The following is a 72,089-nucleotide window of genomic DNA, read 5'->3' on the forward strand; positions in this document are numbered from 1 at the left end:
GCGTGAGCTAGCGATTCGTTAGTTATTTTAACATTGCAGCGATTGAACTCATTGCGCTTTTTTGGTTTGATTTGTGAAAAATCAAATGCAGCGCCGCAATTTTTGTTAACGGTTTTTTTTAAGCACCACAACAGCTCGCGAGCATTGACCACATGCGTTATCTCTTTCACGAGCGCTATGGAGGGAAAAAGCACGGACGACGGCTGACAGCGATTGGCCGTCTGACGTACCAACACATCCAAACCTTCGACAGCGCGCTCAGGCGAGGGGTAGGAAGCGGAGCCAGGGACGGATAGCTCGAAACGCTGCTCGACAAATTTGCCGTAGGAGGGAAAAAGAAGGCCTGAGAAAATGCGCGAAAGGGAATTAATTCTTCCGTCGCTTTGCACAGGGGGAGCTCGCGAGCATTGACCACACGCGAGAAAGAGATAGCGCTATGGAGGGAAAAAGCACGGACGACGGCTGACAGCGATTGGCCGTCTGACGTACCAACACATCCAAACCTTCGACAGCGCGCTCAGGCGAGGGGTAGGAAGCGGAGCCAGGGACGGGTAGCTCGAAACGCTGCTCGACAAATTTGCCGTAGGAGGGAAAAAGAAGGCCTGAGAAAATGCGCGAAAGGGAATAATTTCTTCCGTCGCTTTGCACAGGGGGTAGATAGCTGCTCGAAAACTGCTATACAATGCAAACAGCTGACAGGTTGGTTCTATTTTATATGAATTAGGTGTGTTGATAGCTAATCATTGTGTTTTGGTTATTTTATCGTTTGAAAAATTATTTGCCTTAAATGACCCAGTTCCTGTATTGAAGTTTCTATTGTTTTCGTTAGACTTGAATGTGCACAAGAAAGCATGCGCTTCCTCGATGCTTTTTGGACAAGCAGCTTGTGCATAGCCAAAATAGGGCTTGCGTAATCCGCTTATGTATGCTGCTAAACTATACTCATATATAAAATCATTAATTACGTCCCATTGAGCGCTGTGTTTGGCATTTTGTTTAGCACTAGATCTTATATTGTACACTATCTGTTTAGTTTTTTTTATAATATTCTTCAACACTTCCTTCCATGCGGTTATGCCATAATTGACAATTATACGATGACAATTTTTTTTGTCTCATAGGGCGTCTATTAAAATAGCTTTAACCTCACTAAAATTAGAAGGAGTGCCATTAACACTAGAACCGCCGGACTTTTCAACCTTACTAAAACCGCCATATGGGACAATTTTGTCCCATTCGTTATGTGTACATATTTAGACATGTTTATCATTTCCTAAGGGTTTCATGTGGTAAAATAATTAATAAACTCCATAATTAGGTATAATAAATCTTTATAAGACGACGAACCAGTGCTACTAATAAAATTGCGCTAGAGTGTACGGTAGAATGCTTTATGGACTAGACGATTGAATATAGCGAAAACATAAGCACGTAGTAAGCAAGAGTAAAAGCACGTATGTAGTTAAATACTTTCGCGCACTTTTATTGTTCTATTCGTATTGACATGCCTTGTCACAAAATGCGTACACGCCAGTGCTGCCAGACTTGCAGAAGCACACCCCTCACTCGTTGACAGCAGGGATGCCAGCCATCACAATTAAATTTGCTTATGGGACAAAAATGTCCCATATGGCGGTTCTAGGATAAAAATGATTTTTTTAAAGAACCATTGTGAAATATATTCACTAATGTACTGGACTGTGATATTAACTTGCGTAAATTTGATGAGAATGAAAAGAGTGCACATTAATCGCCGGTCTGTTTGCAACTGTATATTCGTTTGTCCCATAGTTCATTACATAATTCATTACAAAGTTCATTCGTGTAGTTCGAGCAGTTCATTTCATGCAGTCCTAATTAGTCAAGTAGTTTTATCTATATCCTATGGTTTAGTTCCTTGTAATTCCTGCGTGTTTTCCTATTTGAATTCATATTTGAAATATTAATATTAACCCAAAATCCAACATTACCGGCCACCAAAGAAGGAACTTCTTTAAAATTCAAGACTAATTGAAAAATGAAAATTATAAACAAACTGCTAACCAAGCGTAAAGCGAACGCGTTGATTCTATAGAATATAGAATAGCTATAGCTTCCGTTCTGTATGTACGTGAGTGTGTATGTGTGTATGTACGGATTCTGTCCTGCTATCACTGACAAGTGTCAAACGTAAACAAGTGCGGAATAAAGTGTGGTGTGTGCAAAAAACAATGTAGTGTAGTTCAAGGCAGTTTACGTTACTCAGTGCCAGTGTCTCCTTTCTTCTCCAAATTGCTGAGTACGTCGGGGTTTGGTAGAATTGCCAAACGATTAGCTGCGCGTACGATTTGTTTTCCGGCAGCTGTGCGCAGTGTAACCACGCGAACGACTCCGTCCTTGCCTGGGTGAACTGCAACGATGCGACCCATCGGCCACGAGGTAGGATGCATGTTGTCTTCCTTGATGATCACAAGCTGGTTTTCTTGCAGTGACACCGATTGCCCGTTGCAATGTTTGGCTCGCGCTTGCAGTTGTTGCAGATACTCCGGATACCATCTAGCCCAAATGTTTTGCATGTGTTTCTGCACCAACTGGTACTCCTTCAACCGATTGTCTGGTGTTCCGGTGTGATCGACGTCTGGTACCGCTTGCATATTAGAGCCGATGAGAAAGTGTCCCGGCGTCAACGGTTCTAAATCAGAAGGCTCATCTGATAAAGGAGTTAATGGTCGAGAATTCAAACACTGTTCCACTTGTGCCAGCAGGGTAAGCATATTCTCCTGTGTTATGCTTTTCGTTCCTATGGTTCTTATTATGTGTTTTTTAGCTGCCTTCACCGCTGCCTCCCATAAACCTCCGAAGTGTGGTGCCCGTGGAGGGATAAATTTCCATTGGATTTCGTTCGTCGCGCACCAATTGAAAATAGTACTACGATCGTTCTCATCGCATTTGAGCATTTTGTAAATGCGGTTCAGCTCGTGCGATGCTCCCTTAAATGTAGTGGCATTATCTGAGTGTAGCTCACTAATTTGTCCGCGACGTGCAACTAAACGGCGTAGTGCATTTAAAAATGATGTGGTGGTGAGATCGGCTACGAGTTCAATATGAACGGCTCTTGTAGAAAAGCATACAAATATCGCAATATATGCATTGATTGGACTCTTGTTGCGTATGGTTGCCTTTAGGTATATTGGTCCACAATAGTCTACACCGCATACAGAAAAAGGCCTCGTTGGAGTGACTCTGGACGTTGGTAGATCAGCGATGCTTTGTTTGACGAGGGTAGGTTTAGCTTTAAAACAAGAGTGACAACTGTGGTAGACCGATTTGCACAAATTGCGACCTCCTATGAGCCAAAATCGTTGGCGTAGTGTTGTAAGAAGCATTTGAGGCCCGGTGTGTAGCTTTTTTAGATGCATTGAAACTGCCAGTAGTGCAGATAATGGATGCTTTGCAGATAATATAATGGGATGCTTAGTTGAATCTGCCAGCTGTGCGTTGCTGAGCCGGCCACCAATGCGTAGGATACCCTGACTATCGATGAACGGTGATAGCCATTTCAGTTTAGACTGTTTAGGGATCTCTTTGCTTTTTTGTAGACAATGTCTTTCTTCGGAAAACGAGTCTAATTGTGACAAATAGCACAATTTCAATTCTGCCTGTGTGAGCTCATCGACCGTGAGTAGTGGAACGGATTTAGCATTTGGTTTAGTTTGCTGGCGGTGTTTTATGTTATGAATGAAGCGCAGGCAATATGCAACAACCCGTTGAAGCTTGTGGTAAACCGAATACCGTGAAAACAATCCGTTGCGAAACTCGCAGATTGTTGATGTTGTTGCAATCCGTGATGCCAACCTCTCCTCTTCCGCGTTCGCTGACTCATTTAGTGATGGTGGATCTTGTGGCCATTCTTCCATGCCTCGCGATAACCAATGTGGCCCGTGCCACCAGCGCTCACATACTAATAGTTTTTCCGGCGTCAGACCGCGCGAAATATCGTCAGCTGGATTATCGATGCCAGGAACATGTTTCCAGCACTGTATGTTAGGTGTCTGTTGTATTTTAGCGACCCTGTTCGCTACGAATGGTTTCCATCGATTGGGGGCAGAGTTTAGCCAGTGTAGTACCGTCATAGAATCCGTCCAGCAGATAGTAGTAGCAGAAATTTTTAGTGATTGTTGCACCTTCTGATGAAGGACTGTTGCCAATCGTGCTACACACAATTCCAATCGAGCGATCGAATGTGAACTAGATAAAGCTACCACCTTTGATTTGGCCGTTAGCAATCGAACACTGACTCCCTTTATGCTTTCAGCACGAATATAGCAACAAGCACCATATGCTAATTGTGAAGCGTCTGCGAATATATGTATTTGCACGTTTGTAGCTGTGCATTGGGAAATATAACGTGGAATGCGTATATCACGGAGTGATCCCAAGGTTGAATGAAATTTTAACCATTCACGTTGTAGGGGCGATGGTAGCTCGCTATCCCAGTCAAATGACTTTCCATCCTTCTTTAGCGCCCATAGTTGTTGCATAAACATTTTCGCAATGATTATCGTAGGCCCAAGCAAGCCGAGAGGGTCGAAAACTTTAGCAATATCGGATAAAACTAGCCTTTTGGTAATTATTGTTGTGATAGGAGGCATATCAATACGGAACCGAAACGTGTCTGCTGTTGGTTCCCAAACGATTCCAAGTGTGGATACATGGTTTGATTCTTGCCACTCATGCGTTGGTTGGATTGCTATGTCTTCGGCAGGAATGTTTACTAGTGCTTCTGACCGATTCGATGCCCATTTTTTTAGCGAGAATCCTGCAGATTCCAACATTTGTGAAATTTGTGTGCGCATTTCGATGGCTTCGTTAATGTCGTTTGATCCCGTTAACAAATCATCCACATAAAAATCATTTAACGCAGCGTTTATAGCTTGTGGGTATGTGTCGCTGTTATCGATAGCAACCTGCCGTAGAGTTCTAGTTGCCAAAAATGGAGCAGATGCTGTACCGTACGTGACTGTTTGTAGCTCGAAGGTGGATATTTCGTCTGTAGGGCTCTCTCTGTATCGGATACGTAGCAGGTTTCTATCGTCTGGGTGATGTAGAATCTGACGGTACATTTTCTCCACGTCAGCAGTCAGGGCGATGGCATGCAAACGGAACCGAAGAATGATGGAGAAAAGACCGTCCTGAACGACTGGACCGACCAACAGCTTGTCATTCAACGAATAGCCACTGGACGTCTTGCACGACGCGTCAAAAACAACCCGAACCTTCGTTGTTGTGCTCGACTCTTTTACCACGGCATGATGAGGAAGGTAATAATGTTGAGTCGAATCGTCTACCGGACCAGTAAGCCTCTTCATGTGACCCAAATGTTCGTATTGCTGCATGAATTTTACATATTCGTCTCTCATTGTAGGATTATTCACCAAACGGCGTTCCATACAACGGAGTCTACGATCGGCTGTTGCTTTAGATTCCCCTAAAACGACATTTGGATTAGGATTAAAAGGGAAACTAACAACATACCTTCCCGCTGAATTGCGAACGGTTGTCGATGAGTAGTGTTTTTCGCAGGCATCCTCTTCGACCGATAGCACAGGATCCTCGGCTATGGTTTCGCTTTCCCAAAAGCGCTGCATAATTTCCTCCAAGGGGATGTCGTGTGTTGCGAGATGGCACACCCGCGGGCCAGTTGATGAGTGCTGTGTGTTGCCGGATACCACCCAGCCGAAGTGCGTCTCCACCAGCCACGGTTTGCCTCTGCCAATAGAGCGCTTGCGACCGGTGTGAAGCTCCCAGAAAGTATCGCCTCCGATGACGATGTCGATATGCCCAGGCAAATTAAAGTTGGTGTCAGCTAATGCCACGTCCGGCATTTTCCACGATGAGATGTCCGTAGGTGAAGTGGGGATGTGAGCTGATGGCGTTTCCAACACCAGAAAAGCCATCTCCGTAGCAAAGGATTGAGTTTTCGACTGCACCGTTGCGACGATCGAACCCTTCACTTGCTGTACTGCATTTCCAATGCCCGATACAGCGACGTTAACCTTGTTGCGACTGGTCAACAATTTCCGAGCGAATTCATCGGATATGAAATTCGACATGGAACCGGAGTCGAGTAAGGCCCTTGCCTCGAAGAGATTGCCGTAATCGTCCTTGACCTGGACGTTTGCTGTTTCCAAAAACACTTTGTCGTCGTCGGAATGTGCTGCCATTGTGACCGTTCTAGGTGGCGTGTGATGCAGGAGAGTGTGATGGCGTTCACGACACGTACGACACGAATAGTCAGATTTGCACGCTCTGACTTGATGTGTGCTGCTTAGACAGTTCCAGCACAACCGCTTCGATGAGACGACGTCCCGGCGGTGCTGAACCTCCTTGCCGATAAAAACTGGACAGCTGCGTAATGGGTGAGCTTCTGCGCACTCTAATGGACACTTGGGCTGCTCGAACCAGATGAAACAGCAGGAGTAGGGCACGATGCAGCTGCATTTGCGACGAACCTCCGTTGCACTGCGTGACGATGAATGCCGGCCACCTTAGTTCCACTAGCGCTCTGCTCACTCACAAAATTGTTGGTCGATTTGAGGATCTGGATTCGATCTTGCACGAACGCAATTACATCTTTGTATGCATCCTTGGTGAAGTGTACGGAGTGTTTTTCCCAAGCCAATAGCGTTTCACGATCCAGTTTCATAAGCAGCATGTTCGATAGTGGTGTGTCCCATGAATCAACCGGTTCCTTGAGCTTCACCAGTCCGTTGACGAAACGGGTGAAACCGCGGCGAAGAACCCTTCTTTATGCTTCTCCAAATCCTCTAACGCCTCTGGAATCTGCTTGGCATCATCGGTAGAGTATTCTGCCTGGAACCGTTCCAGCGACTTTATATTTTCCACGGCGATCCTCTTCTTCAGCTGCACTGGCTTGATTTTCTTTTCCATTTTCCGGAACTCAGATATCACACACAAACACGATGGCGCGAAATTCGAATGATGGCGCGAAAACGACCGTTGCCCTTGATGCGGGGCGAAATGCGATGGCGGGAATGTCACGTAATGACTTGCACTCTTGAAGCCGTAAAAACCGTTGTTCACTCTTGATGCGGAATGAACGAATTTACACTCACTAAATCACGTATCCGGTTCGAAGGACCAAAAATGTGAAATATATTCACTAATGTACTGGACTGTGATATTAACTTGCGTAAATTTGATGAGAATGAAAAGAGTGCACATTAATCGCCGGTCTGTTTGCAACTGTATATTCGTTTGTCCCATAGTTCATTACATAATTCATTACAAAGTTCATTCGTGTAGTTCGAGCAGTTCATTTCATGCAGTCCTAATTAGTCAAGTAGTTTTATCTATATCCTATGGTTTAGTTCCTTGTAATTCCTGCGTGTTTTCCTATTTGAATTCATATTTGAAATATTAATATTAACCCAAAATCCAACAACCATATGGAATACAATTATTTTTATTAGCGCATTCGAAAGATCGTTCAAAATAAATAAAAGTCAGACAATTTCAATGGTTTGTCATGACGGCAAGCGGAATCGAGTGCGATGGGACAAAAAAGTCCCATCGGCGGTTCTAGTGTTAACACACAATACGTCTTTTGCATGACCTTCTATTTTATTGAGTAGTACTAGCAGTAGTAGCAGTGAAATAAATTCGAAAAGTATTTGGTGGCACAATACTTTCAAATATTTTTAATGTTTCCTCAGCTGTATTTAACCAACACGTTAATTGTTTTTTATTCCCGTTAAATGATGAACATTTTTATGGGATCGGGTATTTTAAACATACTTCCGAAATCAGTTGACGCTGTTGGTTGAGTTTCAATTTCTACTCTTTGTTCGCGCACATGAAACGTGTTATTTAAACGTTCTTCGTGCTGGGTTATTTTTTCCACCATTTGGATTATCACAATAGAAAGATTTTTAATCTGTTCCGTGAGTTCAGCTTCATTCGCCATTTTGCTTTCCAATGAAAGGTTTTCGATGTCGATATGGATAGAAATAGGCTCGAAAGTTAATGAACTTTCCGATAATTCTTCCGTTGAATTATCTGAAATAGTTATTTCAGAATTGCTTCTCCACATTAGGAGCGGACAGGTTAATTGCCCGGTTCTTTGTTCACTTTTGTTAGCGCTTAACACGTGCTGTTAAAAGCTTACCTTACCGTTCCGTTCGCTTGTGTGAGTGAGGTCGTTAACGTCCGGGTGATAAGAAACGGCGGTATCGCAAATCGCAGTAGCTTTAAAGATCGCTATGGGACGGAACGAATTCCGGATACTCTTATTGTGAGATTTTCACTTCTCTACACTTGCACTGTTTTTTAATCTTACTAACACCAGACTACTACCGGCTGCGCCAATTATGAGTCGTTATAATTTGTTTATTTTAAACACACTTTATTATCGAACCGTACTGGGTGAAGTTTGAACGCAAAGAGGAAGATCGAGTGCACGACAGGCTACGTTATTCCTCCGGGCATAACGAGTTCGAGCAGTCCGTGAGACGCGTTTGTATTACTCTGTCAAATACTTCACAGCTTCGTCATCTTGCTTCTAACTATGGTAATCTATGTGCGCCCATAGTGTTACCATAATTATATACATAGAATATATATATAGAAGAGAAGAAAGAGACAACACAGGTTTGAGAAACTCGCGAATTCGAGTGAAATATAGTAATGAAGTTCTTTTTTCCGTAACAATTCTTTCAGTATTACAAATCGATAAACTATAAATTATGATTGTAACTAGTTGTTATATTTTATTCTTGTATGCTTTTTTACAGCATTTTTATTCTAGTATGATAATATATTTGTTATAACGGTGTCATGAGCACTAAATTATCTTTTTAGGAAAGAATATTGTAGTATGTGTTAGTTGTAGTTTATAACGGCTTCTTAACTAACGTGTGAGTTGCCTAGTTATTTTCATGGCATCCAAATATAGTGAAATTAGGGAACGGAATATCCGAAACATTTGCTGAGACTAAAAAACACGAACCGGAATTTCGCGCCTGCTGTACAACCGATGTACAACAGAGTTCAACAAGGTGTGGAAAAGTGACAGTTGAACTGTTATTATACATCGATTAGACATCAGGTGCGATTTCTTGCTCTTGAATTCAGGTTCGAGTATTTTCAGCCTAACAGAGCCAAACGTTTCATTTGTTTAAAATCAAAGCCAATTGAAATAGAGAGCAGCGGGTTTTACCTTTTTCCAATATTATTACTGAAATATAAACTAAATAAACAAATGGATCTATATTCCCTGCAAATCAAATAAAACATAAACAAAAACATAAATAATCATAGCCGGTTCTCGAGTTACGCGTTACCTTCGTTCTAAAAATATCTCTGTAGCTCGAACATCTGTAGCGACTGGAATATAGCGAATTTCAGCAAAAATACATTTAGTTGATATATTGTTTTATGTAAAGTTGTTGATTTTAACCAATAAATTAAATATTTTACAATAGTCACCCAAACAAATTGTAATCTTTTCTCTTTGTATTCATTTTAGATTTCGACAGAAAACAAGTTTTTTTTTTGCATTTGGTATTTAAGGAGGCAAATAGCTTCAAGGACTGTATGTTTTGGTAAACTGGCTATCTACGAATCCTCGTACGAGAACAACGTAACTCAAGAACAGACTGAACAGAAGTTTTAGCTGCAATGAAAAAAAAAATATTACATGGTTATATCCGGAAAAAATATGCTGATTTGTTTCATATTCAGGCTTATGAAGAATAGAAACACTAAATAATTCTTTTAAATCTATTACTCATTGCATAAAAGGAATTCTACAAGGCATAAGAACAAGTAGTTCGCCTAAATAAACTGTATCGTTCAATTAGTCTCGCTGATTAATTCGTCACATATCTTCACCAACTCTTCATTTTCTTTTGATTTTTGAATCAACTGCTCATTGATCGAAATTCGATATAGTTCTTCTTTTTTTATCTGAGCCTTAAGTTTGGCCGATTCTTGGGAATGATTACGAATGGCTTCATCAATTTTGGTATTTGCGCTACAACGATAAAAAAAAAGTAAATTAAATGTGAGATTTAAATTTAAATTTAAATATATGATGTAAAGAAAACATTTATATTTTATTTTTGTTGTTTAATAATTAAACTTCAATTTATAAAGCACTACTTTTACTTGTACAGTGGAACGCAGTTTTTCCGAACCAATTGAGACCTAGACCTCGCCCGGATAGTCGCATAACACGGACAATAGGTTGTAGATTATGTTTTGACTCTAATTAAAAAAAATCCATCTAGTAATCAAGGAGTGATGGGTTAAAGTGCACCGGACTACCACGCACGCACAGCTATGTATTGTTTGCATTTTCAAAAAATCTAATAAAATGCATTTGAAACCGCAAATCAAAATTAGCATAACATATTACGACAGTTTATCGACGACAATAACATTAAACCTTCATTTGAAAAAATAAAAATTGTACATGTATGAGCAGCTTCTGGGAAATTATGTGATATTGTGAAGAATTTGGCGCAATAAAAACAGTTGATTCTGAGTAAAATTTCCTGGTAATCTTGATGTATGTAGAACATGAACCAAAAATATGTTCAGTCAAATAAAAAACAGAACAACACCCAAAAAGGAAAAATTGAAGCCATTTAACCTGACATTCACTTAGAACTGTGCGTGTAAAACTGAAAGAGGTAACTGTCAAATCGAATACCATTCGATTAATCAAGACATGAATAAGAAGTTTTCAAAAAAACATCAAAACGTCATTCTATAATCCTGTATATTGGTTTACCTAATTACCATGTTTTAAAGAAAATTCTTATTGTTTTGGCGAACATGATTTTAAGGGTAATATCTTAAATTTGTCCTGTATATTATTTTTTATCATCAAGTTATCGGTTCGTAACGGTTTTCACAACCCTTCTCCTGGATAAATCATATACATCAAAATACAATGGTTATTTAACTATTACTTTCGAACAGCATGGAAAGGATAACCGAATTAAAAGGTACCCGTGTGAACGGCGTTCTACTGTATCACAATTTTAAACTCGGGCCAACGAAGAATAATTGATTTGTTATGGAAAGTAAAAATGGTGCATATGGTTTGGTACATGAAATTTAAACTTACATTTCAAGTTGACTCATCGCATGACATTTCATCTTTTCATATCGCTGCTCTTGTGCTCGAAGACATTCCTCAAGTTTCACAACTTTTTCCACCAGTTTCTCTTCATTTTCTTTGTATTTAATTGCATTTTTTTTCATGCGTTCATATTTCCTGCAAAGCATATATTAATTCGGTAAAAATGGTTGAGATAAAATCGTTCGACAACATCTTTCTTAAAAGCTCTTCTGAGACTTACGCATACAAGTTCGAGAAAGTTTTCTCCAATGATTCTAAATGTTGTGCGTTGATTTCATTATCTTGTTTAAGACTGTCGCATTCAATTTCGTGATTGCGGATGAGAATTTCCTTTTCTGATATCAATTCGGCGATAGTCCGTTCATATGCTTCAACCACATTGCTGTCGAAAATAATTGTAACATAAATTAGTACATACGGTAATATTATATATCACACAATCCCATAACTACCTCATCTTGGAAATGGTTTTATCTTTTTCAGTAATTCGCTTCAACATGCTTTCTTCTCTTAGTTCGACGTCATGCATTTTTTTCTCTATATCAGCAATATTCATCCTGTAACATAACAATATTTTATTAGAATAAGTAAAAAAACACAAGTTGTCCCTCCACGCAAAAAACTATTAATTTTTATTCGAATAAATCTGCACAAATTTTATACAACAAAAAAAAACAAAATTCTTGGGATTATATTACATTGCATATCGTACAACGCCATGATAAATAATAACCGACTATCTAGAACGTCAGAAAATTGGATAAAAATGAATGTCGGGACGTACGCTGCCGCTACAAACGGATTCAATGCTACCAGTCATTGAATTGTTCGGATGCTTAATGCACTAAAATCAACATTAAAAAGATTTTTTAAACCCCCGTTATGACCTTCGTGGATGAGCAAATTGATAGATAATCATGTCTCAATATTGATTATGTTTATGTAATAATAAGAAAAGCAACAATTTTGAACAAAAATGAAAGGAAGTTCAGCAATCGTTAATAAAGATTAGATTCATTGATAAGTCATGAGTATCAAAAAGGCAATAATATTATTATTATTATCTTATTATTGGTATTAACAACTTCTAAAATTACTATTAAAACAATTTTAAACATAAAAATATATTTAATCATCAAAAATGCTTATTTTTTTTTGGCTCCTATTGGTAAAACTAGGATATTGAAACCATAATCATTGATTAAATTTCTTTAATAATCTAATTAATAACAGCGCACTTGAACCGAATGTAATTATGATTTAAAATGACTATAAACGTAAATTGAATAGGTAATAAATGTATCATCTCATATATTGAATTTAATTAAATATATTCAAAATGTTATATATTTTATAGTTATTGGACATGTTACTCCAATTTAAAGCTTTCAGGGGTTTTAAGAAAATTTGATGAGTATTTCTCATAAACCCTACAATGGAACAATGAAAAAAATAAACATTCTTTTACTTGTAATTTAAGAATTTAATATCGTTAATATCGAAACATCTTAATACAAATAACTTAAATTTTCATCGCAGTTTAAAATATGTTTTATCTAAAAAATATACACCGATTGATCGCGTGGATAGACTAAAAAGTGAATTGGTTCCAGGTTCCAGTGAAACTAAAATAATTGGTTCCAGGTCAAGAAAAGTACAGGTAGATAGGGTTTGTTACGGTTGTACCAATTAATGATTGAGTAGCTTTGATAGACTCTTTTAGAACTGGCTTTCGTAGGATTTATTGCACAGTTTAAAAATTAATAAAAACTGGCTTCTCACATTCACTACTATCGATTGACTACGATTCTGCACGATTCCGGACGATTCCGGTCGATTCCGATCGATTTCGGATGTTTCCGACGTTTCCGAAAATTCCGGTTGATTCCGGGCGATTCCAGTCGATTCCAGTCGATTCCGGTCGATTCCGACTGTTCCGACGATTCCAGACGATTCAAGTTCACGTTCCGGCCGCCGCGCATGTGTCCATGCTGTCTGTCGTACATTTAAGCCAGGAATGTCGCGCACTGAGTTCCTCAATATCGTTCGACATGCATATTAGCTTCTTGTGTTACTGTTTGTATCTATTTGTATTAGGTTAAGCGCTGAATAAATGACATAAAATGAAATGGAATTCCTACTATTACGACGATTCCAGACGATTCCGGTCAATTACGACGATTCCGGATGATTCCGGGTGATTCCGGGCGATTCCGGGCGATTCCGGGCGATTCCGGACGATTCCGGGCGATTCCGGGCGATTCCGGGCGATTCTGGGCGATTCCGGGCGATTCTGGGCGATTCCGGTCAATTCCGGGCGATTCCGGGCGATTCTGATCGATTCCAGACGATTCCGGATGGTTCACCGACTCCGCACGATTCCGGACGATTCTGGGCGGTTCCGGCTTGTCGCATTGAACCTACCCTTGAGAACTGGGTCCGAAACTTGTTGGAATCGTCCGGACCCAGTTCCGCTTTTTACTGCGTTTTGCCCAACTCTAGTCATGACATGCTGAACACGACATGTGAATTCTTGAATCGAACGCGATACTCTGACTGACAAGCTTAGCTTAATGCCGGCGCAAGCATAATCATGATATTTTTCTGGCTGTGAACAGTGCTGCCAAATGCCACTGATTCAGTCATCAACACCCATGACTGAAATGTAGCTCAAATCAGATCACGTACACAACTGAGATGATCAGTGACTATACTGAAACTCACATGCTTGGTGACATTTAGTTTAGCACCCAACTTTTGGTCACTCACTTGGTCACGACATTGTTGTCGGCGATAATCACGACATTCTTGGAATATACTTGGCGTGTGGGCTTTAGCAACAAAATGAGCATGCTTTCTCCCTCTATCTGTTTTGGTGATCTGTCGGGTCAAACAGAGCGAGAAAACATGCTCATTTTGTTTCTTAGAACCACTTGCACGCACCGCATATCTCCCATGACCATCGCGATGATCACCGACTGAAAATGTCGCGACCAAGTGACTGACCAAGAGTTGGTTGCACACAATGTCACCAAGCATGTGATGGTCGCACCAACTGTTTGAGGCTCGCCTCTGATCATTACAGTAGAGCTCGTGACGCTGAGATGATTTTATTTCAGCCGGAATTGGTCATGACTATGTCAGTGATATTTTGCAAAATTGATCACAGCAAAAAAAGTAGTGATATAGTGACTGACCAAGCGATGGTCGCAAACATGTCATGAGCATGTATTAGTTACACCAATCGTTCTGAGTATCACCTCTGATTATCACAATTCAGTACGTGACGCTGATGACGCCTAAGGCTTAACAATATGTTGCTTAAAAACTAAGGAGAGGAAGGAATGTACGGGTTAACAAATTATGGAGAGGAAAGGGTGATAGTGTTGCGAAGGAGGGAGCGGAAACGGGAGGGTGGGATATGGTAGTCGAAGAGATCGGAGTGGTCATTGAAGGTGGCTAACGCTCGTAGGAGTGGGTCATTTTGGCTGTAACGGGCTCGGCGAAATTCTATGCAGAGGAGAGCTCTGGGGCGTATGGGTCGAGACGGAACATTAAGGGGTATACACGACAGGAGAGATAGGGAATCAATGTCAGAGGAGAGAAGATTGGCAACAAAAAGGGACTGGATGATAGAATGTCTGACTTGGATAGTTTCTAAACTAAGCAGGCGACAACGGACATGATATGGAGGAATAGACGACTGATCGGGAAGGAAGCGACGAATGGCGATACGGGTAAATTTGCGTTGGACTTTCTCTAGCCTTGCCAGCGCAGTGATACCGGGTGGAGACCAAACGACTGCAGCGTATGCAAGAGTGTGACGGACTCAACAGCAGTACAAGGACTTAAGGCACATTGGATCTCTTATCTCGGATGCTAAACGAAGGATTAATCCACCCGCTGTGCAAAGCAACGGAAGGCGTTATGCCGTTCTGAGAATTTTATCATGCCCTCTTTTTCTCTCCAACGGCAAATTTGTCGAGCAGCTCGTCGAGCTGCCCGTCCCTGGCTCCGCCTCATACCCCTCGCCTGAGCGCGCTGCCGAAGGTTTGAATGTGTTGGTGCGTCAGACGGCCAATCGCTGTCAGCCGTCGTCCGTGCTTTTTCCCTCCATAGCGCTATCTCTTTCTCGCGTGTGGACAATGCTCATGAGTTGCTGTGGCGTTTAAAAAACCGTTTATACACATTGCGGCGATGAAGTTGCATTTTTACAAATCAAACCAAAAAAGCGCCATGTAAAAATGATTACGGAATCGCTAGCGCACTATGGAGGGTTTGCTGTGCAACGCGCAGAACCCTAATTCGCATTAACACATTCAGCCCGGCGCTGATTTTCATCAACTTTTCATTCCGTCGGTATCTAGAGCGCAAGCTAAGCTTTTGCTTTCGTCTGTTGTGGATTAAATAGATATGCTAAGCATCCTGCGCATGGTTGTGAGTGTGCGTGTGTATGCAAAACTGTCGCCAAATGTAATTTCTTCCGGAATGTTATGATCCATCGGTCAAAGAAAGGAGGGTGTTCATGAAAGGCGGAAAGACGAATTGAGGCCCCTGAGGAGGGGGTAGTGGCACACAGCTGTTGGAAGATTGAACATTATACTTAAATTGCTGGCGGATGGAAAGGGGGGGTTGCCATGGGACCCCTACGATCATCGGTCACAGGCGCTAACATTTTTGTCGCCATGGGGGGAGGGGAGGTGCAATTGGTTCTCCAGCCACGGAGCCCTAAAGACCATCTTTCCGGGGGCCCTTGTCGCTAATAATCTGTCCACTTGTAGACATACGGCATACTACAGACTAGAGATCTTCGGTGACCGCCTAGTCCGCCTACCGTTAGGTCCGCCGCAAGTTCATAACGGTGTTTTTTTTTTATCGTGGAGGTGCATCCTTCCCCCTGCCTGCAGCGTATGCATCGAGCAGGAGACAGTGTGGCAGTATGCAAGTTGCACGCTGGATAGGAGTGGGCCCGCGACACCGCCATCATTCCGCACATCTGTATGCCCGTCGTGGGTTCTAACCGCGTATGAACCGTTCGTCGTAGCAAGAACTGACTATCCGGCTACGTGGTACTCAAGTCCTGAAAAGGCCGGCATGACCGCGTAGGCCATTACGCCAATAATAATAATAATAATAATAAGAAGAAGAACTTAGCATAGCAGTCCACATCGCTGTGACGAGACAAATACACGGAATGCACTCGACTAAAACATGAACCTACCGATCCGAACCCATTCCAAGGCATTGCCGGTCAATCGGCGTCATGATAACTACTCCAAACCAACAAGCCACCAGATTCTGGACGGACAGGTACAGCACCATACGCGCACCGTAAAAAACAAATCCAGAATCCTCTTTTGTATGTTTTCAATTCAAAATGTTGTTTCCACTTGCGTCCGCTAGCTGAATTAGAAATAAATGTGCAACATATCGCACGCACGTTTGCTTAGATCGTGTGTCTTTTTAATACCCCCAACAGCAGAGCCGATCGCAAAGATGTCAATACCAATGGTTGTGTTGTCTCTCAGGTAGCGAGATCGAAAATGCGTGGACGTTGTAGCCGCAGCGGATGAAAATCTACGCATCAGAATAAAATAGTTTTGGGGTTTCCAAACGCACGCACACACACAAACACGCGCGCGCAAACTCACACACAAACACGCGCGCGCAAACTCGCACACACACACACACACACACACACACAAACACACGCGCGCGCGTGCACACACATGCATGAACGCGCGCACGCCAGCACGCACGCACGCACACACACACGCACGTACGCGCGCCCGCGAGCATGAAAGCGCGCACGCCAGCACGCACCCACGAAAGCGCGCTCGCGAGCACGCACCCCCGAAGTCGCGCAAGCACGCACTCCCCCCCCCCTTCCCGCACGAGCGAGTACGGCTACCTTATCGGTAGAACGGCTGGTTCAGCTATCTTGTAGCGCGTCCTCATTCAAAGCGCCGGGCGGGGTGGGGGATCGCGGCATGATAGAGTGAACGGTCACTTTCCCCGCGCTGTGTGTGTGCGTGTGTGTGTGTGTCGAGACACAAAAACTCGAGAAAGATTTCGGCACATTAAAAAAAAAAAAAATATTTCCACTATACACTGTGCTACATGATGCTTAGACGGTCGTTGAGGCATCAAACATCTTCAAATTAAAAAAATATTAGATTAGTGTTAGACGTTCTCCTACGCTTGTTTTAAATAGGCTTCTTCACGCTCAATTGGCAGGGGCATCGAATGGTCTCATCAGCAGCGGCACGAAATAAAATAATCCATCAATACACCGATAACACTTTAAATCCCAATCCAGCTTCTCCCGCATCGTCCCAAGGTCACACACTAATTAATAAATGCTAACACCCACCAATAACAATACATAACCGCAATGCACATATAAGTATCAACGCATACACCACAACACCCAATCAGCTGGCGGCGGAAGGCACGGGCTGAAGCTCAAGTAAGGCAAGCCATGGTGAAGGAGGAAGAGGAGAGGAGAAGCGGACGAAAAAATGGGCGCCATTATTTTTTTAAATTTTTTGACCGTTTTTTTTTTGCTCCGCCGCCGCCCGAACTGTCCGAACTGTCCGAACTGCCCGAACTGCGCGACCCAGCGCAGAAATCGCTGAAGAACAGCGCGGGAGACCAGGCCAAATCTGCGCTGGCCAGCGCAGATTTTGGTGCATTTTCTGCGCTGGAAACTGCTCGAATTTGCGCAGCGGGCAAGAGCTTTGTTGGCTTTTTTAGGACGAATTCGACATGTACATTAAAGAGTAATCTTTCGTCCAACCATGCACCGAGATCTTTCAATGATGAGACGCGAACAAGTTGAGAGCCACAAATGTAGTAGTTCCAGAGAACTTTGTGAGATGAAAGACCAAACGATATGATAGAGCATTTTTGAGGACATAACCGGAGACACTTGAGGCAACACCAATCAGAAAAATTGTCCAGCACATGCTGGAGGACATTACAGTCATGAGATGAGGCAACAGGTAAAAAGATTTTTACATAATCGGTGTAGAGAAGACAGCTATTTTGAGGGAGCACAGATACACAATCGTTGACAAACAGTATAAAAAGCTAAGGACAGAGCACGCTTCCTTGAGGTACGCCAGAGAGACCTGCGAATGTTTCGGAGAAGCTATCGCATACACGTACTTTGTAGGAACGGCCAGAAAGGTAAGATCCGAGCCTATCTAATAGGTAACCTCCGAAGCCAAGTTTCTTAAGCTTAGCTAACAGGAGATTGATTGGTATGCTTTCAAAAGCTGCTTTCATGTCGGTATATATGGCGTCAATTTGGCTTGCGGATGAAAGAGCCGGAGATATAACAGATAATAGACACATAAGATTTGTAACGGTGGATCTTTTGGGCATGAAGCCATGCTGGAGAGGAGATATATAGCTAGAGACAATAGGAGACAGGTACGAATGAACAATCGAATCCATAATTTTGGACATTGAGCATAGTATAGCAATACCGCGGTAATTAGAACATAAAGAGCGATCGTTATTTTTGTGAATGGGAATAAGAAATGCGGATTTCTATATTGTGGGAACGGAACCCTCATGGATTGATCTGGAGTAAATACGGGACAGAAGGGGAGCAAGAGACGTTGCACATTGTTTTAATATGGAAGATGGAATACCGTCGGGACCAGGAGAGAACGAAGGCTTCAGTTTACTCATGGCGGCAAGGACACTTTGCGTGGTAATAGGCACATTGTTGCATGAGAAAACATATATGCTGCAAATCAGTAAAATATTCAATTACTGAACCGTTTCGGTAAAAAACTTTATTGAAGCAAGACGAGAAAATTTGCTGTGCAGAATTTTTAAATACACCGCTTCTGCTTTTCGTATTTATAATCGGGCTAGTTATACGTTGTATCTTGGAAGGCATGTTGCATGCATGTTGTATCATAATCCTAAACTTTTATGGTCTTATGCCGTCCTAACCCCTTCCTTTCCTTTCCTTTCCCCTTCCCTTCCTACTTCCATGTCGCTCGGTTCGGTCACTACGGACAATGCTGCAGACACCTATTCCCTATTCTCCCAGTTTCGTCTCCTAGTGATTGTACTTCGCTACAAAATATTCTTGATCGTCTTTCTTCTTGGTGTTTTAGTCATTCCCTCACATTATCCCTCCCATTATGATAAGTGTAACGTCATTTTGTTTAGTAGTTCGCAGTCTCCAATCGTTTAATCGTACGTTCTAAATTATCAGCAAGTCAATCGTGATTGTGTCGTAAAAGACCTCGGTGTCTGACATCACCTTCTCACCTTCAACCACCACATTGACTCAGTTGTCAATCAAGCGCGGAAAACGTTGAGAATTGCTAGCGATTTATTCGACCCTATGTGTCTGAAGACTCTGTTCTGCTCTCTGGTCAGATCAATTTTGGAGTACTGCTCAGTAGTCTGGTCCCCTACAGCTATTTTTTTGTGGTGTTATTCGTCGAAAAGATCATTACTTCTTCTTTTGTGGATTTTGGAAAATAAAATGTTAAAAACTAAGTGTTTGATATGCTACAAATCGCAGTGTTATATCTGCTGCTCTCGGGGTGCTATAATTATAATTGCTAAAACAAGGTGCGAAAAAACTGCCTGAGCTCACAAGCTATGAAATGCGAGGGCGCTAGGGATGTGAACTTGTATGGCACCCTCGCGCGCCCTCGCAAATCACTATGAATTACATGGCGGGATCCTTCCTTTTCGTAGCCGTCCTCTCCTACTGATCCCATCTCGCCGAACTGCATCTATTGGTTTGATTTCAACCTTCCCTTGTCCTCTTTCAGATCCGCCTCAGATCCCACCTTAATCCCGTGCTGCCTTAATTTTTATTAGCTTAGGAACATAGGTAATAAATATTATCTAAGTATTGATGTAACCAGAAGATAGACAAATAAACATGAATATGAATGAATGAATGAATAAACGGCGCAAACGTCGATTCGGACCATTTCTTGGTCATGGTAGAGCACCCCAAGGCTAAACCTGGACCGGCTGAAGTGTGCTGATATGACGGAGGGGTACGCGACAGAGCTTGGGAAAGCACTTCCGGTCGACAACAACATTGCCGCGATGCCTCTCGCAGACCACTGGCATATGGTGGAACAAGCGATCAGCACTGCAGCCGAACACAAGATCGGACGCTTACCACGTAGAGAGAAAAAGGAATGGTTCGACGAAGAGTGCAGACAAGCACTATCCGAGGAGAATGCAGCGCGCGCCCGCATGCTACGGCATGAAACCCGTCAGAACGTGGAGATCTACAGACGACTGAGGAAACAGCAAACCCTACTCTTCCCGGCCAAACAGCGTCGTTTTGAAGAGTCACATGAACAGCTGCTGGAACAGCTTTCTCAGTCGGACCAGCTTGTTTTACAGGAGATTAAAGGAGGCACGGGGCGGATTTGCTCCTAAAACCGCAATGTGCCGGGAAGCGGAGGGAAATCTCCTGACGGACGAGCGGGAGGGGATCGAAAAGTGGAAGTGCTACTACGAACGACACCTGAATGGATCAGAGGCAGGAGAGGCTGACGCAAGTGGCAGAACAAGGAAACCTCCACAGCAGCAGCACAGCAGTAGCAACAGCGACAGCATCGGCGCAGACGACGAGATGCCCTCGCCATCTCTGGATGAGATTGCCAGCGCCATCAAGCAGCTTAAGAGCAATTAGTCTGCGGGCAGCGATGGACTGGGGCCGGAGAGGCTTACCGTCGAAATGCATCAGCTGATCGTGAAAATCTGGGAGCAGGAGGAACTACCGGCATTTGTCTGGTTTGTCTAGTGGTCCTCAATGGACACGAGTCCTGGACCATTCGAATGGAGGATGCAAATGCTCTGGGCATGTTTGGGCGACGTATCCTCCGGAACATCTTTGGCAGTGTGTTCGAGCATGGAGCGTGGAGAAGGATGAACCACGAGTTTGCTAAGCTGTACGGCGGACCGAGCATCCTGACGGTGGCGAAGGCTGGAAGGATACGATGGCTGGGGCATGTCACGAGGATGCCGGACTCATGCCCCACCAAGAAGGTGTTCGACAGTGATCCCCAGTTCGGTATAAGGCGCAGGGGAGCACAGCGAACTCGATGGCTGGACCAGGTGAAGCGAGACCTGTCGGAAATCGGGTGTCTACATGGAATGCTGCAGCCAGGGACGAGCTCCCTGGAGAATTGTTGTTGATCGGACCATGTCACATCAAAGTGCTCTATCGTGAGCAAGCCAACAAGAGAGAAAGAGAGAAAGAGAGATGAATGAATGATTGAATGAATACCTTACACCAAAAGGAAGGATATTCAATTCTCCAACTATTTAGACTATCAGGTCTATCGTACTGCATTCGGCATTCAAGAAAATTCACACGAATGTTCATTTTGTTCATTTTGCTATCATCTGACAAGTTGCTTTTAAGCCGGCAGTTTCGAGTTCATGAAGCTTAAATTGGTATCATGTATGTCGATTGCGCAGGGAGATTCGAGTGATTTTCTCCCGGCAGCTCAAGCAAATTCAACAATTAAATGAATTGTGACCGCTGTCTACAGTTTTAATTATATTCAACACAGGTCTAGTAACACTTTTAGCACTCACATTTATCCCATTTGTGACCAAAATTGGAAATTACAGTGAACCCTCTCTTATTTGACACCTCTCCAATATGAGAAACCTCTCTTATTTGAACATTTTTCACAGTCCCTTGATTTCCAGTACATTGTTGTTCCTCTAATTTGGAAAACCTCTGAAATCTGTGTCCTTCTTATTTGTGTATGGTGTTGCCATGGTTATTGAATGATGTCTGACATTAGTAACAGAAAAGCTAATAGGCAAAAGTAACAGAAAAGTGTTAGAGCACCATTTGGGGGCAACAAACCACAAAACCATAATTACAACAATCCAAGAAAACATTAGCCCTAAAAAAATGGAAAAAATAAACAAAACCAGAGCAATCCAATCGATAGAATTATTAAACATAACAGAAAACACTAAGAGTAATGACATATGCAAAAATATAAATCAGATTATAAAAAAATACAAATATGACTCTGTCACAACCCAAAATTTGGTGGAACAGGCTTGGAAAAGAAAAAACGAGAGAAGAAAAATATTAAACCAAAACAAAACATTAAACAACGAAATAGAATTTAAGAAAGTGTGATGGATTGCTTATAGCAATACAGTGAACCCTCTCTTATTTGACACCTCTCCAATTTGAGAAACCTCTCTTATTTGAACATTTTACACAGTCCCTTGATTTCCAGTACATTTTTGTTCCTCTAATTTGGAAAACCTCTGAAATCTGTATCCCTCTTATTTGTGTATGGTGTTGCCATGGTTATTGAAAGATGTATGCTCAATTAGGCGATTCTGTTCGCAGTTTCCTATAGCAACAGTTAAGGCTGCATACTAAATGTTCTGTCTCTTTCTTGTTTGTTTGGACCTTTCATTCACTTTCAGCCTCTGTAATTTGAAAACCCCTCTTATTCGACAGTCCCATCGCCTCTCAAATAAGAGAGGGTTCACTGTATCTTAGTTGTAATTAGATAGCCATTGATTACAGCAACCGTGGTTACAGTGAATATCGAATAAATGTAGTTAGTCTTAATTCACTCTTAGAACGGTGTACATCGTCTTTCAATCGTTCCCACATTGGTGACCCCAACGTGATCTCCGGATTGTTATTAGTTCTCGTAATTCAAAAATTCGAGAACGAACATGTCTACCGAAAAGAAACTTTCCCTACTACCGGAATTCTGGAAGAACGATTCATCGTGGTTTTCACAAGCTGAAATTCAGTTTTTGTTGGCCGGCGTTCATTAGGATGAAACAAAATCCTCCTGCGAAAGGAAAGTATGAAACCGTTAAGCAACGCTTTATCTCTCGATTGGAGCTCACGGAACAAGCCAAAATGGATCAACTACTTGGATCGTACGATTTTGGAGACCTTCGTCCTACGCATCTTTCAACGAAGATGCAAGAACTTACTGCGGGATTGAATGTGAATGATTCCTTGTTAAAAAGGCTATTTTTGCAACAACAAAAATTCCAGCTAATATACATGCAATACTTAGCATGAACGATGGAAGTCTTTCGAAGCTGACGGAGATGGCAGATAAAATGATAGAAATGGCTCCTCAAACATCGGTCATCCATGCTTCTGTGCAAAAAGATACGACGGAAAATTTAGCAGTAGCAGAAGTTGCCGCCATGAAAAGGAACGCCAAGTGAAAGCACGGCAATTTGAGCGCGGTCGATTACGTTCCACTTCTCAAAATCGTACCAATGAAACCAATATCTGTTGGTATTACCGGAAGTATGGAAATCGAGCTACGCGATGTCGAAGCCCTTGCCAGTATCATTAGTCTACAAACTAGATTTCCGCTCATCCGAAATCGGCGAGGTGGGCGGATTAAAAATCAATAGCCGTCTGCAAATCTTCGACAAATCTTCCGATATTCGATTCTTAATCGACACGGGATCGGATGTATCGATAATACCTGCATCCAAGATCGAGAAGACTCGAGAACCGTCGCCGTTTTTACTCCATGCAGCAAACAGAACGAAAATACGAACGTATGGGAGCAAGTTTGTTTCTGTGGATCTCGGCCGAATTTATTGCAAGCCGACGTTACTTCTGCAATTATTGGTGCCGATTTCCTTGCGTATTTTGGTCTTCTTGTAGACCTTGGAAACAGAAGATTTATTGATGGAGGTATGAAATTACACACTGTTTGTGGATTAACAAAATCTTCGGTTTACGGAGTAACAACTATAGCAAAAGATCGTCCTTTTTGAGACTTGCTTGTCGAATTTCGAGAGATCATCGTCCCGCCGACAATGCACACTGAGGTAAGACATAATATAACCCATCACATTCAAACCACTGGACCACCAGTTGCTTAAAAAACAACGTAGAATGCCTCCAGACAAACTAGAAGCCGCTAAAAAAGAATTTAAGACCATGATGGAGCTCGGGATTTGTCGCCCTTGCAAAAGCAGTTGGGCAAGTCCACTTCATTGCGTACCGAAAAAGAATGGTCAATGGCGCATTGTCGGAGATTACAGGAGTTTAAACCGTATAACTTTGCTAGATCGTTATCCTGTGTAACATATTCACGATTTGTGTCCGCTCACGTGTGCTCTGAATTCTAATTCAAATCACCTTTCTCATGAAGAACAATATTTGCATTTCGAGTTTCGCTAAAGATATTCGGCACATTAAAGGCAAAGACAATTCTGCTGCAGACGCATTATCCAGAATCAACACCATCTCAGCTCCTTCAACAGTGGATTTTAAATTATAATCGAAAGCGCAGCATGATGATCAAGAACTATAGAAGCTACTTGCTGATCGAACTACATCAATGAACTTGCAGTTAAGATCATCTATTTCAACTGATGGATTGCTGTATTCAGCGTGGCCACTCGAATCAGGATTTTAAATTCCCAGTTTTTTCCCGGTTTTTCCCAGATTTTTTTGGAGTTTTCCCGGTTCACTATGCTTTGAAACTTCAATTCCAAATTATTAAATCATACGTTTTCAAAAATCGTTATCTAGAGGATGGTAAGTAAACACGGGCATTACGGGAAAGATGGACACTTGTCATAAAAACTGGATATAAGTTATAAGTGAATTATTCAACAATATAGTATCCAATCTAGAGGTGTGACAACACATTTGAGATCCATTTTTGGCATGATTTCTACCAAATTTGTACAAACAAATTATCAAACAATCGTGCGCTCGTTTGTGAATCTAATTTGGCTACTATGGATCTTAAGTTATTTAAATACAGAGCGTTCGGGATAATTTAGACAGTTACATTTTTGTTTATAACTCGTGATCGAGTTGGCAGAGGAAAACAAGCAATACGTCATTAGACAGCTAAAAATGTACGGAACAAGCAGCGAAAACATCCCGTGATAAAAAATGCCAAAAAAGAGTACATTGTGGAAGCGGATCACATGCATCATGATGATCCGCGCCGGACGCGACAACCGCGACATCATGCAGTGCGTGCAGTGTTCGCTGAACACGGTGAAGGCGATCCGGAGTGAGAAAACAGCGACGACGACGAAGCGGTGGCAGCACGAAAACCACATTCTCAGCGGCGGGATTGCGTGCGGACCGACGCTTTCCTGGCTGACCTCCAGGCGCGCGTGATGGAAAATCCGGGGATCGGAATTCGGCCGTTGGCACGTGAGATGGGGGTGGCACCATCCACGATGAAAATGGCCCTGAATGACGACCTCCGGCACTTCTATTACAAGCGCCGAAGAGGTGAGTTGTTGACAGAGAAGGGCCGCGAGCGTCGGTTGGGGAACGCCAAGAAGCTGCTCAACTTGCTAAAGCATCCCGTGGAGCCTGGCACGGCTTCACCGCGCCGAATGTGTGGCCTCCCAGCTCCCCGGATCTTAATCCAATGGATTATTTAGTGTGGGGCGCGGTGGAACGGGACACCAACAGAACCTCCAGCAACACCAAGGCAGAGCTAATGGCGAAAATCCGTTTTCGCGGCCCTACCCCGCGAAACTGTCGCCAGGGTTTGTTCCCGGTTCTGGAGACGGGTGGAGGCCGTAATAGAAGCCGAGGGCGGATATTTTGAATAAAATGAATAAAATACATGGTAAGCTACTACAGTAGGTGACCGCTAACTGAGAGGTAAACAAGCTCCAGTTAACGAACAATGTTCGCTAACTGGAGTGACGTTTCTATGGATTGATTGTTTTGATTGGCGTTGACTGGAATAAACATACCTAACTTTTTTTCATTTATGTTGATATAAAGTATAGTAATTCGTGTAATAACATAAATTAATAGCAAACGTAGGCAAGAAACCCTAAATATGTTTGAAAAATGCACATTTGCGACAAATTTCTCTTCATGAGATTCCGGATGTATCATGTTTTGACGTTTAAGTGTTCGTTAACTGAGAATCACTCCAGTTAGCGAACCTCCAGTTAAAAAGCACTCCAGTTAAAACACATCCAGTTAGCGGTCACCTACTGTATTTCTAAAACAAAAAAAAATCCCCGATGATTAATTTTGCCATAATTTTTTTTCTTTCTCCGTAGGTGATTGTCAAAATTATCCCGAACGCTGTATGTATTCTTTATATTTTCGGATGTTTTATATGAGCTAACTGATGAAAAAACGACAAAAAAGGCTTTACAAATATTGCTTTTTGGGGGGTTAGCTTCATGACACTAACGTGTAAAGACTTTACCCCGTGGCAAAGATGTTTTTCATCTGCTATCAATTGTTGATTAACAGATGTCATCACACAACCTTAAAAAAGGGTTACCGGAAGTTATGGACCAACCAGCCACTGGGGAAGGCATACAAATCTGCGAAGAACGGATTTTCCTGTTTCCTGGTTTTTCCCGGAAAAATAAAATTCCCGGCTAATTCCCGGTATTCCCGGGTGAGTGGCCACCCTATGTATTGTGATGTGACGGATAATGTACATGTTAGACCGTATGTGCCAGAGAAGTTACGGTTACAAGTTCTTAGCAACATCCATTGCCTTTCTCATTCCGGTGTTCGAGCAAAGAGAAAAATGGTTGCGCGAAGGTTTGTTTGGCCCTCAATCAATCGAGACGTCGCCCCCTACGTCAGATCTTGTATCATCGAACGTTAAAAACTTCGTTAACCTGTGTCGATTCGAAACGCTGGTGCGATAAACCGCCGTTGGTCCTGCTCGGTTAGCGAACTGCTATCAGGGAAGATATCGATTGTTCTGTTGCCGAGATGACACATGGACAGCCACTACGAATACCTGACGGAAATGCGTCGTTCAGAGTTTGCCAAACTGCTTTGCCGTACCATGAAACAAATCGAACCAATCAGAAACTCACATCATGTCAAACGTTCGGTGTTTGTTACGAAGGACTTAATTGCAAAAGCGTTTTTATTCGAATTGATTCAGTCAAGCGGCCTCTTACACACCCATACGAGGGACCTTTCCAAATAATCGAAAGGCATGAAAAGTATATGAACATATATATGAACGGTGAGAAACGAAGGATTTCGATCGAACATATTAAACCAGCATGTATTTGCGAAAATGATTCGAATGAGGATGATGAAAGAATAAAAGTTACGCCATCCGGTCACTGTGTTCGGTTCTTGGCGTAACTCTGTGAGGGGGACTCTGTGATAAATTGCTTATAGCAATATTTTAATTGTAATCAAGTAGCCATTGGTTACAGAAACTGCACTGAATGTCGAATAAATGTAGTTAGTCTTAATTCACTCTTAGAACGGTGTACATCGTCTTTCAATCGTTCCCACATAACGCTCAATAGCATTGAGACAATTAATGCCTTTATTGGCAAGTAGGCCAGTAAATTTTAACCATTAATTCATTCTTGATACTTATAGCAAGTTTCTTCTTCTTCTTCTTCTTCTATTTGGCGTAACGTCATACGCGGACATGCCGGCCTATACAGGCTTTCGAGACTTAATTCATTACCACGTAGCCGGATAGTCAATCCTTGCTACGGGGGGACGGTCCATTCCGGCCTTGAACCCATGACGGGCATGTTATTGAGTCGTTCGAGTAGACGACTGTACCACGGGACTGCCCCCGTTTCATAACTAAAGAAGGTTTCATGACTTCTAAATTATGAATAACAGCAACACTCTTTAAAATTACTATGCTACTTCATTTGAACCGTAGAGCGCTTGACCTAGGTTTTGTAATACGCACATGACCACCAAACATAGTCAACTGATCTCTAATAACTGATATTTAGAATTAGAACCAAGATAGATTACCAAGATAGAGACCAAGATATAACTTTTCTTCTTCTTCTTTGGCTCAACAACCGATGTCGGTCAAGGCCTGCCTGTACCCACTTGTGGGCTTGGCTTTCAGTGACTAATTGATTTCCCCCCATAGCAGGATAGTCAGTCCTACGTATGGCGGCGCGGTCTATTTGGGGATTGAACCCATGACGGGCATGTTGTTAAGTCGTACGAGTTGACGGCTGTACTACGAGACCGGCTCAAGATAGAACTAAGTGGTCCAATATTGGAAAGCAACGTGATAATTTTGATTTGAAATGAAGACCGTCCGACTTTCTGTGTATCTTTTCATTTAATGCCTTTTTTACATGTTTACATGACTTTGTTTTTCTTTTGTGTGTTGCTAATTAAGAATTTTACCACTTATTGTTTATAAAAACGCGTGAAGTAAGGGTCTTTTATAAACCCTTATTATCACTTTCATCGTCTTAAACATTTTGTGTACATAATTCGCCATTTTCTGTAAAACATTCAGCTATAGACGAACCCTTTTTAAAGTCATTTTTAAACAAACCAAGTAATAAAATAATACAATAGAAACATCGTACAATACTTACTCATCCGTTTTATTTATTTTCCCATCGTCAACACATCCTTCCTCTATTGGCCCTGATCGTTCTTCGCTGAAAGATTAAAACGATAATTTGAAGAAAAAAACACATCACACAAAATGATAAGATAAATAAAATAATAGTGGTAAATTACCTCATGTTTTGCACCGCTCTCTTTTGTTTGACAAGGAGCAGTTCCGCAGTCTTCGCGAAAAGCATATGTTCGCGAAAAGTTCTTAAATCATCGTTTACCTACAACAAGCATGCACTATAATAAAGAAAATTTCCGGGCCAATAAAAATACTTACATTAACATCCGTAGCAAGATTACCAATGCTGTTTAATTCAAAGACGGTATTTTCTATAGTCACTTCGCTTTCTGATTTGTTTTTCGATAATGATACGTCAATGTTTCTATCGTGGAATTGTTCAACGATCAATTCTTCGAACTGTGTATTTTTTGGGTCCGCATTTGAATCCGTCGAACTGTTAAAAACCGAATTATGCTCCAAGAAATTTACAGAATCAATATGAGCATTAACAACTGGCACGAGGAGTTCATTGTTTTTTTCTTTTTCACTGTAGGATTTTTCCTGTTCTAATAAAGAAGATGAATTGGGATTTGAAGGTGATAGAAGATTATCCAAATACTTTGAGCAATTTACAGATTCGCTTTTTTGAGTGACCACTGTTTTCTCAAGAGAATCTACACTGAGTTCCTGGCTTTGTGTACTACTGGCGGCTAAAGATGTATCAAGAAGGCAACGTAATGCATTTTCCTGGTGTTGCTTATCCTTGGGATCATTGCCAGGATGATTTTCTAATAGTGATAACGACGGTAAAATTAAACCATTCGAAATGAATGCACTGTGCTCGCCGGTACAGTCTTTATAGCTTGCATCGAAATCTGTTAATGAATCATCAATTTCGTTGCTTTGCTCATGCTGTGCAAATTTAACTAAATCTGGGCACGCGGATGAGGTTTCTGTAATAGAGTTTGCAACTTGTTGGTTTTCGGTTTTAATGATAGTTTGCCGACGCAAAAGAGGATCAAAATTGATCAACACTGAGTTTCTTGGTAGTACCGCATCCGAGGACGACAATGCAGATGCTATAATTGATGTATCTGTAGTTCTCGAAGATTGCGAGCAACCTCGTGAAAGTAAACAATCGAAATCATCGGGCGAAAAGATATCTGAAATATAAACAAGAAACCAATCATCAGGTAGTTATAATTATTCTTGGAGCTTATTTCCTTACAATGTCTAGGGCGTAATTAACACATCGAAATAACAATCACTTTTGACGAGGCGAAAGTTTTTTTTCGTCTGCTGTTTTTCATATTTTTTCTTGGCACATACATTCATACATAGAATATATGTCACTCTTGCGAAGGTAGGAAGCATACAGAACAGATGACAACCACACTCGATTAGCTGTTTATACTGAAGAACACAATACTTCATCAAAAGCGATAGCCGAATCGGTAAAAGGGTAAAAGTAAGGCTCAGCCCTCTACGTTACATTGGAGAAACGTTACATCCCTTAAAATATTCCCAAGCAGCATTTTTACTACAGTTTTGTCATCCAGGCGACCGACCAGTGTACATTATTTGAATAAAAAATATTTTAAATTGAGATGAAAAAAAAGTTAATTGCTGTAAGATGAACCGATTTCAAGGAGATTTAATTTTAAAATAACAATTAAATAACAGGTTTAATATTTTTCATTGTTGCATTATGATTAATGAAAAAAGTCTGAAAGAAGGAAGCTCATGAACACCCCAAAAGCTTTCAATTGGAGTAACATTTTCTATGATTAGAAAATATAAAATATTAAAATATTTTTAATTAAATTATATATATGAAATATAACTATTACCTTTTCAATCTATGTTTCTGGCCATTTTGAATAAAAATTGCTTTAGATGCAAGGGCTCTTTTTAAAATGAGGTTAATGAAGTTAATAAATACTTGTAAGTATTTCATTATACTACGTTATCAATGACTGGGTAAATAAAAAAATAATCATTTTTTTTATTATTTACATCTTTTATTTATAAGATTGTTAAAATTATAATTCTTGAAGTTGTGACAACTTTTCTAATTATCAACAAAGCTTTTCTAACTATCATATAAAAGTAAACAATAATAAGACATGATTATCTCTTAATTTGCTCATCCACGGCGGTTAAAACAAACGTTCAAAAATGTGCTTGGGTTTGTGATTAACAGGCGTTACGCGTAACGCTAGCGTAACGTAGAGGGCTGAGCCTTACTTTTACCGCCGAATCAAAGTGACCAGGCTACCAATCAACCGCAGTGTCTACAGTCAGAATTCAATACAGTCAACTCTCTCTTATTTGAGAGGCGATGGGACTGTCGAATAAGAGAGGTTTTCAAATTACAGAGGTTGAAAATGAATGAAAGGTCCTTACAAACAAGAAAGAGACAGAACATGTAGTATGCAGCCTTAACTGTTGCTATAGGAAACTGCGAACACGATTGCCAATTTGAGCATACATCATTCAATAAGGCAGCGGTAATCGCTGGTGCGGGCGTGCGTGCGTTTTCTGAAAATGTATGGAATTTGACACCCGCAGCGGGTGACAGTTTGCAACCGCCTGCATCAGAATCAAACAATTTTGATTTTTCCGCACGCACGCCCGCACGCCCGCAGTAGCGATTACCGCTGCCTATCCAAGGCAACACCATACACAAATAAAAGGGATACAGATTTCAGAGGACAAAAATGTACTGGAAATTAAGGGACTGTGGAAAATGTTCAAATAAGAGAGATTTTTCAAACAAGAGAGGTGTCAAATAAGAGAGGGTTCACTGTAGTTGAACGCTTTTTAGTTGGCATGCTTTTTAGTTGCACGCTCAATAGCTGGCTGACAGTTCAATTAAAAAGCATGCGTTTGTATGGGAAACCCGGTTTTTTAACAATTCACAAAAATCTCATGGCATGCCGAGAAATCTTTTTTTCTTTTTAGATAGGATTTAGATCTAGATCTAGATCCTAGATTTAGCAGGATAGATTTTTTTTTGTATGGAAAAACGTGCCAACTAAAAAGCACATACAGTCATTATCCGATATACGCTATCGCACGGGACCGAGCGCAATAGCGTAGGGTAACTGTACCAGTTTTCGGCAGTGTACCTATTTTCGGCAGGGTAGCTAAAAACGTGAAATTCTGCACAAATGCGGTAAAAAATTTCACAAAATACAATTTTGTAGTGAAAGTGTACTTATTTGATATTCACATACGAAGTTTCACACCATTTCATTTCGTATTTTCCAAAATATCAAATAAATTGTGCTTTTTTTCGGCAGCTTTGCTGTCAGCCAATCGTTCGGCAGGTTTTGTGATTAAGAGAATCAGAACAGTAAAACAATGAAAAAGTGGTGTATATTAAAGATTTTATGCTTATTTAATTTATTCTAACTTGTTCGGAATTTTAAAATCACGATAAACAGGTTATTTTTCACTTTAAATGCTGCCGAAAATAGGTACACAGTAAATGTTCATTTTTGACAGCTCAATGTTGTGGGCTCCTGCCGAAACTCGGAACAATAACACACTTTGAATTTGGCTGAATATTCCTTTTAAAATTGATCAGAACACTACAATGCGTATGTCCACACATAATATGACCTTTCTTGTACCAAATATCAACAATTTTACGACAAACAATGCGCTAACTTAAGAGAAAAATAAATATTTGTAAGCCAGTTCGTACCGTACGCTAGAACCATCAAACTGTCAATGGCTGCTCTTTTTAAACGTCGCATCAAAATGGCTGTCAAAACGGGCCAAAATAAGCAACATAAAATTAATAATTAAAGTGCTTTTTAACACCAATCTTAGGAAAGTAGGAGTGTTAAATTGCTTTAAACATTTTTTTGTACATATTCACATTGATACAAACATTTTCTGACCTGTATTCGCGCTGCCGAAAATAGGAACACAGCCTGCCGAAAATAGGAACAAACTGCCGAAAATAGGAGCAAAATCAATGTTTGCATTTTTACGAATATTTATGAAAAAGGGCTTTGAACCGGCAAATAAAAAATATTGTAACATACTATGATAGTTTATCAACCAGAATAACAACACTTTCAAGAAAAATAATGAAAAATATTGATGTGTGAGCAATTTTTGTGAAACTGCTGCACTAGCCTGCCGAAAACTGGTACAGTTACCCTATCTCGAGTTTTCGCGTATAGCGGATTCCTATGGAAAAATAGTTTACACTACCGGTTCAAGGGTTGAAATATAGCGTCACAGAGTTTTGCATTGAAGTTTTTTGTTATAAAACAGGTATCTTTTGCACAAATTTAATCCAAAATGCATTAAGAACACTAAGGAAATTCAAAAAGAGCATAAAATATTTCAAATAATTAAAATATTTGCAAAAAACAAATGGAGCTGTCAAATTTAGATGAATCGCGTACTGCGAATTCGCGTATATCGAGTATCGCGTACTGCGGATAATTGCTGTATTCAATAGTTGGCAGGAAATCGAAGTTCAACCAGTGAGTTCAGACTGTACTTACAGCTGGTTGAAAATTACAGTTTATACATAAAAAATCGGAAATTAAAAGTTGGGAGGCTACGGAAAATTTCAGGCCAATAAAAGCCATGAATAAAACCTTATTGCAGTTTAACCTTTAAGTTGGCAACCGGATACCCGGGTATTTTTTAACTTTAAACTAAAATAACTTTTGATTCATTGCTTTTATTGACCTGAAATTTTCCGTAGCCTACCAACTTTTAATTTCTGATTTTTTGGTGCATAAATTGTAATTATTTTACTGTAAGTATTTTATTTTGATATTTTTTAAACTTTACCACGTTAGGCAGCGGTTTAATGTTGTTGCGCGCAACATTGTTGTTCGGAAACATATCGCTGAGGTGGTCTATGAATGTTGCTGGGAACATTTCACTTTGACATTGTTTAGCGTCAAAAATTAACCAGTTAACAGCTCAGAGTTTATTTTTTATCATTCACTTGTTGAATAAAGTATTGAAAAAATAAAATATACCGGCGGTCCCCGAGATACACGGTACCTCTTATACGCGGATTCGGAGATACGCGGTTTTCTAAATTTGACAATTCTTTGAGCAAATTGTACTGATTTGACACATCAATTGCAAATTGCCAAATAATTTCCGTTTTGATCGAATGTTCAAAACTATTTCAAAAGGTTTAAAACAGTTATATTCAGACAGAATCATATCAAATAATTCATAAAGTGACTAAAACCGCCCCCTACTTGCAAAATTACACGAAAATTTGTGATATTTTAGCTGGAAATCACGAGATTCAGTATTTTGCGGCCGTTTTCGGTCCCCATTACCCGTGTATCTCGGGGACCACCTGTACACCAAAAAATGTACAGTCATTATCCGATATACGCTATCGCACGGGACCGAGCGCAATAGCGTATCTCGAGTTTTCGCGTATAGCGGATTCCTATGGAAAAATAGTTTACACTACCGGTTCAAGGGTTGAAATATAGCGTCAGAGCGTTTCTACATACACCGAGAATGCAGCTGAGAAAATAACTGACAGCATGCTTTGACAGCGTCTGACAGCATTTTCGGTGAGAGAATTCTCCTCGGCATGCAAAGAACGATGCAGCTGAGAAAAAATTGAATTGGCAGTTTATAGCGATCGATCAATTATAGTTTGCATTTTTGCTGTCTAATAATCGTAGATATATTATTAAAAAGTAAAAGAAACTTTTTTGATTTCATTTTAGCGATTAAAATGGATTTTTTCAACATCATTTTAAAAGTCTCATCTCGGCGCTTTTCAGAGCTTCTACACACACCAGCGTGAGAAACCGGTTGTCAATTCTCTCACAGCCATCTCTCAGCTGCAGTCTCGGTGTATGTAGAAACGCTCTCACAGAGCGTTTCTATATACACCGAGAATGCAGCTGAGAAAATAACTGACAGCATGCTTTGACAGCGACTGACAGCATTTTCGGTGAGAGAATTCTCCTCGGCATGCAAAGAACGATGGAGCTGAGAAAAAAATGAATTGGCAGTTTATAGCGATCGATCAATTATAGTTAGCATTTTTGCAGTCTAATAATCGTAGAAATATTATTAAAAAGTAAAAGAAACTTTTTTGATTTCATTTTAGCGATTAAAATGGATTTTTTCAACATCATTTTAAAAGTCTCATCTCGGCGCTTTTCAGAGCTTCTACACACACCAGCGTGAGAAACCGGTTGTCAATTCTCTCACAGCCATCTCTCAAATGCAGTCTCGGTGTATGTAGAAACGCTCACAGAGTTTTGCATTGAAGTTTTTTGTTATAAAACAGGTATCTTTTGCACAAATTTAATGCAAAATGCATTAAGAACACTAAGGAAATTCAAAAAGAGCATAAAATATTTCAAATATTTTAAATATTTGCAAAAAACAAATGGAGCTGTCAAATTTAGAGGGATCGCGTACTGCGAATTCGTGTATATCGAGTATCGCGTACTGCGGATAATTGCTGTATTATAAATGCAAAAATTCCAAATTTAGTGGATGTCAACAAAACACACACTGCTGTTGTGTCATTTCATACACCCGATTACCATGACCAAGGTAAATACAAAATGTTGCCAGACAAAAATCAAATTGGTTTGAATTTGGCCGGTAACAAGGTTGCGCTAGCTGTCAAAATCCATACATTTTGCCAGCAACAATGTTGCGCGCAACAAGATTAGACCAGTGCCTAAGTTGGCAACCAGCATACCCGGATATTCCATACATTTTGTAAGGAGAATGACGTTTCTCTTCTTCCTCTTTTCGTATTGTGTTTATTTTCGAGTCAAATTCAAGCGATTCCAAATTTCAATTTGACCGTTAAAATTATCATAAAATGAAAAAAAACTTAATGAATAAATGAAATAAAAGAGAATACATGGCCGAGATTACTTGCTTACAGCATTAAAATATAGAAATCATTGTTTACCTATGAAAACCGTTAATTTTTTGCGTCAAAACGTGTGGAATACCCGGGGATGTCGGTTGCCAACTTACGTATGTTCATCTTGTTGCCAACTCTACGGTTAAAGATTGAATAAATACCCGTGTATCTAGTTGCCAACATAAAAGTTAAGCCGTGTGTTGACGCCAAACGGTAGGGAATGTGCATGGCCCTATTAGAATTAAGACAACTAGGGTAATTAGTAGAGAAAGGATCATAACTTAATTTCGAAATAAGAAGAATTAGAAGAATAGTGAATTTAACATTAGCACTTGAAACCTCGGCGAGACAACAACAATTATTTATAAAGATTGACAGAGCGTCATCACCGTGTGTAATAACCGCTTAACCGTATGTTTACATTAGCCCTCTCAAACCTTTCGAAATTGAGATACAGTCTGTTCCCGAGTTACACGGTTCTCGACTTACGCGGATTGGATACCCGCAAGTGATGGAAACCCCACCCATCGAGCCCATCGTACTCTCAACTCCATATTATTTTGACAGGAGGCGATTGGCATGTGTAAACAGGGGGTAAGAGGTACTGATTGTGTATCTTGGGGGCTACCTTACAAAATAAATATAAAACACAATATAAAGACAATATAAACAGGCATAGTGCCCGATAACTCTGATTTAAATAAATAAATAAATAAATAAACATAAAAACACACTTACATTCATTTGCCGGTACAAACTTTTCTTGTGGTGCCGAAGAGTGATGGACGGGTATTTGTACCGGGGCAAATTCTATTACATCTAGAGGAAATCCGTCACTTTGTTTTTCGATTGCAGTGGGGAAAGAGTTCGACAAAGATTCACAGGCCTCTGCAATCAAATTTTCTTTATCTGGCAACAGGAATCCAACATATGCCGGAGTGTTCAGTAAGTTTGCTTTAACAGATTCAATGGAAGGAGCATCTCTTTGCATGATGTTGGGAATGTTGCTATCTTTAGCATCTTGCAGCGGAAATCGAATCGATTCCGATACGGTATCGGCGTTATCTGCTGGGAAGCTTCTGTTAAACCGCATTACGATCGTTGTATTGGATGCATTACTATTCACTGTTGTTGCACTATTTCTAGAATCCGACAAATCCGGCTCTTGATCATAGATGGTCTTATGATCGGGACCATCAAGCAATTCTTCATCAACTTTCATCCACAACCCAAAAACACATGGAAACACAGGGTAATAAGTTATAAAAATAAAACGTTATACACCACACAACAAAATCAACAGTGATCATTATATCACTGTCATCCCAATATATTTAGCGACTTTTACTTACCTATCACATCAGATCCACCATGTATGTTAACATCACCGAAAGAGATATCCATGTCTTCTATATTCGCATCCATATGATAAAACAATGATCTGAAAATTATCATTTTCAATTAGCCTAGAATTCCGCAACGCTTTTCCAGGATATAAAAGTAAATACAAATGTAGAATATTCTAATACTAACAAAATAATTTCCCACTCTATTACGAAAAAATCTAATCGGCGCAGACCTGAGCAAATCAACTATTTCCTGCGCAACTAACTTATCTAGGCACACACAAGGCATGACGCTAAAAATACAACCCCTTACTACATGAATAATGTCAATAGACGCAAATCAGCAGCTTAAATCAAACAGACAATGCTTACCGAAACGTATTATTCGGAAATCAATTGTATTTGCCACTTGTTTGCTTCCCGCCCAAGCCGATTTTTAAGGTTTCTTGCTCGTCATATTCAAAATAAGGCGGCGGTCTGGGACCAATCGAACAAGACAAACAAACACGACTCTGTTCGATAGGTGCTCTGTCAGCTGTTCGATGTCTTACAAACATTTCATGATGCACTGCAATACGCCTATCTTTTCATCTCGAAAATGAAGCACTTTCATAGTTTAAATAAACTTCCATCTGCTGGGGGAAAATTTAAAAAATAATTTACTAGTTATTCACATCAATAATAACGCAAAATTTCCTAACTCGAATTTCCACGTAAGTCGAAACTCGTAATTTTCAGCAAAAATATCACTAGTCGTCGTGTAAGGCACTGGTCTAATCTTGTTGCGCGCAACGTTGTTGGTGGCAAAATGTATGGATTTTGACAGCTAGCGCAACTTTGTTGCCGGCCAAATTCAAACCAATTTGATTTTTGTCTGGCAACATTTTGTATTTACCTTGGTCATGATAATCGGGTGTACGAAATGACACAGGGGGGTGGCAACGCTCATCGGATGCGATTTTATCGGACGAGATTTATATGGGATTTGACAGATAACGTCGAACGTGCGATTTCGTCGTCCGACCTTATCTGTCCAATACCATATAAGGCTGGAAATAGACGAACCGAGATCGTCGCGGTACCGCGAAATTCGCGCCTTGTTTATAACAGTTGTATAACAGTAGAGCTGTCAAATCTTCCGCGCCTCCAATCGCGCCTACTGTTTCGCAGAGATACCCAACTTCGGTATTGCTGAGATTTTCGCGGCAGCGCGAACCGATTATTTTTACTTTTTCTGGCGGATTTGTGTGAAAACTCATGTCGAGAAATGAGTTTTGTATTTTATTTTGCATACACTATGTGAAATAAATAATTTGATTCGCAAATTGATAGAAAAATATTTCTTCTGTGCACATTCAATCGTCACCAGACCTCGGATGGTTCCATACACGAACCGCGATTATCTCGCCTATCTGTCAGATTTTATAACATAATTGACAGCTCAAGTCATACGCGATTTTCGCGGTACCGCGATGATCTCGGTTCGTCTATTTCCAGCCTAAAAAATTGACAGGCCGTCCGATAAAATCGCATGCGAAAAAGCGTTGCCACCACCCACAGCAGCAATGTGCGTTTTGTTGACATCCGCTAAATTTGGATTTTAAGCATTTATAATACATTTTTGGTGTATATTTTGTTTTTTTCAACACTTGATTCAACAAGTGAATGATAAGAAATAAACTCTGAGCTATTAGCTGGTTAATTTTCGACGCTAAACAATGTCAAAGCGAATCAACATTCATAGACCACCTTAGCCATATATTTCCGAGCAACAATGTTGCGCGCAACAAGATTAGACCGCTGCCTTATCCATCACCTGCTATTTTCAATCCACCTTGATCTGACACGAACAAAACCACATAATCATATTGAGGTGCACTGTCAGACACAAAACCAACAGACAAGACAAATCTCGAGTTGAACATGTCATCGTTCAGTTAGACATACAGCGAAAACGTCGCGCCCGAAGATGTCACGCGCGACAAAAAGTAGCTCAATTTTGCAAACAGAGATACTCGTCGCGCGCGACAATTTTGCTTCATCCAAAATAATCGAATTATCTAGTTTTCTTACAAGCCAAATGTATGCCAAACGCAAAAAATAAGATTTGAACACATTTTAACCTATTATTGTGTGTTTTCAAACATAAAAAAATAGGTTGACTGAGTCAAAAGAGCTACTTTGATCTACACAGAGTGAAATTTTGAACTATTTTTCGTCGCGCGCGAAGTTGTCGCTCTATGTCTATTTGAACGGTCAGTTGATTCTGTATTTGTAGCAAGGAGGAATATAGAGGAGGTGTCTTCTTATCGTTTGGGATGTTGCCATTTTGAGATTCAGTTTGACAACAGCTGTCGATATTTGTTTGCAGGCAGCAGCTGCATAGCATAAGATGCAAGGCGGCGCTCTACCAGCAATCGAACACGACATCCGACACAAACAAACCCATATAATCATATGGAGGTGCACTGTCACCGTTCAAATAGACATCGACAACGTCCCGCGCAATAACATCTCGCGCGAAAAAGAGTAGCTCAATTTTGCAAACAGAGATACTCGCCGCGCATTATCAAGGTTTTTTACGAGCCAGAATAATGCCAAAAGCAAAAAAATTGATTTGAACACATTTTAACCTATTTTCGTGTGTTTTCAAATATAAAACAGGTTGGTTTCCTGAGTCAAATGAGCTACTTTGATGCACACAGAGTAAAATTTTGAGCTATTTTTCGTCGCGCGCGACATTTACGCTCTATGTCTATTTGAACGGTAATACGTTTCTTTTCATCCACACTTCGACACATCAACTAAAACAGTAATTGGAATTCACACGCATACATCAACAAATGAATGAATCATCTCCTATCATTTCGTTTTCATTTTTCTGCACTGTTCTTCGGCTGTCAAATTTTTCGGGATAACCCTAACAGCCAAATTCGTTAAAAGATGTTTAGTAGCCAGCCCAATAGATAAAGACTGTCTGTCTATTAGGCATCTATAAGGTTCACGAATGGAAGTAATTATTAGATAGTAAATATCAAAACCACCAGCAGATAAAAATTGTAGGGTTTTACGCCATCACATTTGTAGCGCTTTGCGGAATGTTTGATGTGAAGAACTTTTTTCGTGTTTATTCCATATCATTGCTGTGTGTGTAGCCGCGTTTCGAACTCAGGAACACTATAAACGGATAAAATGCTTCAGGTTTATGATTGTGATAATTGTGATGCAAATGTTTTTATACATACAAATTGTTTGTGTAGTGAAGGCTCATTGATTATGCCAATAATAATCAGAATTGCTATTGTTTTCTCAAACAATATTCATGTGTTGCTGTGTGTTTAGCAGAGTCTTTGAATACTTGGCATAATATCACCGACAAACCGACGTGACACTTGCGTTACAAAAGCTTATGCTTATGCCAGCTTGATAACTTTCGGAATAAATGATAAAAATAATAATAATAATAATAATAATAATAATAATAATAATAATAATAATAAAAGTGTCCCACACGAAAGTACTGTCATTTGCTAGTGAGGCGATCACTTCTGTCAAAGTACGCTCTGTTCACGGCATCTTAGATGTAAACAACTTTTCTAAATACAAATTGCAAAGGAAGTCTGAGGCAAGATTTTTGAGAATTATTGGACAAAACACCTAGAAAAATCATTTTACAAGTTTGCTAATCAAAACAAAAGATGTAAGAAGTGTATAAAACAATGCGCATTAGAATTTGGCAAGAAAAACAAAAAAGAGAGTTCAGCTGTTTTTCGTCTGTGTCAGTGTAGTAAGCGAATCATTATAGAGATGGCGCTACCCTACCAGCATTAAACGGCTTTGAAGGCATTCAGAAGGCATGTAAGGCCTTAGTCGCTTTAGAATGCGAATAAAGATTTCAACCGAAACTTTCACGGCTGTAACGGGTTCTCTTCGAAATTTTTCAACTTTTTGATTCAACGAGAACAGATAGCTTGCCGCCATCTTAGCTTTTATATACTGGTTATGCACCCTTACTAATATAACTGCCAAATAGAGCAGTGACAGCGCTTTTGGTTCCGAACCGAGAAAGCGTGTGTTCAAATCTTGATTTTTATGATCTTTTTTGTGTTTATTTCTTTTTAAATTAATATTTTCTTGCTATAATTAATACAAAAAAAATTTATGTGAAGCAAAATTAAAATAATACCTTTTTAAACAACATAATAATTACACTGTTCACCCTTCATTATCAGGATGGGAGAAATGTGTATCTCATTTCTCCTTTTATTACAGTTATCGAAATGAGTTTGATATATTAACATCTTTCAACTGGTTGGTCTTTAACAGTCGAATAATGCAGACCATCTTTAATAAAGTGAAATAGCCCAGAGCTTAATGCAAGAGAACATAACACGTAAATCGTGCTATCGAATCTCACGCTCATATCTGGGAACACTACAACAGTGGAGTGCTGAAGACGCTTGTAAACCTCTTTTGACAGTTGCAATTTAAAATTTCAAATTGAAGTCGAAATTTTTCATTGACATATTTCAAAGGCATTTAATTACTGCTAAATGCACTGCTGATCGTCTTCAATTCGCCGGCGATTACAAGGCGATTAGAAGGCATTGAACGGAAATTTGCGGATAGGGTAGTGTTTAACGTATTTTCATTTGAAATAAGAAGACAACTTTTGAAGCTCATTTTGTTCGAAGAGTCACGTCGGTTTGTCGGTGATAATATTCCGCTTCTTTCCCCATATAACCAAGATACCGAAAACGCCACCAATTTCCTGTACTAAAAATCCAGTTGTATCGAACAAAGCCAAAAAACTGTCAGATTGGTGGGTTAAACCACACATCTCCAGAAGCAGCCACTTCAATGTTTGTTAAAATCAGTTTTTTTTATGCACGCGTAATTCATTTGCTCGACATATATCACCCCAAAATGTGTTTAATTGTGTAAAGGAAGTAATGAAACTTGTGTGTTTAAGTTCATTTGTTGTGAAACATGTTTTTGTAAGATGTGGATGCGTGTGTTTGTTTACTTGCAAATGGACTCTTTCATTTCGCTGGCCAGTGCATAGTTTATAGATTTATAATATTGCCGAAGTTATGTTGTGATGTAAGTGAATTTTTCAATTTTTCAGATTTCTTACTGTCGAAAACATAATGAATCATACAATAAGTTCACGAAATAACATCAGATAACTCACCTTTATCTATGTTTTAATGTTAAATGAGAACTCGCAAAGCTCAAAATATATTTTTAAAACATATTTAATCGAAAAAATGAGGTAGGTAATTTATATATTCAAATAAAAAAAATGTAGTACCGGGTTCAAGACATGTGTTGCCATCCCTAGAATTTCATGTGAACACCGTACGTTCCCGCTACGAACGGATTCAATACAGCCTATATAATACAGAGGTCGAGTCATCTAGAGCATTTGATCAAAAAGCGTGGGAAAGTTTTGACAGCTGGATGAAAAAGCTTCAATACAGCAATTATCTGCAGTACGCGATACTCGATATACGCGTATCCAAAGTATGCGATTCCTCTAGATTTGACAGCTTCATGTGTTTTTTTTGAAAATATTTTGATTTTTTGAAATATTTTATGCTCTTTTTGAATTTCTTTGATATTCTTAATGCACTTTGCATTAAATTTGTACAAAAGATGCTTGTTTAATTACAAAAAACTTTAATGCAAAACTCTAGGGCGATATATTTTAACCCTCGAACCGATAGTGTAAACTATTTTTCCATAGGAATCCGCTATACGCGAAAACTCGAGATACACTATTGCGCCCAGTCAGTTAATCGCAGCATGCATTGAGGTTTTAGTTATTGTGCGTGCAGTGACCGGATTGAATGTTCGGTCATTTTAAAAAGTTTGTTAAGAATTTTGTACTTGAAAAAGTTGGCGAACATAAAAAAGATAGATATAATGCAATTATCGGTCATAACAAAATCAGTGCCCAAAATTAGGACGAAATCATGTGCAGCACAAGAGGACCAAAGCTAAGAGGCTAGTTTCCAGATTTTGGTCATTTTAAAGTGATGAATTACTGAAACAAGTACTCCAAACTACTCCATCAAGTTTATCTTTTTGAATTTGGAATAAGTCTAGCTCGTTAAAGAACTGGATGGTCCGATTGTCTCGAATGAAGCATAAATGTTGCGCGAGACAATTTGAGCTACTTTTTGTCGCGCGAGGCGTTGTTGTGCGCGACGTTATCGCTCTATGTCTATTTGTACTGTCATAAAGAAGATAATGGAAAATCTGGTGTGTTGGACAATAGGAATGTACCCTAGATGATATCAGCAATAGAAACTATGAATTGTGAAATTTATTTCATTTTAATTTGTGTATTTTAGGTTTTTACAAACTTTCTATATTGCGTGAACTTATAAACGTTGCAATTTTGTATAATTATTCCTAAATAGATATTGTTTCTAAGTACTGCATCTCGTTAAGCTGTTCTGAGTTCAGGAGAATAATATTTACATCATGGAGAAGAAAAGGCACGAATCAAACAAATTAAAAGAATATGAATCCATCATTAGCTCTCAGAAAGAACACATTAATCGCTATGAAAATCGGCTCAAGGGTATGTTGTTACTGAAACATCGAAGTAAACCTTATGTACTGTAACCAAAAAGCAATGGCTTAGTTTTTAATCGATCAAAATTGATATTTTTTAGATATTATCGTGGCGTACAAAGGTATTGTCAAAGAAAAAGCAGCATTAGAAGAAACCTTAAAAGCACTTCAAAAAGTTAATGATGGCAAGGAGGCTATCTTGGCTAATGGACTTCATGAATGTTCTGAGGCAGTTTTAGCCTCTGGATCGGTTGAAGGACAACTACAAACACTAATGAACAATCTCACCACTATCACAGCGGAACGCAACCGGATCGAGGAAGTGTCAAAATATGAAAGAAATCAACTTCGCCAAAAACTGGCAAACAAGGATTCCATTATAGAAGAACTGTCGCGACGTATTAAAGATTTCGAATCTCAATCACAATTCGAGATGAGCAGTTTCAATCCAAATACGCCTGTAGACTACGGACCGAGGACGGGACCGTCTGAAGATCAATCTGTGAAAATTCGGGAGTTGAAGAAATTACTAGATGACGAGCGTAATCTAAACGAGCAATTAGAGCTACAGCTTGGAAATTTGAAAACTCAGTTTATGGTTATTGCTCCGGACCGACACACCGTTTCGAAAAAACTTGTCGATCCAAAGAAGACAACACCAACAGACTGCGATTCAAAAGGAACTAATAATAGTTCAATCAACTTAAAAGAATCTTTGCGTGAGTTGCAAGATGAAATGAACCATCTAAAGAAACAGTATGCAATTGCTGTAGCAGAAGAAAAACAACGTGTCCGTCTGGCAGAAGAAAACAGCAAACGTTTGAGAGAAATACACGAGGAGCGTGTGGCTAACTTTGAATCCCGCATCAAAGAACTTAGTGAAATGGTAGGCAGATACGATCGTATAAAAGAGCAGGATAAAGTATACATTTTGCAATTAAAAACTGCAATTGCGAACTTAAAAACAAAGCGAGTGGAAGAAAACAATGATTCGCCTCAATATGACCGGGAATCCATAGAGGACGGTTATGGTGCAGGACAGTTATTGGTAGAAAATCATTCAACAGGAGGTATTACAGAGAGGAAAGAGGATTTAAGTTTTTTAGCTGAGATAGCACCAGAAGATCAACATGCAGATGAAACGAACGAATTAAAAATGTATAAACGGCGTTACGAACAAGCAATGGATGAAAATCAACGACTGAAAAGAGATCTTCTTTTATGTCAAGAAAATGTTTCGCAACTAAAACAAAAAATTGGTATTCAAAAACAATCAACAGCTCAGCTAGAATTCGATTTAAAACAAAAAATAACAGATCAACATATAGCTCTTAAAAATGAATCCGTCAAACATACGGAAGCGTTGATTGCATTGCAAGCATCATTTGAGAGAAAAATCACACATCTTCAAGATTCGTTACAAAATCAGCGCGAACGTTCGCTTGCGGTGATGGATGAGAAAGAGGAAGAAATTAAAACTCTTCGAACCTCTCTTGAAATACTTTCACTTTCTTCGGCTTCTGCTACTCAAGAGTTCCATAACGATGCAATAGGCAATCTGCTAGTTGATCGTTCGGATAGTAATTCCGAACCATCATTTATGATGGTAACATCGCTTCAATCGCTATCTGAGGATCATCAGCATTTGATTCACTATGCACAAGAAATTGCACGAATGAATGTAGAGATCAGTGCTCTAAGAACTTCAAAAAACTCGTCAGAAGCCTCGTTGCGCAAACTTGCCCAAGAAAAGTTAATGATTGAAGAAACTTACAAAACTCAAATATCGGCAATGGAAAAAGAGATGGAACGTTTACGAAGGAATCGACAATTAGAAGGATCAAATTTGGAATATTTAAAAAATGTAGTTCTAAGTTTTTTATTATCAAAGGATACTGAATGCAAGAAACATATGACCAATGCAATAGCAGCAGTTTTAAAGTTTGATGAAAATGAAGTGAAAGCCGTAAATAATATCAACTATTGATCATGCTGTGATCATGATCATTCCATATCCCAAAACATACACCAAAACAAACCTTAAGACCTAATTTTACCCAGGATATGGTAATTGTGAGCAGGAAATGGAAATAAAAATATTAGATATTGGCTGCTATCATTGCATCCATTCGTAGCTTTTGCGTTTGCTTTGGAACTTATTTCCACTATTCCCGCGAAAAAAACCGAGCAGTCTGTGAGCTCCCATGCGGCCTCGCACTCCATTAAACTTCATATCCCCAGCGCCTTCACCTTAACCTTCATTTCTTTAACCACCTACTCGGGTATGTTTTGCGTTTTAAATTATTAATATCTTTTGGTAGAATTCATAAATTGACTTGAAAATTTAGGATAGCCTAGAAAAATATGTTTCCTTGCAGTAAAAAAATCAGAATCAAAAAAATAATAAATAATTCTTTTAACATTTTTTTTCAATTTGTGTTCCTTACTTCTATGACCACCTACCCGGGTAGGTAATACATTTTGTATGGGAGCTTGCATTTCTGGATGGTAAATAGATCATATCTTCTGATTTAGTTATTGAAATAACTTCAAATTTTCAGGGAAGCTGCATAAAATTTTATTCTAAAAGTTAAATTGTTGTTGTTAGTATGGTTTAGAGAGGCTTTGGCTCCTGCGGAGTTCTTTCGCCTAATCTAAAAGTTAAATAAAAGTGTGTTTCAACTTACACACAACTTCAACTTACAACTTCACATAAAGTGTGTTTCAACCCATATAATCAAGATAGCGAAAACGCCACCAATTTCTTGTACTAAAAATCCAGTTCCATTAAACAAAGCTAAAAAACTATCAGTTTGGTGGGTTAAGCCACACGGCCACAGAAGCAGCCACTTCAATGTTGTTGAAATTAGTTTTTTATGCACGGGCAATTTATTTGCTCAACATGTTTCACCTGTAATAAAATGTTATTTAATTGTGCAAAGGAAACAATTAAACGTGTGTGTTTAAGTTGGTTTGTTGTAAAACATTCATGTGTAATATGTATATATGTGTGTTTGTTTACTTGCGATCGAACTCTTCCATTTCGCTGGTCAGTGCATAGTTTATAGACTAATAATATTGCGGAAGTTTAAGTGCAGTGATGTAAGTGAATGAATGTAATCAATCGAAGAGTTAAAATCCTGTTCAGCATATTGACCTTAGCCAACCCTTGACCAAACTTTTCCTCAAAGCATTTTTGGAAAAGGTGGGTTAAGGGTGGGCAAGATAAATACATCGGATCGGAACTGGCAGCTCCGATTGTTCTAAAATTTGGTGGGTTAACGACTGAATCGACCACCACTAACCCACGTGGGTTTGAAGTGGCTTTAAAGTGGGTTAAGGCCGATTTGGTTATTTGGGCGGTATCTTGGTTATATGGGATTAATCATAAAACTAGTGGATTTTTAAATTTTTATATGAATTTGACATTTCTTGGACCATTATCTGTGCAAATCGATTAACCGGCAACCGCCCGGTCCCGAGCTGCCCGGATAATCGACGTTCCAATGTAAAACAGAAGTTATGCACAATTTACCACGTATAAGTGCAATTTCTCATTCAAAATGTATGACCTACCCGGGTAGGTGCCCAAATAGCCAGCTCGAACTCTATAGCTGATTTGAGGCTGTTTAACGAAAAATTGTTCCGATGTCGTAGTTTGTGGCTGATTAAGAGATGCGAAGTACTTTGCGGAACTATGGCGCTTTTAAACTAGCACTCGGTACTCTTTGGAACTTTGCGGCTGATTAACATTATGGGTAGGGTTCATGACAGAACTTTAAGGCTTGTGTTTACGTTTCATGTTTTTAAATGCCCATAGTTCCGAGTGAAATATTTCACTTGCGTTATTTGCATATGCGTTTCACCCAAGGTGGATTAAAAATATCAGGTGGTGGATTAGAGCCTTTGGGGGGTCGCCATAGTTGAGGGACTTTACGTCATTTTAGAACCGTTAACCATTGGTTTCCGGACACAAAGCTTAGCAAATAGAACAGATTTCTTTGTTATTATGTGCATTTTTGTGTGTCTATTGATTGTATGTAAAAAATGAGATATATTAACAAAAGAATTGATTATTTGTTTATGCACGAAATTTAAAATCATGCGAGTAAGAGTTCTTATCCCAAATAACCAAATCGGCCTTAACCCACTGTAAAGCCACTTCAAACCCACGTGGGTTAGTGGTGGTCGATTCAGTCGTTAATCCACCAAATTTTAGAACAATCGGAGCTGTCAGTTCCGATCATATGTATTGACCTTGCCCGCACTTGGCCCACCTTTTCCAAACATGTTGACGAGGAAAAGATGGATCAAAGGCGGGTTAGGGTCAATATGCTTAACAGGATTTTAACACATCGATTACTTTAACTCATTCATGTAGTGTCGTGGTTTAGCACGTCTGGATCCTTCCTCGGTCTTCACACAACTGATTCTTTATTCTTCTCTAGTCCATCATTCCCAACTGACATACCAAGGTTGCTTAACTAAGATATCCCCCAAAGGTTCCTACACTACATTCACTTTTGCCTTTTATAAATGTTTGTAGAATACATCTTATTCTAAATATTAGCCTACTACAGCCGTCATACGAAGTCTTTTAAGTAACCTGGCTTTTGTGTAATTCGTTTACTTCTTTGAAGCTCCTGTTCTTTTGATTCGAATGAATTGTTCCTTGAGGTGGTCGCAGGTAATGGGGTGTTATTTTCACTTGCAGATTCATTACTCCCAACCGGGCAAGTGTTTTTAGGAGCAGCAATTTTCAATAAGTGAGAAACATGCCTACGATACTTTACTCCTGTTTCTTTGCAAGCCACTATCACATCACCTCCTTTCCTTTTTTCTACTATATATATTTTGGGACCAAAGTTTGCAGACAATTTGTTGGTTTTGAATGGTTTTTTCAATAGAACCTCATCTCCTTCGGCTATAGGATTGGTTTTTGCGTTTCTACGTTTATCTGCGTACAATTTTCCTTTTTCTTTTGATTCTCTGTCTCGGTCCGCTGTTTCTTCATCTACAATTTTTGGTTCGTAAATTGATGGAAGTCTATCTCGAATATTGTATGACAAAAGCATTTCTGATGGAGTTCTTTTAGTGATTGAATGTGGGGAGGATCGATACATCAAAAGATACTTGTTTAACTCTTCGGTGTTTATTGATTGGCTAATAGTTAATCTTTTTAATAAAGAACGATTCTGTCTTTCGACTTCTCCATTCTGCTGGGGCCAATAGGGGGTTGTGCTAACTAGTTTAATGTTATTTTTAATACAAAATTCTTTAAATTCGTCACTAGAAAACTTTGGACCGTTGTCTGCGGTGATAGTTAATGGTAATCCAAAACGGGCAAAAATTGGTGTTAACCGTCTTATAGTTTCTCCCGAGTCAATTTTTTCATTATCTCTACTTCTATATATCGACTAAAATAATCAACGACAACTAGCAGTGAGTGCCCAGAAGGAAGTGGTCCGAGGAAGTCGATAGCTTCATGTTGCCATGGTGCAGATGGTAATTCCCTTCTTTTCATCGGTTCGGGTGCCGGTGGTGCAGATACCATCATACATCCCTTGCAAGTTTTTACGTAGTTTTCTACCTGTTGGTCTAATTTTGGCCACCAGACTTTAGCCCGTAGTCGCTGTTTCATGATGGTCATACCGGGGTGACCTTCATGTGCTAAATGCAAAGTTTGCTCTCTTAATGAATTGGGTATGACAATTCTTGTACCGCGCAGCAAAATCTGGTTTGCAAAACACAATTCTGACGAAAATACTTTAAATGGTGAAGCATCTTCAGACCAAATGTCTTTTTCTAATCCTTGACGGACTGCGTGAATGGTCTTATCAGTTTCTGAAACTTTTTCTATTTCTCCTAATGAAAGAGCGGCTGGTGATGCATTAAAAGCTACCCAAGAAACGTACTGCTCCACACATTCGTCGAATGTTTTTCCTTCTACAGTTTCCGTAATGGCTAACCGTGAAAGTGGGTCTGCGATGTTAGTTTTGCCTGGTTTGTAAACAACAGATACTTTGTACGACTGTAAACGCACCACCCACCTCTCAATCCTAGCGCATGGTTTTGATCTTGTTCCGAAAATCGTTTCTAAGGGCTTGTGGTCTGTTATTAGTTCAAAGTTACGTCCGTATACAGGTTTTACATTCCAATTAACAACTGTCCACAGTCTACTAGCAATCTTCGATTTGAAAAACACGATTGTCTACCACTTACAAACAAGTCAAGCCGTTTTTGGTACACTGTCCATTTCAATTTCACAATTGTCGTCTTCGAAAACACACATAAGATGCGGCACGGTTTGTTTTGGGTTTGGCCAGAACGTGTATCACTTGTAGTTGGGACAGCTGTGCAACATGGACATGTTAGGCATTTTATGTATACTTTAATCTTTCAACACAATGCAGAAATGTTGACATTTATCGGTGCTTTTACTTGTAGCCAGTGAAAAATAATTACAACGTCCCAAAATAACCTAAAAACTGTAACGATCCATGAATAACTAAAACCAAATGATAAAACTGTTTAACATGTCCAAATTGCTCAGCTTTCCCATATTCTGATATTCAATCAAGACCTGTTTACAACATGGTTCAATTCTTACAGACAAGTGATACACGTTCCAGCCAAACCCGTGCCGCATCTGACATGTGTTTTCGAAGACGACAATTGTGAAATTGAAATGGACAGTGTACCAAAAACGGCTTGACTTGTTTGTAAGTGGTAGACAATCGTGTTTTTCAAATCGAAGATTGCTAGTAGACTGTGGACAGTTGTTAATTGGAATGGAAACCCCTGTAAGTAGAAATGAAATCGTTCTACAGCCCAAACGAGGGCTAGAGCTTCTTTTTCTATCTGGGCGTAGCGCCTCTCTACGTTAGATAAGCTTTTACTAGCATAGGCTATGATACGTGGGGTACCCTGAGCATCTATTTGAATTAAGACCGCACCGAGGCCAACCGGACTTGCATCAGCCACTAGCTGCGTTCTATCTGCAACATCAAAATACCCTAACGTTGTGGGACACATCATAATTGATTTTAATTTGTTAAATGCCTTTTGATGCTCAGATTTCCAGCAGAAATTTTGGTTCTGGCATGTTAATTGTCGTAATGAAAACGTTATTGTTGCCAAATCCGGTATAAATCTCCCTAAGTAATTAACTAGTCCCAAGGAGCTACGAACCTCTTCTCCAGACTTTGGTTCTCTAAATTTTCTAATTGATTCTACTTTATCGTTATCTGGTTTAATTCCATTCGCTGACAGAATGTGCCCCAAAAACTTCGTTTGCCGAACTCCGTATGAGCACTTTTCTGTATTCAAAATTACATTCCACTCTACTAAGCGTTGGAGAACCTTTTTCAGCCTTGTATCATGCTGTTCCTGGTCAGATCCAAACACAATTATTTCGTCGATAAAATTCAAACAGCCATCGCAGCCGGTTAAAATTTGTTCCATTATCTTCTGAAATAATTCCGGAGCACAATTTATACCAAACATAAGTCGTGTATAGCGGAATAAGCCTCTTTGTGTGATGAATGTTGTTATGCTTCGAGATTGTTCCGATATCTCTACCTAAAATTGAAACAAGTACACAGTTAGTTTAGCTGCAGAGAACTTTTTTTTAAATTTTATTTTAACCTAATTTCAAGTGTTACAAAAGAATTCTCAAATGTCAAAAAACTCCAAAACTTTTCTTATGCTGCATCAATGTTCATTTTCTTCATACCTGGTGAAAAGCATTCTTTACATCTAACCGGGAGAAAACATTTGCTTTCGCTAATTGTGGAAGAAAATCTTCGAAGGTTGGTAAAGGATGGTTCTCTCTTTTCACCGCTTCGTTAGCTCGCCGCATGTCTACACAAATGCGAACGTCATTATCTCCTTTTGGGACTACCACTACTGGAGATATCCACTTCGCTGGCTCGTTTACTTGTTCCATAACTCCTTGATGTAGTAGCTCGTCCAGCTTTTTGTCCACCAGCTTTTCTAATGCTATTGGTACACGGCGATATGGTTGGGCTACTGGTATTGCATTGGGTTTGATAGGCAAATCCAGAACGATATTATTAATGGTTCCCAATTTCCCTTTTGTGTTTTCAACTGCATTTACTGGTATGCTTATTTTCAAAACGCCCATGAAGGTGGCAGTATCACGGCCGATAAGAGTTTTTCCGTCTCCTTCTACGACGTAAAAATCGGCAACTGTTTTAGCCATGCCCAATGAGATCGTAGCTGTAAACATGCCGATCAGTGACAAAGATTGTCCCCCATATGCTTTAAGATCAAGCGCAGTTTCGCGTCGTTGATTTGTCACGTGAACATGTTGCGATTTCATCTCCTCCCATGTTACCTTGCTGATTAAATTGTACTTGCATCCCGAATCTACTACTGCGGTTAACGGAACACCACCAACATTACATTTTACTTCGCTGTTGTTGCCTGAATTAGTTAGATGAAAAACATATTCTGTGTTTTCATTGGCGATGTGGTTTACAATGCTTGGTTTTTGGTCTCCTTTGTTATTACTTGCGATGTAGTTGCGGTCCTGCTTTGAATATGTTTTTCTTGTATAGTCTGACTGCTTGGTACGGCATTTCTTTGCAAAGTGGTCTCTGCCACCACATTTGTTACACAATTTTCCTTTTGCTGGACATTTGTTTTCTTTTGCAAGGTGTCCTGAGTATCCACATCGATGACACTCCCGTTGACTTGATTCAAGAAATTTTCTTTTCTTGCCATACTGAGGTTCTTCGATTTTATGCACCTGTTCAACTTGTTCTTTGTTATCAGCGAATAATTTTTCTTGATACGCAACAGTTTCAAAAATTTTGGCTACGCTCACTATTTTGTCAAGGCTAGCATCACCTTGCTTAAGTAATTCTCGGCGTAATGAAGCGGATTGGCAATTTTCAATGACCTGATCTTTCACGTATTCTTCCATCTTGTCTCCAAAACCACAACGGTCTGCTTGTACACGCAATCTCATGATAAAAGAATCGAAACTCTCTCCGGATTTCTGTTTTACTTGACGCAACAGATGTCGTTCGTAGGTTGGGTTTTGTTTTGGAAGAAAAAAATTATCCAGTCTGGCAATTGCTTCTTGATAAGCAGTCCTATTCGGGATATATCTTTCTACATTTGCAAGTGGCCCGCAACTGTCGGTGTTCGGTAATTCTGGTAGTGAATCAAATATTTGCTGTACGTTTGAGCCAACAAAATGTAGTAAAAGGTCTTTTTTCCAATCGTCATCGTCGATTCGACAAGCCCGTAGCATAATTTCGAACGATCTGAGCCACTTTTTCCATTCCAAACCTATATTTTCGGAATACCCTTCGTAATTGAACGGTTGAGCCGCAAGGCCCGGCATTCGCAAGATGTCTGAAATAAAATTCATAGCACAAAAAAAATTAGTCCAATACTCATTTACATGCATGTAAGCATACATGTGCACACGTTTACACACCCACTCACACCGGTGTTAACCAGTGCAAATTTTCTCAATACAACCATGATCATGGAATTGAAGAGATTGTCCATCCCTGCCTATTGTATGGGGGCGTGTGTGTGTGTCTTTATGTGAAAGGACAATACCGCGTTTATTCTTTCACTTTTTCCGTTTCTAAAAATTCTGCATTGAAGCAACTCCTATCGTCTCATCATACTCGCACATACACACTTGGAGCCCATTCTTTTCACGCTTTCCGGGTACTTCTGCATTGAAGCAACTGATGACAAAATCCGGCGTCATTACGATGAAAATTATTTTTTTCATTTGTCACTCAACGGCATTTAAGCTATCGTTTGCTTGCTGTATTTTAGCACTGCATGTAAGCACGCAACCAATATTCACTTTTCCCACAGAACAAAACAAATTTATCATTCACTGCATTTAAGCAACCAAACCGGTAGTTTGGACATTCTTGTAGTACCTTTCCTACACTTCAACTTTAACAATGCTTAGGCCCGTGGCAACGCTCATCGGATGCGATTTTATCGGACGAGATTTATATGGGATTTGACAGATAACGTCGGACGTGCGATTTCGTCGTCCGACGTTATCTGTCAAATCCCATATAAATCGCGTCCGATAAAATCGCATCCGATGAGCGTTGCCACCGCCCTTACCCATAGAATTCATAACTCTGCCTTCTTTGAATTTCACTTCTTTTTGGAGCCGGGTTCGTTTTTTTTTCTCGTCGCCAATGTAGTGTCGTGGTTTAGCACGTCTGGATCCTTCCTCGGTCTCCACACAACTGACTCTTTATTCTTCTCTAGTCCATCATTCCCAACTGACATACCAAGGTTGCTTAGCTAAGATATCCCCCAAAGGTTGCTACACTACAATTCACTTACATCACAGCATAACGTTGGCAATATTATAAATCTATAAACTGTGCACTGACCAGCAAAATTAATGAGTCCATTTGCAAGTAGACAAACACACACAAATATGTTTTACAACAAACGAACTTTAACCCACACGTTTAATCGCTTCCTTTGCACAATTAAACACATTTTGGGGTGAAACATGTTGAGCAAATGAATTACCCGTGTATAAAAACTTACTTCAACAACATTGAAGTGAGCGCTTCTGTCGCCGTGTGGCTTAACCCACCAAACTGACAGTGCTTTGGCTTTGTTGCATGTAACTGAATTTTTAGTACAGGAAATTGGTGGCATTTTTGGTATCTTGGTTATTTAGGATCTCACGTAAATTGTCCATACGTCTCGTAGATAATGAGGAATTAATGTGAAAATTGAAAAAAATAATGATTTCTTACCCAAGCGCTACACATTATGCTTAAACGACTGGAAAATTGAATATCCATAGAAAAAAAATGAAAGCTCCACAGCTTCATTGGTTTGATCAATAGATGGCGTATTACAACTCATCATTATATTGCTATCCTTTTGTTGCAATGTGTTTCGACAAGTTTCATCTTATCATGACCTATATATAGCCTTCTAACTTTCTGAGCAAAAATCTATAATGAATGGTCGTGTGGTCAGATACGTGGGTATCAACACCAACGACCATTACTCAAATCTCACTTGCTTTAGTGCTGGTGATTTCCGTTGGAGTTTAGTATTTAAACAATCGTATCGCCGTTCTAGTTCTAGCGATGCATTACTTCAATGCGAAACCATACAACAGTACAGAGGAAATGAGAAAGCTCTCCTCCAAGCGATGAAGCTCAACTGGTTGGGGTATCCCACCAACAGAGAGCGCCACCAGCTTTTTTGCTATTTTTAGAATGCATGAGTCGTTTGCCGTCTGCTAAACGAAGTCTTTCTATATTCCGTTTAGGTAGAGAACTTGAGTCGTTTAGAAGCCGTTTAGTGGTCGTTCAGTGGATTTGTGGCACTTGGGTAGTTTTTATCACCAAATATGTCGAAAACACAATGAATTATAAAATAAATTCACGGGATAACACAAAATAACACACTTTAATCCATGTTTTAATGTTAAATAAGAATTCGCAAAATCCAAAATATATTTTTAAAGAATATTTAATCGAAAAAATGGGGTAGCTAAAGTATATGAACAAATTTAATAAATGTAAACAAAGTTTGAATCCTGGGGACCTTACGTCAAGTGACGAATTGTCAAAATACACTAGAGTCCACCACCTGATATTTTTAAATCCACCTTGGTTTCATAAACGAAACGATTGACAGGTGCTGTTTTTATGTGTATTGGTAGGGAATTAGATCGCGGGAATAAGCTGCCATAATGATATTCATTCTTGTAACCGACCACGAAAGAGAAACGGCTCTCGACAGCGCGCGTTAAATAAAGTTTGTAAAATTGTGAAAGCGTGTGTCATAACCAGCACGTACAGCAAGTTATCGTATGAGCCAACCTGACAGGAGGTAGCTGTCAAGAACCGTCAAACGGGGGAATGGGAGAAAAGTGCGCCAAGAAAAGCAGCGTCACTTTGCACACACGAAGAACGTTTGTAAGCAGAATACCACGGAAATAAAAGTTCATACATCATAATTACGATAAATTGGCGACGAGGAAGAACGAGCATTACGCGTGCTACATTGCTCATAGAACAAAGCCGTACAAATCGAAACTGTGCTGTGTTTGTATTCATGGCATCTCCACCAAGGGAAGCTGGTTCTGCTGCTTATTCAATCATCACCCGCTCCGCTGCAAAGGCTGCTGATGCTGATAACTTTACAGAAACTTTTCCGCCGATAAATCCAGCGGGCATTGGTTGTTCTTTTGCTGCTGCTGCGGCTGCTGCTGTTGCTACTGCTACTGTTGATCCTTCTAATACTGGTCTTACAAGATCCGACAATACTGCTGAAATTACAACTGCTACTGCTACAAAGAAGATGTCGGGAACGTTCGTGTTTGAACCATTCGACCCAACAAACTGCAAAATCCAAAGATGGCTAGAAAGACTACAGATTGCTTTCAAAATTCATCGTGTTCCCGAAGAAGACAAACGCGATTACCTCCTTCATTACATGGGTAGTACGACGTACGATGTATCGTGCAACAAGCTAAAGAATGATGAACCGCAAACAAAAACGTTCGAAGAAATTGTTGCCATCCTCAAAGAGCATTTTAATCCAAATCCATTGGAAATTTTGGGAAATTTCAAGTTTGCAAACCGAAAACAACGCGAAAATGAATCACTGAGCACATATTTGATGGAATTAGAAAAGCTTGCTCAAACTTGTAGTTTTGGCGATTACCTTGACAAAGCCTTGCGAAATCAATTCGTGTTCGGACTTCAAAACCGTGCGATACAATCGCGGCTGCTCGAGATACGTGACCTGACATTGGCTAAAGCAAAGGACATAGCTTTCGGCATGGAAATGTCTAACCGAGGTACAGATGAGATACAATGCACCGTTACTCCCTGTCCAGTTCAGCACATCATTGCTGCGAATAAAAAGAAAAGCAAGTCGGCGTCAACTCAACGGAAAGTAACTTGCTATCGGTGTGGGGATAGAGACCATCTTGCGGATAAGTGCCGACACTTGAAGCAAAACTAAGCGTCATACTTTCGCTTTTACAGTACAAATGGTACACAACACTCCAAATTAAGGTTCATTGCTGCCCATAATGTATATAGAAGCTATAACAGACAACTTCATACTCGTTATCTCATTCGAGTGAAATTCTCGCTCATCAGACACCCAACACGATTCTGGAGGTATGTTGAATCAAAACGCGGTAACAGCTCGCTCCCCGATGTTCTCACATATAACAACGTCTCCACAAGCAGTAAGGAAGGCATGTGCAACTTATTTGCTGATCGTTTCAAGGACTGCTTTACTACGGATGATGCAAGCTTATCATTAGAAGCAGCTTTAAATAATGTGCCCTGTGATGTTATTGACATTGATGCACGCGATATTATTATCTCGGTAGATACTGTACTACGTGCTCTGCAGCAGGTCAAAACCTCATACAACCCTGGACCCGATGGTATTCCTACGGCAATCCTTGCCAAATGCCGCGAATTTTTAGCAAAGCCTCTGTCTCAAATCTACCAACTCTCTTTTGCACAAAGTACTGTACCCACGGCCTGGAAATCCTCTGTGATGTTCCCGGTGTACAAAAAAGGGGATAAAAACTCTGCTGAGAACTACCGCGGTATAACCACCTTGCCTTCTTGTGCCAAAGTGTTTGAGATCGTCATACAAAACTCGCTAATGTATCACTGTCGTTCTTATATTTCTACACGCCAGCATGGTTTCTTTCCTCGACGCAGTGTTACCACAAACCTGGTGGAATTCGTCTCCAACTGCCACGCAGCAGATGGATGCAGTATACACTGATCTTAAGGCTGCGTTTGATCGTGTGAACCATCGCTTGCTGTTGGCTAAGCTCGCCCGGATCGGTCTCTCTACTCCGCTGGTGAATTGGTTCAGGTCCTATATCTCTGAACGTAGCTACTACGTACAAATCGATGGTGTCTCCTCTAACGTTTTCGAGAGTTCATCTGGCGTCCCTCAGGGCAGCAACTTGGGACCACTGCTGTTCTCGCTTTTTATTAACGACGTCACACTGGCCATTACGGAAGCAGATTGTCTGCTTTATGCGGATGATGTTAGGCTGTTTCGTATCGTACGGAACACTTCCGACTCTCTTTCTCTGCAAAGATCGATTGATGTTTTCTCTGACTGGTGTATCAATAACGACCTGCTAATTTCTGTTGATAAGTGTACGTCAATGTCTTTCTTTAGAATAGCTAGTCCGATAAGGTATATCTATAGCATATCAGGGACACAACTACCGCGGTGCAATACGGTCAGGGATTTAGGAGTCACCCTGGATCGCAAACTAGATTTCCGACAACATTACTGTGATATTTTAGACAAAGCTAACAAAATGCTAGGATTTATTCGTCGACATTCGAGAGAACTCAATGACCCACACTGCCTATTAACTCTGTATAAGTCCTATGTTCGTTCCATCCTCGAGTTTAGTTCTACAGTTTGGTGTCTATTCTCTAGTGTTTGGTCCAATAGAATAGAAGCTGTCCAAAAGAGAGTTACTCGTATTGTCCTACACTTCACTCCGTGGCGTAATGTAACCCCTCGTCCATCGTATCATACTCGTTGTTTGTTGTTTGGTCTGGACACACTTGCTAGGAGACGTGATAATGCCCAATGTACGTTTTTGTCCAAACTTATTGTCGGTGAGATAGATTCGCCAGAACTACTGGCTAGAGTCAAAATAAATGTCCCTGCTAGAGTATTCCGTAACTACAGACTAATAAGAACTGACCTTACAAGACGTGCATACATACAGCGAGAACGACCCAATGACTGCGATGGTCCGTAAGTTTAATCAGCGTTACATTTTATTTGACTGGCACCTACCTACTAGATTCTGTTCATCCGTCTTGTCATTGTACTGCGTTAGTTATTTAAGTTTTAGTTTTAATTCAGTGATAAGGCCGCTTGTTTGGCCAATCACTTAATACAATAAACAATACAATACAATACAATACAATACAATTTGCAATGATTGCAATAAGATGGGGCATCTTGCAAAAGTATGTCGGACAAAAGTAAATCGTTCGAGTGTACACACACTAGAATGCAGCTCTGAGCTTCCCGCAGACGATGACGCCAACATCGTGGACGTGTTCAACATGAGAACAATACAAAATATGGCTGGTAAGTTTTTGCTAGAAATGGAGATTTCCGACAGAAAACTTATTTTTGAGGTGGACACTGGCTGTCCAGTATCCCTTATTAGTAACAGGGATAGATTATATTATTTTCCTAATATCTCTATTATAAAATTCTAGTAAAGGCTGATCAGCGTTACTTTTCAGCGGTAGCTTGGATGTTTTTTGCTTACTTTACGTCCATACAATGGCAAGCACATCGACTATAGAAAACGCAACGCCGACTTAGTTTTTAGTGTTTTGAGAGGTATGGAGAAGAATGATACATGTTACAGGCAGTATTTAATAATTGAACGTTTTTCCGTGGTCTTTCGAGATTTTGCTATATATGGGCTTAATTTTTGGTCTAAGCATGAAGAATGTCTTCATCGACGTGTAAGTTAAGTTTTTCAAAAAGTGGCCCAAAGAACTGTCCAGCAAGCCTCAACGTCAAAATATAGGTAGCATACTTTAGGTGGCCGCCACTGTAAATCCGGATGCATGAAAACGTAGCGAGAACATTCACACAAAAAAGTAACTGAAACAAATAACCTTCTTTAAGGAGTAACGGGTCATGCCGGCCTATACAGGCTTTTGATACTTATTACCATTTAGCCGGATAGTCAATCCTTGCTTAGGGCGATGGTCCATGTTCCATGGATGGGTCCCATGGATGAGCATGTTGTTAAGACGACCGAGTTGACGATAGTACCGCGGAACCCCTCAATCCAACAAGAAATAAAAATTGGAAAACTGGACTGGATGGTTCCATTAGTGAGTCAGATTCAGGTACTATTCAGGTCTCGAAATATAAAAGGAAGCAGCATCAGGGCCCGGAATCAGGATCTGTTCCATGACTGATATGGAATCTTAATCAATTAAAGGATCAGTATGTAGTTCACTTCCAGAACCGGAAGGTATATGTTGCAGGATTTGCATGGGGTCAGGACCGTTATGGGTTCAGTGTAATTTCTGGTGTGGGTTCGCGATCAAATCCAAGGCCGGTACGGTTTTTAGAGCCATTATACCGGTATATATATACAATTTCAGTACCGGTTGGGTAAATGTATCGATAGTAGAGCATTGTGTTGTGGTACAGAAGTGCTTTAATAGATTTAAAGTGTCAGGAAGTGAAAAATTTATCATCAAATTAAACAAAAAAAAGCATTTTTTGTGACGACTTCGAGGTACAATTATAAATGGTGGTATGCTTCCTAAAGTCGTAGTATTGTGTTACTATAGTGTTGGTAAACAAAGATATCTCAAAAACTCTGTATAATATATATAGAAATTAGTTTTGAAGTTGTTTTCATATAAATAGCAAGAATCACATTCATAATATTGATTTTTTACATAATTTGACCGTAAAAAATATATAAATTTGAGTGATGAAAATATTGACTGTATAGCGATGGTAGACTCAGTTGGATATGCGAATTTTGGCCTTTTTGGTAGATTACTTAAAGGAAACTCATTTCTGTTGCTTATTTTTCTGAAAACAATACGAAATGTTAACAATATCCCGGAAAAAATCTACAGTGTCCTGTTTTTATTCTTTTCATAACTATGACCACTTTTGGAACATGCCTATTACGTGTCTCTATAATGGTACTATGATGGCACTTAAATTTTTTAGCCTTTTTAAAAGGGATTTCACCACCATATTTAAAAGACCAGATTTCATAATGACATAAATATACTTAATTACTCATTAAATCATCGTATGGAGCACATTTTTGAGTCATATCACCACTATGGGTACTACCACCACTACAGGTACGATTACCCTATAAGGTCAAGATATATTTCAGATCCGATATGGGAATGGCATCAACTTCACAACCGGTATGGTATCAGGAACCAGCAAGGGGTTATGATCAGTTCCAGGATCAGGTTCACGATTAATTCTAACACCTATACGGGAATGGAATCAGTTCCAGCACCAGAATAAGTTCTATAAAATTTTAATGGGTTCGGGATTAGTCCCATATGAAATATAAATAATTTTATCTTTAAAAAACAAAATGGAATTTGCGTTGCCTTTTAAAAAATCTGTTGCACGCATTTTTACTATACCCCATAACCTTATTATATACCCCAGAAATTATCTTGCATAACCCTGTAACCGGGCCAAATTAACTAGTAATAACAAAAAAAAGTAACGTCAAATTGAAAAGTTATTGTGATGGTGTGATAAATGTGCTAGGTGAAATCAAGGTGAAGGCTATAATTAATAGTGTAGAAACTTTTTTACCACTACTTGTTACGGAATCAGAAAGGAATCCTCTGCTTGGGTGTAACTGGATAAAGACTATAAATTTAAACCTATCCTATTGCTCCTCGGAAAAATCTACTACAAGCTCAAATTTAGAAAACCTATTCAACAAATATCCCAAAGTCTTTAGTTCAGTATTAGGAAAAATTGAAAATTTACAAGCTTCATTAGCTCTACGTCAAGATGCAAAGCCAGTTTTCTTCAAGGCTAGGCCTGTCGCATTTGCGGTGCGGGATGCTCAACTCTCATTTTGCCACGCATACCACTACATCGAGTGCTCACCATTCTGCGATTCCTGCTACGCACTCAACGACCACGATTCCAGTTGCGGCCTCTAAGCTCACCCATCAAGCTGTTGGTGAGAATTCTTCTAAACGTCGATTGTTGGATCGCTCTCCCGACCCATCGCCTACCAATACCGTTACACGCGCTATGCTTTCATCGGGCACAGGGTTGTCCTGCAATAATATTACGACCGTTCCTGAACGCCCACCCCGTACTTGGGTCTTTATCTCCCGTATTGCTCCTGATACTCCGATTGAAGCGATCCGCGAAATGGCCTGTTCTAACATAGGGACAGACGACATCTTGGTATATAGCCTTGTACGACGCGACCGGGATCTTTCTACGCTCTCCTACGTATCTTTTAAAATTGGTGTACCGGATTCGCACCGGGCTATTGCTTTGGCTGCTTCAACCTGGCCTCGCAGGATCTCTTTTACGGAGTTCATCGACCTTAATCCCCGCTCCGTCAATGTTTGGCGACCCACTACTGTAGCATCCCTTGCACCTTCTGCGCCTATTAATCGTGAATCGGATCATCCTTCCTCGCCACCTTCTATCAACCACACGACACAACTGCGAAACGCTGATTTCACTATTTCGCCAGATCATAGCCCTATGAGCTTGCCTTATACGCAGTACTTTCAGCAAGCGTAAACCGGCTGATCCGGCTGAAGATTCTCATGAACTACCGACTTTACCCGAATTGATGGAAGCTAACCCTGCATCTAATACACATAATCCGTCCGACTCTCTTTCGCCGTTAATAAATTACAGCGAGAGCACTCCCGGCGCATCTCGCTCTCTCATCCCTTCGATCGATCAACTAAACATCTACTATCAAAAAGTATGAGGATTGCGCACAAAACTAGACGAGTTACGCCTCTCTGTCTATCTGAGCTTGATATGGATGTGTTTGCATCGTGCGTTAATCACTTTATTCCTACTGGTGTATCTCGTGAAAATGTTTCTCTGCTTGATGGAATGTCGGTAAACGGTTTGCCGCATTTATCTGGTATAAAAAATATACGCGGAAGTCAATTGGACCTTCTATTTGCCAATGCTGCCAATGCTATGCCTTCTTGGAGCGCTGCTCCCCCGTCATAGCTTCACCTGTTCCACTCGTCGCGCTAGACAATCATCATCCTGCTCATGAGACAAATGTGCTCCTTACGCACTCTCGCCCTGCATCCTCTTAACGAATACCTACGGCTCGTATGTTCAATTTTAGGAAACTGGACTACCAAAAGCTTCATCATATTTTAGCCGGTACCGATTGGTGCTTTACTGATGATGACATAAATCAAGCTGTAGCAGCGTTTACTAATGTAATCACTTCCGCCTTCCCTTCCTGCTGTCCTCTCCTATCCTGTCTACCGATCCCGTCTTCGCTCCTTTTCCGTACCATAAACTCCTTCCTACTCCTTCGTGAATAATTGTATACTATAGTCAGTAAGTACTATTGCTGTAACCCAACGTGGCCGAGCAATTAATAAAATAAAAATAAATAAATAAATAAATAAAAAAATCGGGAGGGAATGTTAGATTATGCGGGGATTATAAAATCACGGTAAACCCAAATTTAATAATTGACGAACACCCGCTTCCGACTGTAGAAGAATTATTTGCAAATGTGGCCGGGGGTGACAAATTTTCAAAAATAGATCTCTCCCAAGCTTATCTTCAATTAGAGGAAAAACCCTTGTTGTCGCGAAATATTAACATTATCGACACATAAAGGACTATTTCGCCCCACTAGATTGATGTATGGAGTAGCATCGGCTCCAGCAATATTTCAAAGGTTGATTGAGCAAATCCTCCAGGGCATACCAGGGGTGACTGCATTCATTGATGATATTCAGATTACAGGCCCAAATGACGAAATGCATTTACAAAGATTGGAAGAAGTTTTGAAAAGATTGGAAAAATACAATTTAAGAGTAAATAAATCAAAATGTTGCTTTTTCGAAGACCAGATAGAATATTGCGGATATGTAGTAGATAAGCATGGCATACATAAACTGAATACGAAAATTAAAGCCATACAAGATATGCCTATCCCAAGAAACAAAGATCAGTTACGTTCGTTCCTGGGATTAATTAACTGTTATGGTTGTTTCTTCTCACATTTAAGTACAGTTATTTACCCTCTGAATAATCTCGTAAAGGATGAAATACCTTATGTATGGGACGAGCATTGCAATAAAGCATTTACCCATGTGAAAAAGGAAATGCAAACTGAAAGAGTGTTAGTTCATTATAACCCTAATCTTCCTATCGTATTTACTACAGATCCATCACCTTATGGAGTGGGTGCTGTGTTAAGCCATCAATTCCCTGATGGATCTGAAAGACCCTTGCAATACGCTTCCCAAACCTTAAATAAAACACAACAACGTTATTCACAAATTGATAAAGAGGCATACGCAATCATGTTTGGAGTCCGTAAATTTCACCAATACTTATATGGACGGAAATTTACACTCATAACCGACAACAAGCCGTTGGCACAAATCTTTGCAGAAAATAAAGGATTGCCAACGATGTCAGCAATGAGAATGCAGCATTACGCAGTTTTTTTGCAACGATTCGAATACAATATTCGCCATCGTAAATCAGCAAACCACTACAACGCAAATGCGTTTTCAAGGCTGCCCTTACCATCAGTGGACTCGGAAACCAAAATAGAAGAGCCTGATGTAGTGGAGATAAACACTATTCAAACATTACCACTTACAGTGCTCGAATTAGGAAAGGCTACGACAACCGATGCAGAAGTTGAAGAGCTATTACGAGCTCTCAGAACGGGAAAAACCATCCTTCCAAAGTATTGTTTTGGCATTGATCAAAAAGAATTTTCCTTACAGAGCGACTGTATAATGCGAGGCAGTAGAGTGTATATACCCCCCATTTTAAGGGAGAAAGCATTACAGGAACTTCATTCCTCTCACTTTGGAATATCGAGAATAAAGTCATTAGCAAGAAGTTATTGCTGGTGGCCTAATATAGATAAGGACATAGAAAATATGGTTATCAACTGCCAATCTTGTCAAGAAACAAGAGCAAACCCACCCAAAGTACTGATCCATTGTTGGGAGAAAGCTGAAGGTCCTTTTCAAAGAGTGCATGTAGATTATGCAGGTCCTTTCATGGGAAGCTATTTTTTTATACTAGCAGACGCATTTTCAAAATGGCCTGAAGTCCGAATAGTAAATAACATCACAACCGAAACCACGATTAATACATGCAGGAACATATTTAGTACTTTCGGAGTTCTTATAATTTTGGTGAGTGATAATGGCACTCAATTTTCATCAACAGAATTTGCTCACTTCTTAAAGTTTAACGGCGTAATTCATAAATTAAGCGCCCCATACCATCCCGCCACAAATGGACAAACCGAGCGATTCATTCAAACATTTAAAGCAAAGCTGAAAGCTATGAAGTGTAGTCGTCTAGAAATTCCAGGAGTATTGAGCAATATTTTAATGTCTTATCGAAAAATGATACACCCAAGTACGGGATTCTCACCGTCCATGTTAGTTTTTGGACGGCAAATATGAAGTCGTATCGACTTGATGATTCCATCAACGAGTACAACTTCCAAAGAAGTGACCTTAAAAATCAAAGAATTTCAAAATGGTCAAAGGGTAGCAGCCAGAGAGTACATTAAGGATAATAAGTGAGAATTTGGTAAAGTATAAGAAAGGTTAGGCAAATTACACTACTTGATAGAATTAGATGATGGAAGAACTTGGAAACGTCACATTGATCAAATGCGATCCGTAGGTAATAACCCAAACAGTACCAATGGTTTGTATATTTTTGGCAAAGGTAAAGATTTACATAATTTGCTATCGGAAAAAGCTATCAAACAAAACAACATTTCACAAAAAGTAACTAAAGATTCATCATCTAGGTCAATAGAAAAATCACTATCCAACCCAACACCTCCAAGTTTTCGGTCGGAGCCTCCATGTCTAGCAGAGATAATACCAGATGCGGAGTTGCGGCGATCTACGTGGACGATAAAACCAGTAAAACGTCTAGATATATAGAGTTATTAATAAAAACTATTTTCGGGGGGAAGAGTTGTCATAACCAGCACGTACAGCAAGCTATCGTATGAGCCAACCTGACAGGAGGTAGCTGTCAAGAACCGTCAAACGGGGGAATGGGAGAAAAGTGCGCCAAGAAAAGCAGCGTCACTTTGCACACACGAAGAACGTTTGTAAGCAGAATACCACGGAAATAAAAGCTCATACATCATAATTACGATAGTGTGTTCTGGTTTTCATAAAAAATATAACACAACGTAGGGGTTTGCGCGATCATAAATTGGTGCCGTGACCAGGATTGCTGCGGAAATTTAATTACATAGCTGTTCGCGCAACGCGAATGGGTAAAAGTAAGGCTCAGCCCTCTACGTTACGCTAGCGTTACGCGTAACGCCTGTTAATCACAAGCCCAAGCAACATTTTTGAACGTTTGTTTTAACCGCCGTGGATGAGCAAATTAATAGATAATCATGTCTTATTATTGTTTACTTTTATATAATTAGAAAAGCTTTGTTGATAATTAGAAAAGTTGTCACAACTTCAAGAATTATAATTTTAACAATCTTATAAATAAAAGATGTAAATAATAAAAAAATGATTATTTATTTATTTACCCAGTTATTGATAAAGTAGTATAATGAAATACTTACAAGTATTTATTACCTTCATTAACCTCATTTTAAAAAGAGCCCTTGCATCTAAAGTAATTTTTATTCAAAATGGCCAGAAACATAGATTTAAAAGGTAATAGTTATATTTCATATATATAATTTAATTAAAAATATTTTAATATTTTATATTTTCTAATCATAGAAAATGTTACTCCAATTGAAAGCTTTTGGGGTGTTCATGAGCTTCCTTCTTTCAGACTTTTTTTCATTAATCATAATGCAACAATGAAAAATATTAAACCTGTTATTTGATTGTTATTTAAAAATTAAATCTCCTTGAAATCGGTTCATCTTACAGCAATTAACTTTTTTTTCATCTCAATTTAAAATATTTTTTATTCAAATAATGTACACTGGTCAGTCGCCTGGATGACAAAACTGTAGTAAAAATTTTTGCTTGGGAATATTTTAAGGGATGTAACGTAGAGGGCTGAGCCTTACTTTTACCCGCGAATGTTCTCGCAACGCGAATGATAAGAACTCAACCCGTTTGTAAACACAACAACACATGTGTCATTTGCGCAAAGACGCAGAAACAGGAAGCGAGTGTCAAAAACCACATAGCGATACAGTAGCAGCGAATAAAGAACTCTACATTATTCTACAGCAAAAAACCCAGTGTTATCACTTGAGTTATCCCAACATTTTGGTCCTTCGAATCGCGGATCGACGATTGATCATCATTTAGTTCTTCGAGCAACGAATTGTGGTCATTCGGAGAGTGTAAACAAACGAAATGGCAGAGGCACGTAAGGTAAAGTCGCTGCGTATCCAGCAAACGGCCACGCAACTCTCTATACAGGCAATTCATACATTTTCCAAGTCTTATAACAAAGAAACGCAAAGAGCAGAGGCAATTATTCGCAAACAAATCTTACAAAAACAATATGCAAAATTCATTGACCTGCAAGATGAACTGTTGCCCCTAGATGAAGGCAATGAAGCGGAGAATCTTGCGATCGACAAACCGTGGAATCAGCGTACTATAATGCTGAAGCTAATTTAGCTAGTGCTGTTGAAGCAAATGATAAAAAACCATGTGTACCAGCATCTAACATCAAGCTACCGGACGTGAAGCTTCCCGTCTTCGATGGCAAGCCACAAAATTGGTCTAGCTTTCATTCGATCTTTGTCGCGATGATCGATAGTGCGAAGCTGTATTCAGGCGTACAAAAGTTGTATTACCTGCGTACATCGCTATCCGGCCCAGCACTCCAGCTAATACAAAGCGTTCCAATCAGCGAAGAAAACTATTCCGTGGCATGGAATCTGTTGCTCAATCACTACAACCACCCAAAGAGATTGAAGCAGTTGCATGTGGAAGCATTATTTGAAGATGCTGCGCTGAAAAAGGAATGTGCAAATGAACTACGCAAACTGATAGAAAATTTCGAAGCCAATGTAAATGCATTAACCCAATTAGGCGAACCAACTGCTCAATGGGATACGCTTCTAATACAAATGCTTAGCCGTCAGCTCGACCCGTCAACACTACGAAGCTGGAAAGAACATTCGGCAGAAAAGAAAATCGATTCGTATAGTGATTTGGTTGCGTTTCTGTACCGTCGAGTAGGAGTGTTAGAAGTGTTGCCATCAACGTCATCAGGTAAACCGCCCAAGCAACGTGTATTTGCAACAACCACAATGCCGAACTACAACACCAAGGGTTGTGCTTGTAGCAACAGAGACCATCCTGTGTACACGTGCGATGAGTTTAAAAAACTATCCTTAAATGCAAAGCAAAAGGTCATCACACAGCACAAATTATGTTATAATTGTCTTCGTCCTTGTCATCATCTACGTGACTGCAAATCTGCCAGCACCTGTAAGAGTTGTCACAAGCGCCATCATACACAATTGTGTTCTTTACCACAACCCTCGCCTACTGTACCGTCATCAGAAGAAGATCAACGAGATCCTCCGACCACGTTAGCATCAACATCGGTCGTCGAGTCGATCACATGTGCTTCATCAGGTCAACATAAGACAGTCCTCCTGGCCACTGCCACTGTCATAATCGTTGACGATGAAGGCCACAAACACAACGCACGAGTGCTGCTAGATTCAGGAAGTGAGAGTTGTTTTATCACCGAAAATCTAGCCCAGCAAATGAAATCAACAAGGGAGAGAAGAAATCTATGCATCTCAGGAATCAGTTCCACCAACACAACCGCAAAGCAGAGCATCCGAGCGACACTTCGCTCGCGGGTTGGGCGATACTTTGCCAACCTACAGTTCTTCATACTACCAAGAGTCACGGGGAATCTTCCATCGTCATCGATCGACACAACGGGATGGAACCTGCCTGACAACATCTTTCTTGCGGACCCTCACTTCGATTGCATCGGCCGAATTGACGTCTTGATCGGCGCGGAAGTCTTTTTCGACATTATGAGACCAGCTGGACGAATACTTCTCGGGAAGGATCAACCAGTCCTTGTCAAATCGGAGCTCGGATGGATCGTATCGGGGCCAGCCGTAAGTACACTCACACCTACTTCACAAGCTTCTTCTATTACAGTCAACCATGCATCTACAACGGTTCAAGATGTTCATAAACTTATGGAACGGTTCTGGGCAATAGAGGAAGGTGAAATAGTCAACGCATAATCTAATGAACATGCAGCGTGCGAAGAACACTTTCGTCGCACCGTTTCACGAAATTCTTCCGGACGCTACGTCGTGCGTCTTCCACTGAAAGAACATCTTCTCACAAAACTAGTTGACAATCGCAAGGCAGCAGTTCGTAGATTTCATTGTTTGCAATCCCGGCTCAGTTCTAACAACGAATTTAGAAACAGCTACAGCTCATTTATCGATGAATACGCTGAACTGGGGCACATGAAGCGCATTTCGGAGGAAGAATATAACAACACAAACCAACATCATTATTACCTTCCACACCATGCGGTGACGCGTCAAGAATCACTAACAACCAAGTTGCGCGTTGTCTTTGACGCCTCCAGCAAGACATCTAGCGGCATATCGTTGAACGATGTTTTAATGGTAGGGCCAACAATTCAGGACGATATCCGATCAATCATCATGAGAGCACGTAAACATTCGATCATGATAGTCGCTGATATTAAAATGATGTACCGTCAAGTGCTAGTAGATGATAGTGATACATCGTTACAACTCATCGTGATACATCGGAAGCCAACACCGGCCGAATCACTGCAAACATACAAACTGTGTACCGTCACATACGGTACAGCTAGTGCGCCCTATTTACACGATAGCTATTGTCACAACTTGCCGATGACGAAGGCAGTAGCTATCCTGTTGCAGCCAAGGTATTGAAAAAAGATTTTTACGTCAATGATTTACTTACCGGCACTTCCACCGCAGCCGAAGCTTCCGAAGTAATCACACAACTAACTGCGCTTGTTTCCAAAGGTGGTTTTACTATACGTAAATGGGCCACGAATGATGAACAAGTTCGCCAAACCATCTCAAAAGACAAACTTTCAGAAGACGAGTCATTTTGTTTCGATCGCGACCAGATTATCAAAACTCTCGGTTTGCATTGGCATCCATTGAATGACTCCATGACGTATCGCATCAAACCATTTGAAGAAAAACTGATCACAAAACGCTCAACGTTATCGGGAATTGCACGATTATTCCATCCAATCGGCCTTATCGGACCAGTAGTCACGAAGGCAAAAATATTCATGCAATCTCTCTGGACACTTAAGGCCAGCGATGGCTCGATATGGAACTGGGATGCTGAGCTTCCAGAGCAGCTCCAGAAACAATGGCTATCATTTAAAAATGAGCTCAACTTACTTAACACAATACAACTACAACGATGCGTTCTACTAAATGAAGCTACTAGCGTCCAATTACACATTTTTGCCGACGCATCCCAAACACCATACGGCGCTTGTGCCTACTTGCGCTCAACTAACAAGGCAGGCCAAATCAAAACATCACTAGTAGCATATCGATCGCGGGTCGCGCCTCTTAAATCACAAAGCATTCCCAGACTAGAACTATGCAGCGCCCTCGTAGCAAGTGAGCTATACAAATCTATCCAGCAAGCTATGCAGCTAGACGCCGATATCTATTTTTGGCTTGACAGTACAGTCGCTCTTTACTGGATTCAAGCATCACCGTCGAAATGGAACACCTTTGTCGGCAATCGTGTGTCCAAAATACAACAAGCCACTAGCAGTTGTACATGGAGCCACATAAACGGCCAAGAAAATCCTGCAGATCATATTTCACGGGGATTAACTGCGAGCGAACTCGTCAACTGTGACCTTTGGTGGAATGGCCCGCCATGGCTCCAACTAGATCAAGAGCAATGGCCCAAACCCCAAATGTCATCTCAACTACCATCAGAGGTTTCAATAGAAGGTCGGTCGATCACTACTACAGCTGCTGCCACCAAAAGTCCCCCATGCGATGCAATACTGTTGGTAAACGAGTTGCTATCCAAGTTTTCTGACTACCACAAATTGCTACGAGTAATTGCATATTGCTTTCGAATGAGAACTAAACGTGATTCTTCGCAAGAAACTGTCGTTATTAGCACAGACGAATTATGGAAAGCTGAAATCAGAATCTTGCAAGTGGTTCAAAGAGATATCTTTGAAAAAGAATGGACTCAGCTCCGTCAAAACAGTCCTGTTTCCAACAAATCCAGACTAAAATGGTTCCATCCGTTTCTTTGCGATGATAATCTTATCCGCATTGGTGAACGTTTATCAAAATCTAATCAACCATTTGAAAGCAAACATCAAATATTGTTGTCAGCAGGACATCCTCTGGCAGAAATGCTGATTAGATACTTGCATAAAAAACATCATCATGCCGCACCGCAACTATTGATCACCATCCTTCGTCAAAAGTATTGGGTCATAGGGACCAGATCCCTAGCTAAACGCATTTGCCATGAATGCGTACCTTGTTGTCGTGCTCATCCTCGGCTGCTAGAACAATTTATGGCAGAACTACCAACTTCACGCATAACACCAAGCCGACCATTCTCAATAGTGGGAGTGGATTATTGGAGTCCCATCGGTCTATCACCCATTCATCGCCGTGCATCATTTGGTAAAGCATTTGTAGCTGTCTTTATCTGTTTCGCTACAAAGGCTGTTCATCTCGAGCTCGTCGCAAACCTTACCACAGCCAAATTCATCCAAGCATTTCGTCGTTTCGTTGCTCGTCGTGGGTTATGCAGTGACATTCACAGCGACAACGGACGGAACTTCCTAGGCGCCTCCAGAGAACTGCGAGCATTGGTGACGAGCAAACAACATCGAATTGAAATCATCCAAGAATGCACGTCACAAGGAATGCGCTGGCATTCAATCCACCGAAAGCGTCACACTTTGGTGGGCTATGGGAGTCAGCAATTCATTCTGCTCAGAAGCATTTTTTCAGGGTCCTTGGCAAAACAACTCTGCCTCAAGATGACATGGAAACGTTGCTTTGTCAAATTGAATGCTGCCTCAACTCACGTCCACTGGTTCCTCTCAGTGACGATCCGTCTGACTTAGAGCCACTAACACCAGGCCATTTTCTGGTCGGAAGTAATCTAAAGGCAGTCCCTGATAACAAATTAGAGGATATACCATCCAATCGTCTTAAACATTACCAACTGGTACAAAAGCTTCTACAGCAGATTTGGACAAGATGGAGCGCAGAATATTTGGCAACTCTTCAGCCTAGGAGCAAATGGCTCAAACCACCAGTAAAAATAGACGTTGGCCAACTTGTTTTGGTCAAGGACGAGTCAACTACCCCATTGCATTGGCCACTAGGACGCATCATCAAAACACACCCAGGCGATGATGGAGTACCACGAGTTGTGACATTGAAGACAGCTTCTGGCGAATACACTCGGTCAATTGCGAAGTTGTGTCTTCTTCCAACAACTTCAATGGTTCAGAACTAACGTCTGAAGGGGCCAGTATGTTCGCGCAACGCGAATGTTCTCGCAACGCGAATGATAAGAACTCAACCCGTTTGTAAACACAACAACACATGTGTCATTTGCGCACAGACGGAGAAACGGGAAGCGAGTGTCAAAAACCACATGGCGATACAGTAGCAGCGAATAAAGAACTCTACATTTTTCTACACCAAAAAAAAACCCAGTGTTACCACTTGAGTTATCCCTACAATAACTTTTGTGCCTGTTTGTCCGTTTATTTGGTGCTTCGTCCCTTCACAGTACCGTCCTTTTGTGAACATTTGTGACACTACTTTCTCCTTCGTGATTTGTGAACATTCTTTTCGGTTA

The 72,089-nt window shown here is 40.2% G+C and overlaps 3 protein-coding genes and 1 long non-coding RNA gene across 5 annotated transcripts; 2 read left to right on the forward strand and 2 right to left on the reverse strand.

Moving 5' to 3' along the window:
- Positions 1 to 2,237: 2,237 nt before the first annotated feature.
- Positions 2,238 to 8,665, reverse strand: LOC120961234 (uncharacterized). The gene has a single exon (XM_049608923.1). It carries the CDS (start codon positions 6,201 to 6,203, stop codon positions 2,238 to 2,240), a length of 3,966 nt encoding a protein of 1,321 aa, XP_049464880.1. The 5' UTR covers positions 6,204 to 8,665.
- Positions 8,666 to 8,742: 77 nt separating this feature from the next.
- Positions 8,743 to 37,309, reverse strand: LOC120954998 (transforming acidic coiled-coil-containing protein 1). 2 transcript variants are annotated; one of them, XM_040375417.2, is made up of 10 exons: positions 37,180 to 37,309; positions 36,814 to 36,902; positions 36,200 to 36,676; positions 28,831 to 29,717; positions 28,677 to 28,774; positions 28,529 to 28,594; positions 11,602 to 11,706; positions 11,370 to 11,531; positions 11,135 to 11,284; positions 8,743 to 10,033 (listed from the first exon to the last, which is right to left on the reverse strand). In XM_040375417.2, exons 2-10 carry the CDS (start codon positions 36,884 to 36,886, stop codon positions 9,853 to 9,855), a joined length of 2,199 nt encoding a protein of 732 aa, XP_040231351.2. In that variant the 5' UTR covers positions 36,887 to 36,902; positions 37,180 to 37,309; the 3' UTR covers positions 8,743 to 9,852. The 2 variants fall into 2 exon arrangements, with proteins under 2 accessions (XP_040231351.2, XP_040231352.2); XM_040375418.2 differs by lacking the exon at positions 37,180 to 37,309 and adding an exon at positions 36,995 to 37,120.
- Positions 36,320 to 36,792, forward strand: LOC120954999 (uncharacterized). The gene is made up of 2 exons (XR_005751758.2): positions 36,320 to 36,406; positions 36,608 to 36,792. It is a non-coding gene; the product is annotated as an uncharacterized LOC120954999 (long non-coding RNA).
- A 5,788-nt stretch (positions 37,310 to 43,097) lies between the features above and the next one.
- Positions 43,098 to 45,526, forward strand: LOC120957477 (GRIP and coiled-coil domain-containing protein 1). The gene is made up of 2 exons (XM_040379698.2): positions 43,098 to 43,399; positions 43,494 to 45,526. The coding sequence occupies exons 1-2, from the start codon at positions 43,300 to 43,302 to the stop codon at positions 45,377 to 45,379; spliced, it is 1,986 nt and encodes a 661-aa protein (XP_040235632.2). The 5' UTR covers positions 43,098 to 43,299; the 3' UTR covers positions 45,380 to 45,526.
- The last annotated feature ends 26,563 nt before the right edge of the window (positions 45,527 to 72,089 follow it).

Source organism: Anopheles coluzzii, chromosome 3, assembly GCF_943734685.1.
Source record: "Anopheles coluzzii chromosome 3, AcolN3, whole genome shotgun sequence".
Classification (NCBI taxonomy): Eukaryota; Metazoa; Arthropoda; class Insecta; order Diptera; family Culicidae; genus Anopheles; species Anopheles coluzzii.

Coding starts and splice junctions, on each gene's coding strand:
- LOC120961234 (XM_049608923.1), bottom strand. CDS start 6,203: ATGGCAGCACATTCCGACGACGACAAAGTGTTTTTGGAAACAGCAAAC.
- LOC120954998 (XM_040375417.2), bottom strand. CDS start 36,886: ATGGATGCGAATATAGAAGACATGGATATCTCTTTCGGTGATGTTAAC. Junction 28,775..28,830: donor ATCTTGCTACGGATGTTAAT/GTAAGTATTTTT, acceptor TGCTTGTTGTAG/GTAAACGATGATTTAAGAAC. Junction 11,285..11,369: donor ACTTTCTCGAACTTGTATGC/GTAAGTCTCAGA, acceptor TATGCTTTGCAG/GAAATATGAACGCATGAAAA.
- LOC120957477 (XM_040379698.2), top strand. CDS start 43,300: ATGGAGAAGAAAAGGCACGAATCAAACAAATTAAAAGAATATGAATCC. Junction 43,400..43,493: donor CTATGAAAATCGGCTCAAGG/GTATGTTGTTAC, acceptor GATATTTTTTAG/ATATTATCGTGGCGTACAAA.